General features: G+C 37.8%; 2 protein-coding genes across 6 annotated transcripts; one reads left to right on the top strand and one right to left on the bottom strand.

The window, feature by feature from the left end:
* Positions 1-12071: 12071 nt before the first annotated feature.
* Positions 12072-69518, bottom strand: LOC131043484 (DNA-directed RNA polymerase I subunit rpa43). 4 transcript variants are annotated; one of them, XM_057976688.2, is made up of 9 exons: positions 69269-69517; positions 69054-69096; positions 68747-68901; positions 54760-54928; positions 54398-54552; positions 31218-31330; positions 31002-31084; positions 13351-13467; positions 12072-13102 (listed from the first exon to the last, which is right to left on the bottom strand). In XM_057976688.2, exons 4-9 carry the CDS (start codon positions 54867-54869, stop codon positions 12724-12726), a joined length of 957 nt encoding a protein of 318 aa, XP_057832671.2. In that variant the 5' UTR covers positions 54870-54928; positions 68747-68901; positions 69054-69096; positions 69269-69517; the 3' UTR covers positions 12072-12723. The 4 variants fall into 4 exon arrangements, with proteins under 4 accessions (XP_057832671.2, XP_057832670.2, XP_057832669.2 ...); XM_057976687.2 differs by lacking the exon at positions 69054-69096; XM_057976686.2 differs by lacking the exons at positions 68747-68901; positions 69054-69096 and having other exon boundaries at positions 69269-69516.
* LOC131855944 (uncharacterized) lies at positions 56710-60407 on the top strand. 2 transcript variants are annotated; one of them, XM_059213950.1, is made up of 7 exons: positions 56710-56950; positions 57271-57956; positions 58076-58308; positions 58409-58561; positions 58654-59054; positions 59168-59576; positions 59676-60407. In XM_059213950.1, the coding sequence occupies exons 2-7, from the start codon at positions 57319-57321 to the stop codon at positions 60272-60274; spliced, it is 2433 nt and encodes an 810-aa protein (XP_059069933.1). In that variant the 5' UTR covers positions 56710-56950; positions 57271-57318; the 3' UTR covers positions 60275-60407. The 2 variants fall into 2 exon arrangements, with proteins under 2 accessions (XP_059069933.1, XP_059069932.1); XM_059213949.1 differs by having other exon boundaries at positions 56710-57956.
* Positions 69519-72089: the final 2571 nt, after the last annotated feature.

Genomic DNA, 72089 nt, shown 5'->3' with positions numbered 1-72089 from the left:
AAAAAAATAAATGCAGAACTTTATAGAGATATCATTCACAGGGGGACAGTTATTGATATTCAAGAGATTATTGGTTGTCTTCCACAGGGGGAGACTTGTTTGGCATTTCTTGGTACTTATATGTTTTTCACATCTAGTGTTGCCATCAATGCCAAAGGGGGAGATTGTTGGCATTATTGGATAAAATTATTATGTGTTGTATTGGTGTTTTGTCATTGATGTCAACACTAGCTGTTATGGTTGGCTACCGCCAAACAGGTTTTGGTTATCGATAGAAGATCAAGTGTTACAGGCAGAAGAGACTATCTGTTGGACACTTCCGACATGTTTGGATCTATGGAATATGTTTGGTTACATGTGGTACGTTCTTCTAGAGCATGTTTTGGTCAGATGGTATTGACTTGGAAAGTGTGTATTCTTGGTCTCCTTTCTCCTTTCAAATGTCATTTTACTAAATATATCCTCTATTTTGGAGTTAAATATATTTAGCTACGAATAGATTCCTCCTTTCATCCCTCAAAAGGATCCTTTTACACTTATGCAAGATATGTTTTTACAACTATCTCTTTTTTGCCTCAAATGAGCTATGCCCTCTTTGGCTTGGATTGCATATATTTTGTTGCCTAAAGGAGATCTCCTTGGTGTTGAAGTTATTTATCATTGTCTCTCCTTCTACCTTAATACACCAACATAGGGCTATGTTGACATCTTAAGGGAGGGCAAACATCACGGCCTCCTTGTTGCTTATGTTCAAATTCAAGTTGCAGATTTCCTTGCATACAATGCTTTTCTTAGTTATCCTTTTCAAATTCAATTTGTAGATTTCCTCGCATACAATGCTTTTCTTGGTTATCCTTTAACAAATTAAATTTATGGATTTCTTTGCATACAATACTTTTCTTGGTTATATCCTTTTCAAATTCAAGTTGTGTATTTCCTTGCATACAATGTTGTCCGTGGTTATTTTTTTCAAATTCAAGTTGCAGATTTCAATGCATGCAATACTTTGCTTGGTTATCCCTTTCAAATTCAAGTAGTAGATTTCGTTGCATACAAAGGTTTTCTTAGTTATCCTTTTCAAATTCGAGTTGTGGATTTCCTTGCATAAAATTCTCTGCTTAGTTATCCTTTTTTAAATTCAATTTGCAAATTTCCTTGCATACAAATGCTTTGCTTGGTTATCCTTTTCAAACTCAAGTTGCAAATTTCCTTGCATACAATGCTTTTCTTGGTTATTCTTTTCAAATTCAAGTGGTGAATTACCTTGAATACAATGCTTTTCTTGGTTATGCTTTTCAAACTTATGTTACAGATTTCCTTATATACAATGCTTTATTTGGCTATCATTTGCATCATTTTTCATGATGAGTGGAACTATATAACACAGTTCGCTACTTAACTCTTCCTTTCAACACGAATCACACAACATAACACAACTTGTTATCCCATGGGAATCTGTGCTTCCATGGATCACCTAGCATAACACAACTTGCTAGCCTATGAAATCCATGTTCCCTCTTACTTTCTTCCATGGATCACCTAGCATAACACAACTTGCTAGTCTGAGGAATTCATGTTTCCTTTTTCTCCTCCCTATGAACCCATAAGAATAGCATGCCTTGCTAGTTGTTGGATCATGGTTCATCACTTGATACATGTTCTTTCTCTTTCCATGTCACCACTTGTGCTCTTGTAATGGTATTCCAATAATGATATTAGTGTTGAGACATTTTAACTATCGAGGTCTCTTCAACTAGTTGACTTAGAGCCTTTGTTTTCAATACTAACACCTTTTTTGTCTTTTTGTATGTCTTTTGTGTGACTTTTTATTTCTTTTTTTGTCTTGTTTTATGTGCCCTTGCAAATGATTATATGAGTTAAGATCCTAGGCTTGGGGGCTTGTTCCCTTGAATCTAGTGATGTCTTATCTCTTTGCAATCTTGCTTCCAGTCACTCATATCTCTCTCTTTCTCATTCTGCTAATTTATCATAAGTATGCTTGTTGATGTGGATTTTGAGTTCACTAAGTAGTTATAAATTTTTGCCCTTTAATCTTATTTATTTACTTGAAAGGTATAGAAATATATTCCCCAAGGCTCAAAACGTCCTCTTAAGACCCTATGGTTTTAACTCAGTAAGCATACATCAACTGTTTCACAAAGGGATTCCAAATAATTTCCTCTAGGATGCACATTTAGATAGTATATGCGGAGTATCAACTTTGATTTTATGATAATCGAAAGAATAGCTAAATACAACTATAAGAAAATCTTATACTACATCGAGCCTTTTAATAAATGTCTCTATGAAATACTATGAAATGTTGAAGAACAATTTCCTAAACAATCAGAAATACTTTCTCAATCATACTTGAAATTGTGTGATCTTTAAAAGAAATTACTTCAAGAAGGGATAGGGATATAACACACCAGAAAACTACTAAGAATTATATATTATCTTTGCCGAAATAATTGACTATATCTAGATTCCCTTGAACATTATCTCTCAGTACATCATCATCACAAGAATTTGCAAAGAAAAGACAATATCAAAACTGCTCTTTAAGAGAACAGAGAATAAAATCTTGGACTTGTCAAAGCTCCCCTAAGTCTATAATTCTCGAACTATTTAAAAATGAATCACTTCTGCATTTATAGCAGGGTTACAAGAAACACAACAAAACATTGTCATCTCATCATTAATCTTGACTGTGGTCAATGCTAGGCTTTTCAACATTTGCTTCAGACATTTGCTTTTGTTGTCCCAGGTGTTGTCGAAGCTTTGCGAAGACTTGAGCTACCTCTTTGTTTCTTAATTCACTAATCATGGACAACTTTTGTTCCTGCACTTTACATTCCATCCGCAATGGCTTCGGGTCCTGTTTTTCATCTGTGGCCTCTTCATTATAACTTTTCACTATATTTTGGACTTGTCTGATATCACTTAATATTTGTGTGCCCTTATACTTTGCAAGATCCGACCACCTTTTATCTCACATGCCTTCAAACTCCTCCAACACTTTTTCCTTCCCCATGTCTATTACCTATTCGATTAATCTTTCTATTACTACTTGAATATGCATCGTATTCTTGAGTTGAGTCTTCGCTGCTTCATTTTTTAACTTTTGAAAAACCTCGACGCCTTCCCGCAATATGCCCAATTGCCTCGTATTAACTGCAATCCATGTCCTTATTTCAGTTGTTTTCTTATCAGTCATTATTCCCAGTTCTACTACCTCTTTTGTCGCCATGTCCCCGATAGCCTGGAGGTTAGTCTTCTCCACTTCAATTCGTTCTAGCAGATCTTCATATCTCCCTTGAACTCGGGTGAACCTCTTAATTAGATTACTCCATTAGGCATATATGTCTCCTTCCATCTCCAATGATGCCTTGGCATGGGCCAATACCTCACCTATTCATTCATCCAACATTTATGCTTTCTTCTTCAATGTGTCCACCCCATCTACTTCTTCCTGTGACACTAATACCGGATGAGCTCGGATTTTTTGTGGGGTATCTCCCTTTTGAGTAATCCCCTTTATAAACTGAACTAGTAGTTGTATTTGCATTTTTTCTCTCTTATCTTTTGTTGTTCCCTCTGTATCTGATCTTTCATGATTGCTACACCATGTTTAGTAATTATATCACCTTCGAACCCGGAGGGTTTTCCCAATGTGACCGTAGTGATTTGATATTCTACATCCGTTCATCCTACTTCATTTCCTTTGGTTATCGGCTACATAATATGCATCTCCTACTCTCCCTTGTCATTTAACTGGGTTGTATATCGAGCTTTGGCAGTCTTCTTCATTTTTACATTAGGTGCCCCTATTAACAAACTATTGAAATCCACTGGAACAATCTTTGTTGGTTTGTTTGGTTCATCCTGTTGTCTTAGCCAATTGGAAATATTCTCATTTTCCACACTTGCTATGAATTTTTTTTTCCCTAGACTTTCATTTCCTTTCATCGTCCACAAGCTCCCTTTGGGATTCCACTAGATTACTCCTTTTCCTTTTTCAAGCCTTGGACTATTTGTTGAATTCTTTTGAACTACATCTTCCTTAAAACTTTCTTGTTCACTTTCCTTATTTCCTCCGTTGTCCACAATACCCAATGCACTCTTATGTGTTTCCACTTCATCACTTTTATTCCTTGTTGCATCAGTTATTTGTGTCATTTATGATACTTCTTGTCGCGGGACCTCGAGCACTTCTTGTTGCGAATCTTCGTGCATCTCTTGTTGCAAGTTTGCGGCTATCTTTTGTAGCGGGTTTGCTGCTATATTTTGCTTTGATACTTCCTTGCTTACTTCAACCCATTTCCCTCTCTCCTCCATAGTTTTCTTCTCCACTTTTTTATCCATTTGTTCATCCACGTTTTTATCCATTTGTTCATCAGACTCATTTTCAAATTGTGTCACTTCTTCACTTACCATTTTCTCTTCTACGGGTATTTCAGCATCTAGGGATGGAACATTTTGATCTTTCAGTCATTTGCCTGCTAACTCTAAAGATTCATCACCTAAGTTAACGACATTTCCCATCATGCTTTTACTAGTGGTCGCCTCTATTGTTGCAGGCATGTTGGATGAAGACTTATGCGATGCTTTTCTTTGCTCGAGTTTCTTCTGCAATTTCTCCATATAGCACGTGCCAAACTTTCTTTCCAATAGCTTGCTCGACTCCATATAAAATCTTGGGTCATCTTCTTCTCCTTCTCCTTCTCCTACCATACTAATTATGGCACCCAACGTGTTATTTACTGACAAAGGGGAAGCAAATAACTGAGTTGCGGATTGAGACATTGTTATGGGAACAGCCAGCAATACTTGTCCTTGGGGTACCTTTTATTGCACCACTATTGTATCACCAATAGCTGAAGTTTGCACATTCATGTTACTTTGGTCTTGAGCTTGAGTCGCCTTACTTCTTGCCAATTGATTTAGATCGGCATTCATGGTGACAATTTGCATGCCCTCTTGATCTAAATCTTCCGCTCTTAAGGTCCCAGGCTCTATTATCGTTGTCATATCAATCTTTCTTTTATGCACCAGGAAATCTGCATTTTCTTTTGTATCTTTTCTTTTCCTCTTCCTCTTCAGGGTCAACTCGTGCCCCTGTTTTACCAGTTCCACTTTGCATGCCTCTATCCACTTTTTGGTTGATTCTAGAACTAATTGATTGATTTGGTCCATAGAGACCAACTCAAGCTCATTCAGAGCAGGCTCACTTACTGGTCTTTGCTCCACTTGGTCTATTACATAGTTAGGCCACAACACTTCTTCATCATCTTCTACTAATTCATTGGGCACTTCTATCCCAGTTTTATCTAGTCTTAACCCCTTCACTTGCCTGAGAATCAACATTTGGTAATATCTCCTCATTCGTACCTCCTTGTCATGTTTGCAATTCATCCAATAATCTTCTAAATCTGGGATATTATTTTCTTTCTTTGCAATATATTTTCCAATCTTTTCCAAGGGATCATAATTTTTCCTTGTATATTGGAAGTATTGTAGATGCCTAGCAAGTAAGTCTTCTTTTGTCCTTTTTGCATCTTGTAATGAGTCACAAAAAAAATCACCCATCTTCGCCGAGAACTTAAACCATAGCTTTCTATGTGTGGTCAGGTATTTGTTGTGTAGCTCTATCATTTGTCTAGAAACTTATGGTAGCCACGCCCATATGGACAGATACCTAGGTAGCTTGAAAGGTGTCCATGTGAACCCTTGCACTCTGAGATAAGACCAGGTAGGAAATTGGATATACCATTTACCATAGTATTTGAGCATATTTCGTACCTCTTCTGGTACTCTTTCTCCTAGTCTTCCCTCCAATTCTCAAGTAATTTTCATGGGGAAGTAATCATTTACTTCTTTGTAATACAACATAGCTTCATCCTTTGTCAATTGTGGGTAATATGTATACATAGGGTTCTTGTCAAGCTCTGTACCTAAAATTCATACGGTATTTAAACCCTGAATATGTGCTTTTATGGTGCATGCATAAACAAGGTAGGAAGACATATAAAAATTCCTAGTTGTGTCTTGTATGCAATGGTATATTGAGTCGCTGATGAATGTGGCCCACTCATATGTCCATGTATTCCTTCTTATTGTTTGTATGTATGTGAACATCCAACCCTGGAACAACCCACTTATCTCTAACCCTGTCATCCTACTAATGAATGTGATGGCAGCGTACACTTCGGGATAGTATCCTTCCTTACTATCAAGGTAGGCATTTTAGTTAATACTCTGCCTTGTTTCTTGATGTATCATTCTCCCCTCATAGTTCTTTCAAATGCCTACTTATCATTATGAAACTCCTGCTCCGCTTGCTCTCTAGTCCTTTCTATCCATGCTCCAGGAGCAGGAATTCCTAACAGTTCCTTTATGCCCTTGGTTGTGAGATCGGCGTAGACCCTGTGATTGTTTACAAGTTATCTCAATCTCATATCATAATGATGGGTGCACTATTGAACCAAGTCGTGTGCCTCAACTGCAACTGGAAATCCAACTGCTTGAATCAAACTGCTTTCTCCCAAACTTTTCATTTCATGCATCGCAATAGGTTCTTTGATTCTATCAATGACATCTTAGAGATTTCATTCCCCGAGATGGGTATCCAATTACATTCCTGAGCAAGGTATTACTTATGGAAACTCCCATTTGAATTCTTTCCTCAACTTTGTTTTCCTGGTTCCCATTTGATCTGCTTCTACGGTTCCTGTTGAGGGTTCCTTAAATCACTGTCATGTATGCACTAACCTAGGTATTTAGACTATTTTCCCCTTTACCCTTCTACCTTTTCATTTAAAACCATCTAGCTTCAACTAATTAATTTCATAAATTTACTAGTAGGCTTAGGATACTTACCTGATTCACCTTGAGACTCACTTGCAAAATCTGAATACGCTACCAGTTTGGTCACTTCCTGCTCGTTCATGTATCCTTCTCTACTTCACTTGCTCCCTTTAACCTCTTAGAATCATATCGTTGCAATGTTTTCGCTATGACCTCTATTTGATAAGCTAGAACTCACAGTGTTAGCATTTAATCTGAGAAGAAGGCCTAAAGGACGGGACGAATTTCAAAAAAAACATGTAATCTAATGGCTCTCCTTGCCTTTTTTGTGCTTCTTGGTCAGAATGTAACTTACAACAAGATTTTGACACGTATTTCCCTTTCACTCCTTGGCACTTATAAATTCCAACCTCCGCTTACTGCTACTTGCCCCGCACATTGTCTTTTGCGAGCTTTATCTTATTCAAGTTCAGCAGGTTTCGAGTTGATTTATTCTGGCTATCTTAAACACTTATGCAATCATCTTCCACAATCTTCCCGCTCTATTAAATTAAACTATAAAGTGTACCTACTTTCACCTTTGTGGGATATCGTGTTGCGGGGGATTTGTTGATCCTTACAATTTATCACTTCACTCTCGAACCTCTTCCGCTCATGTCTCACAATCGACTTAAAGTGTAACTTAAGACCTACTCTCACTTGCGGGCAAGGACACCAGCGGGGAAATCATATGTTTTGAACAATGCTAAACTTAGAACTAACAATGTAATACCTCTGTCAAGATAAAAACTCATAAGATAAACCGGTTGATTGTTACAACAAATTAACAGTAAACAACTTCTTCATTTCTCAATGCTTCTGGTTATCATGTCTTATCAAAAAAGTTAACTAGTTAAGTAAATCATCCATGAAAACATAACCACAAAAACATTGACCAGTTGACACATATTTTTGACGTGGAAACCAAAATAGGTAAAAACCACAGTGTGATGAGACTCATAAGATAACTATCTGAACTCTTCTGAAGCCCTCCATGTTAGAAGCCTAGCATGTTAAAGCTTTACAAAAAGTCTTGTTAAGAACTGATCATGTTAGGAATCACCCGGTTAAGGGATTGACTATAAATGCCTTGTTAGAAGCAATGCCCTGTAAGGAGTAACCTTGGTAGAGAATTTGAAAATCCAAGCTAATGGATCACCTTGTTAGAGGATTTGAATAACACCAAGCTTATTAGAGCTTACCCGGTTAGGGGATTTCAATTCTACTGTAATTGTTAGAAAACAAGAAGAGTTTGTTGATCTGTATGAATAGCACTACACTTGCTTGATCAAATCCATTTCATGTTCCTATCTGCCTTTACTCAAATTGCAAATACATCATTTGGTTCGCCAACCACACACTCAACTGATCTATGGTCACTCTTTGCCAACTCATTAAACTAAACAGCTTCATCGACCTTATAAACAAATCAATCAGGTCAGTAACACAACAAAAACCTAATTCTCATAGAGATTACAAACAAATTGGTTCAAGTATGACTGTTGGATTACATAGCAATCTCTGCACACAATCAAGAAAACCTTGATCATTCTTTGATCACCGCTTCAATGAACTTAGTAACTCATCATGCGTTTTGCATTAGATGCAATACATTTGCTCATTCCCTAGACAAAAACTGTTACAACAACTCACCAAAATCTCTTGGAATTGTCTTCATACAATAATCATACGTGTCATAATCATTACCGCTCATCATTAGATCATAAACCAATATAACCAATTCACCAAACTTAATCGATTAGGATTTATCAAAAACAACAGGTAGGGTTTACCAGTTAAAACATGTAGGGTTTACTGGTTACATCAATAGATAAGGTTTACATCGGTTACAGGTTCACTCCACAAATTCTTCCTATCGGTTTCAGTAACAATATTACAACAATATCATTACCAGTTAATTGACATCAATGACAACATAACATATCATTAATGCAATCTTCATACAAATGCCAACAAGCCCTACGTCCTAATAGCACAAACTGTCATTTTAAGATCAGCCCTCTATTATTTTATTTTATTTTGGTAACCAAAAGGAAACAGTAAGTTAGCCCAATGACTTGGAGACCCTGAGGTTAGCCCTCTTTGTATGTTAATTCAATCTCTTAACTAAAAAAATTAAAAATCACAAAGCAATAAATCAAATTATAAGCCCTACTTCATTAGAGCACATTCTATTATTTTAAGACCCTCTTTATATTTTAAATTCAATCTCTTACCTAAAAGTAAAAGGGTTTTTTTAGAAAGCATTAAATCAGCCGAAGGGGGAGAGCCATTCTTTTGGCATTTCATTTTCGAGGGAGAGGGAAGGGCCGTAACATGCTCTAGGATTAGGAGGATTAGACCCTCATGCGGAATTGGATTCTTTTAACAGTCATGTATTTCCCATCAAGGGTGAAGTACTACATAATTACCTTTACCAATGCAGCCCAAAGAGGTTTGAGCAACTTGACTTGGTAACCACCATTCGCTTTCTTCACTAGCTCGAGTCCTTGCTTTCCTTTGAGAAAAATTTGGACAACCAATTCCAAGGAATTCCATCTCTAAAGATTTGTCTTCCCTCTATGGGAAGCAATGTAATCTCAGCAATAAACTCCTTTGTGATCTCAACAATCTTGCCACAGACTAAAAGAGTATGGTCCTTCCAACCATCAAAGAAAATTTGTGTGGCTTTCAAATCCAAGCAGAGTTGTTGGAAACTCCTTTGTCCGTTCTCATTTCCAAAATGGATACGTATCCGATACAACCCGGATACACATTGAATATTGTACCCATGCATGCCCAAAAATCCTTGATTTTCAACCATGCTATATACTAATGTGATTTGATTTTTTAAAAAAAATTGATGTAAATCTTCCTAAATTTAATTTTGAAAAACTTCATTCATGCAATTTTTTTTTAAAAATGATATTAACAAAACCTACACCAAATGAGAGACAAATGAAATGTTTTTCTATTTTAGTGACCCATTTTTGGGGTTATCTTCCAATGCAACTCTACTATTTTTGCAATATTGTAAAATGTCAAATCAACTTATCATTATTTATGTAGCAATTATGTGTTTGTATTGCTTTTGAAGTAATGAAAATCTCCTTGAATAACTTAGAAAACTGTATTAAATATATGTGTCCAAGTTTTTTATGAATGACGTATCCAACCGTATCCATATTGGGGATCTTAAAAAAAACCGTATCCGTGTCCATGCAACTTTGGATCCAAGCCATGGAGATGTTGTAAGTATGGAATCACCCCACCCTTATTCAAAATTTTCCACACTTTACAATCCTTCTTACATCATCACAAGTTAAAGCCTCTAGCCTATCCTCTCGCCACCCATAATGAGAAAAAGCCAAAGAGTCACAATCAAGAACCTACCCCACACAATCATAGTCGACCCATAATCCTTGTGACCATCATGAAATGGCAGAGATAATCTTTAAAATCACTGATTAGACTTGCCACCCAAACTCCAATAAGGATCTTCGAAAATGCAAGGCAAATAAAAGACATTGCATTACCGGCCATGAAGCAAATCATAATTAATAATGTCTTCCACATTAGGCGGCTGGGTGTCATTCCTCTGCCAAATAAACTCATCTCTCCTAAGCACGCCATATTGGCAAAAGAATCCGCCAAGGCATTCCCTTCCCTATAGAAATGGGAAACAAAACATTTTCAAATGAGCTAATTAAAAGCAGTGAATCATTAATCAAAGTCTCAATAGACCAACTAGGCTTCTGAATTTTCTTCAAACGCTGGATTTTGTTGAGGGAATCTCCTTCAACCCAGACTTTCTTAAACCCCTGACAATGAGCAAGTTTAAGCGCATGATACAAAGCAGCCGCTTCAGCAAGGTGATTGGTCTGGATTCCCAAAGACTATTAATGAAATGTTACAATGGTTGCAGAATAAGAAATTAAAAGCAATAACCATAAACTCAATTGCAGTTCACTCTTTAGCTATTCTAGCGAAATGATTGTCCATTCCCAAAAACCTTGTCACCATTGTGGGCATGAGCTGATTCCCATGCTCACATTGTCTATTCTATTGAAATGGGAAATCCGTGCAACATACTTCCATCTATGGTTGTATGTTGTCATTAACTTTTACATGAAAAGATGAGTCAAAGATTTAACTTTTTGGCACACAAGCTGAAAGCATGCATTCTAAAATCAATCAACAAAGCAAACATGAATGAAAAAAGTATAAACAGAAATTAAAAAACAAGGGTTGAAGGCTTAATAATATAATATAGACGCCCAAAAGTCAATGCATAAAGCTTTCTAATGAAGCTCATTGATGATAAGAAAATTTAGACAAATAATAGATACCAGGATTTGCTCATCTTAAAGGTACATTTCCACTTTCCCTAAATATCAAGTGTGACTACTGTTATAAACAGTTACAAGATGAAAACTATTTGCACTTAGTTGCTTGCTAGTCTTTAACTTTCATCTGCTTAATAGTATATTAAACTTGCTTATGTGAAATTATCTCTTGAATACTACTACATATTGACATTCCTACCTGCAATAGCATTTCATAATGAAAGGTTCCGGCACTCAAACCCAGAGTTAAAAGACTACCTTTTGTGGACAAATATCATAAGTTTTGCTAAATGACTAAAAGGTTTTTGAGAAGAAAGTTAAATATTTGTCTGAACTGGGTTTACAACGTGTTCCAAACAAAAAATTTTAGGAATAGCCAATAGCCATTCAGAGGAAGTTCAATTCTATACAACGTTGTCCAACACATTTATGTTATAGTTAAGTTAGCTACGGCACTTAGAAATAAACAGAAACATAAAGAGCAGTACCATGAAAGAGACGTTCCAAAATTTCCTCAATAGCCATTCAGAGGAAGTTCGATTCTATACAATGTTGTCCAACACATTTTATGTTATAATCAAGTTAACTAAGGTACTTACAAATAAACAGATACATAACAAGCAGTACCATGAAAGAGACGTTTCAAAGTTTCCTCAATAGGTAATGCAGGGAATTTTGGTGATTCGATGATTTCATGAAAAATCAAATTTTGCCTCAGGTACAAATATTTAATATTTTTAACATAGAATTATTTCAAAACAAAAGATTAACAGAAAGTATTGAACTTTACCAAGGGATTAAAACCAGAAATTTTGACTGAAAACAATTAATTAGATTATAAACACTGTTGATGACTAAGAATCATTGTTTTGAGAATGCTTGAATAGTTAATAATATGGTTTGTTTGTTTTCAAATTGTAATACCCAAATCTGGAAAAATTAAACCATACAATGCTCATCAAATAGATATGGAGAATAAAATAATATTCTTATTGTACTTTGAGGTACTGAGCTTTAACAGGATAACGCTGTAGATATATGCCGGGGAATGAGGTTGGGGGGTTGGAGGAGAATAGAAAATAACACAGTTCCCGATACACTGAATATAAAACAGCTAATATAAAACTCCACGGCTGATTCTATTACTAGTGTCAAACTTAATTCCTGATCTCTCTCTTGGCGGCCTTTCTTACATGGGTACCCATTCCAGAACATGCATCACAAGCCTTCCTTGTAGCCAGAGTAAGTATTAATATTTGATAAAATCTCAGTTAAAAGCCTCGGTAGATCCATGGGGAAATTCTTTTATTTATCCTTATACCAATATCTCATAAGTGGATTTTGAACAAAGTTGTTAAAAATGGTGGTTTGCAGGGCAAATCAATTTGGTAGGATCCGAGGGTTGTGATAAGAATTTGATTGACTGTCAAAAATTTAGGCTCATTTGAAATGATCTTTCTTAGAAAATCTCTTTGATCAGGAAAAAAAACCTTTACAAGGATTTTCTTGTGAAACTTTTTTGAAATACAATTTACAAATCTGCATCTATATCATTTTTTTTCCTTTTTGATTTGTGATTGTATTTTGTTTCAAGAAAATTATCTGCAGGAAACTCTATACTACCTGTGCCACCATCTTTTATTTCAGAATCTGTATCATTTCTTTTTCTTTTTAATTTGTGTTTGTAGTCTCTTTCATGAAATTGATTGGCCGGAAAGTCTTCACTAACTGTACCAACATCTTTGACTTCAGCATCTGTATTATTCCTTTTTCTTTTTGATGTATGCTTGTGTTCTCTTTCATGAGAATGATCTGCAGAAAACTCTCTATGTACTCTGTGACCATCGTTGACTTTGGGATCACTGTTTTCTGTTCTTATTTCTCTTTTCCTGTCTTCCTTGTGAATTTTCCTGCACTAATATTCGTGATTGTGAAACTTGGATAATGTAACTTGCAAAGGTAAGATAAATATGCCAATCTGAATCAAAGAACACAATATATTACAAATGAAAGAGAAAATAGTCTGAAAGCAATCTACAAAAGCCATTTGAATAGCAGCTATACAATCTTAGTGTGGATCGTTGAAAAGGGCCTTCATCAAGTCACATATGAAAGGGACAACAAAACATTGATGCCAAAAATAAATTAAATTTCAGACCTCTCTGCCTCCAAAACTGTTGAACCCTTCTCTGACAATGATAATAGCCAGTTGACACAGCCAGTGTTTGGAGGCTTCAAAGACCCACTGATATCCAGGAATGATTCCTCTTGCACACTACACAATACAAAGTTCCAAAAAGAACACATTTAAATATACATTGATGGATGCTTGCTTATTTCATGCAAATTCTACCTACAACCATAAAAAATATCCCGGCAGCACCAAATATTTATAGTCACATTAATTACCCCTTCAGTAATTTAACATATTTTTTATTTTTCTGATAGTGCCAAAGAAAGATAAAAGTGGTAAATCAATTTCAGTTTTTAAACATTATAAACTAAACGACACGTTCCTGAAATTTTCTTCTATTCAGACAAAGTCACAAAGATCGTTTAAACCAAATGTTATATCCTTCAGATGACAACAAATCGTCCCATCATTAAACACTACTAATTGAATTTCCTCTTCTTTTGCCATTTTATTCTTTTATTAATGAAATACTAACACTTAGAATTTACAGTCAACAGTTAAAGCTAGTCAATGCACCTAACCACAATTTTGCTCTTTGCGAATCAGACATCTTCTTTGGCATAAGTGGCAATTTCTTTCTCAGTCATGAGCATAAAAGGGCACAAATTTTAAGACAACCTTAAATTTTCTCCAGTGAAACAACAATAAATAATTACACACAATTTTCCATTGAGGTTGGATGTTCCCTCCAACTAGTTCCCTTTTAAATAGCAGCTATGTAAAAGTAAAACATACTAGCAGGATTTCTATTGGCTTACTTTTGTAGAGGCTGGAAAAACTTGATTTTTGGAATTATATTGCTTGGAAACACTTCTTTATTCCCTTAAACAATTTTGGGAACCTTACATAGTTTCAGATATTTATTTTCAATTTACTTAAATCACATTTCATACTCTGCAATGTGTCAGTCAATTCACAGCAGTCGGATTTAGCATTGTTTTTTGGCAGAAAGTTATATATCGGTCATTCAATGTTTGCAGGAGTAAATTACCCTCCTTTTGACCCTTTGAGATTCAAAAAAGCAACTGATACAAACAGTTCAGTTTATACGAAATCCATTATGACACTTGATGTTTGGCTTTGCCTTGCCTTGAAATCTTACCCCTCACTCTCATTTTTTGAAATAGTCAAACCAATCAAAACATTTTGTCATTTCTTAAAAAAAAAACCTAACAACATGCCTGCAGAAGAATCGAACATGATGGTTGTTTGTAGGGGAAAACAGTAATGCTTTGAGTGCTACAGCAAGTTAATATTCGGTAGCCTTATTCATTGAAAGGAGGCAGTTACATGGACGTGTAAGAAAAGAAAGGCCACCACCAACACATGTGGGATGACCATAAGAGTCTAAAAGTGATTTAAAATGATGTTAAAATCTTGTATGAAGGGCAGGTGGGACCATCTGGTGGGTGGGAAACTATAGTCCTTATTTTAGCAGGCGAACTATTACCACCCACCCACCAGTCAAGCCCTACACTAATTAATCTAGAATAAGAGTAAGGGTGGGAAATATCGAGCCAGGAAGAATATCCCATTGACATGATGTTGGAGTAATGGGAATGGGGGGGTGTAACAGGATAAGCAGGTGGGCCGCACTATAGAAAAGACAGGGTTAATTAATCAGTAATTAATTCACTTGCTAGAATACGCTAGAATAAGGCATGAATGTTACGTATAGAATCTGGGGTTTGGTTGGTAGCCAAATTACTCAACTTGGTGGCCAATCAACTTACATCATTACCTTGCATTGTTCAACGTCTCCCCTGCTTGGACAACGGATTCACAGATCATATGGTTGGTTGTAGAGAAAGCAGATTCACAGATCATTCATTCACCCCTACAATTCTATGGCCCTACTATTCTAAAGGGGGTGGGTGGGAGGCCAACTATAATTGTAGGGCCCTTTGAATAGTAGGGCCCAGCAAACTACGTTGTTGCCCCTTCTCCGATTCACAGAACGTCCCACTACTGACCCCGATGGGAACGGATCTTGTCGCTTTGGTGAATCACTTGAGCCCCGATACATTTTCAGTGCTATGGAGCTAGACCAGTGAGCTATTACGCTTTCTTCGTTTGTCGAAATAATAATAAGTGATAATTGTTGAAGTTATATAGTTGCGAGAGAGCCTTCCTCTTGCATTGGTGATTTATTTTCATATCCTCTGCCAGGCTAGATCCTTCGTAACTGTTCATCCAGCATGGCAAGCATGACATGTGCATTCGTCTTCCTTTCTCATGTAGTCAATTAAGTTCACTACTTGGATTGTTGTCGGTGGCTTATCTGTCTTCTTCCGATTATACTTGTCTCTTCATCTACCGTTTTTCATGAGTTATTGCGGGTGTGTGACCATTTCTTTGGTGTGGATGTCTTTTGGTACTTCCGCGACAGCTATTGGTATCGACGTCTCCAAAAAGATAAGGCGTTCGGTTCAGAATTGTATATATGTTCTTCTTGATGCATGTTCTGCTCTCCGTGGGTAATATATGTATTTCTGAATCGTGCAGGTTGTGGCATAGTTATTTTGTGTGCTTCATCATATAGTCACGTGTAATACTTTTCAGTATTTTTGCTAAGTCCGAATTCTGAGTTTTTCGGCACTCATTGTTTTATGGAGAACAATTGATGTGTAATTTTATGTTTTGAGAGGAGTATATCATTAGTTATCATTCTGTCAAGGAGTTGTATCTGATAAGAAAGCGATTCAAACTTTGTGATAGTCAATTGAAGCTTTCAATATAAGTATTGGTCATTTGAAGTTTTCAATAAAGGTATTACTTTTGCGGGCTGGGTTTTTCACCCTCAAGTGGAGGGTTTTCCTAGGATAAGGTTTTGTGTTGTTGTGCTCTTGTTTTAGTATCTGCTCTCTGTTTTATTTCTTTTATTCTGGTTCATACTCAACATGGTATCAGAGCAGGTCTAAGGAATCGATCAAGAACCAAAAGTAAGTTTTCTTTTATCTCTTTCAGTTGCTTGTTTAAGCCTTTCACAATGGTGAATGGGTTGAAAGCAGAAGACAGACTAGATGGTTCTTCAAATTTCTCTTCCTGGAAATTTAGAATTCTGATTACTCTTGAAGAGAATGATCTTCTTGATTATGTCAATTCAGATGTAGCAGAACCTTTTGTTGATGCCAAGAAAGTTCAATGGAGAAAGAACAGGACCATGGCAAAGGAAATTTTGATTGATTATGTTAAGGATCATCCAATTCCTATCATTTCTTAGTTGGGTTCAGCCAAAGAAATATTTCAGACTCTGAAGGACCTATACAAATTCAACAACATCAACAGAGCTCTAGCCCTGAGACGTCAATTGTTGCATGTTAAAATGAATAAAGAAGAATCAGTTGTTTCATACTTCATAAAAATTACAGAGTTAAAGGATCAGCTCAGTGCAATTGGAGAATCTTTTGTTGATAAAGACTTGGTGATGTTAGCCATGAATGGACTTCCCAACTCTTGGGAATCTTTCATTCAAGGTATTAGTGGAAGAAATAATCTACCCAAGTTTGATCGGTTGAGAGCTGATTGTATTCAAGAGGAATGCAGATTGGAGGCGAGAGGTATTGGGCGTAATCATCATGATATGGAAAATCAAGTCCTTGTTACTCATTCTTCTATGGAAAAAGGCAAAAGAAGAAAGAGGGATAGAGACAAAGAGTCAGATCCTGTTTCAGAACTGAAAAAGGACTTATCCCACATTCAATGTTATAGGTGTGACAAATATAGTCACATTGCTCGAGATTGCAAATTCAGGTCTTCTCATCTAGCTTCTTCTGCAGAAATCAACATAGGGACACCTCAGGAGGAGCCAAGGTCTAATGTAAATTTAGAAGGTTTCTTATTTTAAAATGAGAATATGACATTTCAGCTTCAAAGGGAGCCTGACATTCCATCTTTAGAGGGAGTCTGACATTTCAGGAGTCTCTTTGTCTTGAAGATTTTGTTAATGAGTTCTTCTCTGCGAGAGAAGTTCGAGGTGAAATCCCTTGTTAATGAGTTCTTCTCTACGAGAGAAATTCGAGGTGAAATCCCTTGTTCCACCCTCTAGGAGTAGCTATGGTGGATCCAGCCTCTGGGAGTAGCCATGGTGGAAGTCATGCGTGTGACTCTATGACTTTATTTTCTGTTTTCTGATTCACCCTCTAGAAGTAGCTATGGTGAATATTGTTATGCTAAGATAACATTTTTTATTTGAGAAAATTTGTGATGAGTTTTTGTTGACATCTTCTGGGTTGCAGTTATGTGTACTTGTCATGTGATGACATATTGAAGATCTCTCTCTTGCTAAGAGGGAGTGTTGAAGTTATATAGCTGCGAGAGAGCCTTCCTCTTGCATTGGTGATTTATTTGCATATCCTCAACGTGGCTAGCTCCTCCGTATCTGTTCATGCAGCATGGCAAGCACGACATGTGCATTCATCTTCCTTTCTCATCTCGTTGGTGAAGTTCACTACTTGGATTGTTGTCGATGGCTTATCTGTCTTCTTCCGTTCATACTTGTCACTTCATCTACTGTTTTTCATGAGTTATTGCGGGTGTGTGACCGTTTCTTTGGTGTGGATGTCTTTGGTATTTCTGCGACAGCTATTGGTATCGACATCTCCAAAAAGATAAGGCGTTCGGTTCAGAATTGTATATATGTTCTTCTTGATGCATGTTCTGCTCTCCTTGGGTAGTATATGTATTTATGAATTGTGCAGGTTGGGGCATAGTTATCTTGTGTGCTTCATCATATAGTCACGTGTAATACTTTTCAGTATTTTTGCTAAGTCCGAATTCTGAGTTTTTTCGGCATTCATTGTTTTATGGAGAACAATTGATGTGTAATTTTATGTTTTGAGAGGAGTATATCATTAGTTATCATTTTGTCAAGGAGTTGTATCTGATAAGAAAGCGATTCAGACTTTGTGATAGTCAATTGAAGCTTTCAATATATGTATTGGTCATTTGAAGTTTTCAATAAAAGTATTACTTTTGCAGGCTGGGTTTTTCACCCTCAAGTGGAGGGTTTTCCCAAGATAAGGTTTTGTGTTGTTGTACTCTTGTTTTAGTATCTGTTCTCTGTTCTATTTCTTTTATTCTGGTTCATACTTACATCATTACCTTGCATTGTTCGACGTCTCCCCTGCTTGGACAACGGATTCACAGATCATATGGTTGGTTGTAGAGACAGCGGATTCACAAATCATTCATTCACCCCTACAATTCTATGGCCCTACTATTCTAAAGGGGGTGGGTGGGAGGCCAACTATAATTGTAGGGCCCTTAGAATAGTAGGGCCCAGCAAACTACGTTGTTGCCCCTTCTCCAATTCACAGAATGTCCCACTACTGACCCGGATGGGAACGGATCTTGTCCCTTCGGTGAATAACTTGAGCCCCAATACATTTTCAGTGCTATGGAGCTAGACCAGTGAGCTATTACGCTTTCTTTGTTTGTCGACATAATAATAAGTGATAATGTAAGGAAAACACAGTGCAAAAACGCCTTCCTAATGTCAATTAACAAGGAAGATCATGCAAGAATGCAGTTTAAAACTTTTACAGAACGTTAAGAATAACATAAACAAAACACATAGAATCAACACAGAGACAGAACACCAAGAATTACGTGGGAAAACCCTTTCGAGAAAAAACCCACCACCAACAGTTGAAACACTTTATTTCCAGTACATGAATTTACAATAAAGTTTCAATCTGCAACTACAGGTATTCGTTCTCAGATTCTCACAAACTGGACACTACAATCGACTCACGCTATCAGTATCATTCACCATAGTTATCCAATGGCTTCATATATCAGATTGTCAACAGTTCATCTGAGCAACTGCACTAACGGTTTGAAGTCTAACCATCTGCGTCAGTCTGCATTCATGAGAAACACAATATCCCACATGCACCAGGAAGTCGGGTCGGTTCGTATTCATATACACCGACAAGACCATCTTCAGTGTCCAAGTGTTTACCTTTTGGACTCCGGTTCAAGTGCACACCCATAGTCAATCTCTACTCCATCGGCCATCGGAAAGACCACAAAAGCATTGCTCCGATCTCTCGATAAACCAGCGACTCCACTAATGCGGCTCCACCACGTGGCACCCCTTGATTGGCTCCAGAGTCCCTGCCCTGCCACCTTAGCATGGCCTCACTAACCGCCTGGAATGAAGCTCTTCTTTGTCGCTGGGTCGCGATGGAAAGTCTATCGAGCAATTTCGCTGGGTCGCGATGGAAAGTCTATCGAGCAATTTCCCATCGCGACCTAGCGACTATCGTCGGATCTTTTGTGATCGTCGTCCGATCATCTGCGATCTACTCGGCCTTTAACTCGCCTTAGCTACTCTCCTGCCGAGTCCCACCACTTGGTCGCCATGTCGCAAGGGATAACATTCCGGGCACCTCACAACCTCGGTACAGCAACAGCCGCTGATAGTCCCGAAATTTTACTCCACCGTTGATCTTCCTCAGATCTGCCGTTGGATCTTCTCGATTTGCATGACCCTTATCTCACCTGGGCCGCTCACTTATGCCACGTGTCACTCCCTGATTGGCTTCGAAGTCCCTGTCCTGACACCTTAGCACGGCCTCACTAACCGCCTAAAATGAAGCTCTTCTTTGTCGCTAGGTCGCCATGGATATTCTAACGAGCAGTTTCCCATCGCGACCTAGCGACCACTGTTGGATCAACTCGGACTTGCTCACCTGATAGTCGATCACAAGAAGAGGGTTCCATCGGCCCATCGGCAAGAGTCACACCGACAGCTGTTCCATCGGGATAGGTTACTCCGATCAGTCTGAACACAAGTCAAGTTAATTCGAGGCACATTTCCAACAGATAACAACATAGAATGGTCTAAGAACATATTTTTTCAAATTCTGCAAGAGAGAGATTGAGATTGGACTTGAAAAGGTATGGAACTTTAAGCATGCAACGGTCATTCCAGACTGCACTTTTGGGAATGCAAATTAAAGTTAGAACATCAATCATGTGTGATATTCATCAAAAAAGGAAATTCAGACAAATTTTCTGGCTGCTCAATCCAGATTGTATAATGTTTAATCCCATGGTTTTTTATTTCTTATTCTCCCAAATGTTCCATGCAACAACTTGTTTTTTCTACAAGCACTGACATTGGTATAAATGATATGCTCAAACAATCATCATTTAATTCCTCTGCTCTCACTTGGTAAAGATCCTATCAGAAGTGCTGCTTGAAAGAAGAAACTGACTAATTCTTCAGAACCAGAAAACTATAAGTAGCACCTTCCTTTTGCTTAGGGCTCTTGTTTATTAAACTTGAATATAATTATAAATGGATTCATTTTAACCGGTTTTTAGAAATAACAGTTCATTAAAAGGCACATTAAATTCATGAACTGCACAGATAATCCATGTTTTGCAAAGTGCTACATATTGACTAGACAAAGATAAGCTTAGGATCATACCATCCTTCACGATCTTCAGAAATAAAGAATGGACAATAAACCTTCATTGAAACCCATAGAACAGTTCAGACAATAAGACTTTCAAATAAATTAATCTTTCCAGACTCAAGATGGAATCTTTCTATACTAAACTCCCAAACGTACAACAAACTACGCAAGAAAAAATATTTTGATGCTGTTATTTTCCAATATTACAGATGAGAAATCAAAATTAGGATTGTTATATTTGTAACCAATGCCAACACATGGCCTACTTCAGATAAAATTAATCCCCACGTCAGCCACTAAGGGTATTACATCAAACATAAGAAATAATCCATATTGCTCTAATGGAAAAATTGACATGACTCACTAAAACTTGCCACAAGTTGCAAGTCATTTCCAAAAACGCACTAACTCACAAGTTACGCCTTGGCCAAGTACTCTAAGCAACTCACCCAAGTCTGTGAAAAAAAGGTGCGAGGTTTCTGAAGGTAACTCACATTCCAGAGTCCAACTCACCTAGCATGATAAAAGAAACCATGCACCCAATTTGTTTATTCATTCTATTTTGAAATGTGTTTTTTGTGATTTTTCTCTCCTTTTGGCCAAGCAAAGTTCAAGGCGTAGAAAAGTGTTTGGAACAGTTTTTCAAAGCATGTTTGAACTCAATTTGAAGCATAGCAGGCAAAATATTTTGGGGAAAAAACAGCAAACCAAAAGTACAAGATTTTTTCAAAAAATCGGGATTTGAACAGGACAAAATCGGATTATACAAAAAACTCAAAGGAAGAAAAACCTATTGTTTTTTTAAATTTAAATGCATTTCAATAAAATTGAGAGTTTAGCCATCGGTTACATATCAAACTAAGTATGCATACGTTCCTAATTAAAATTCTACAAATTCTGCTTTATTCTCTTTTTGCTCTCTAGTCCTCAATTGTGATCTGTTCAGATGAACAAGCCTTTCAAATTACAAAAGTAAGAAGCTCTAATGTATCATATCATGGAAGATTCCAAGAAAAAGTTCAGAGCTTCACATGATGATACTGTTAGACCACCAGACTTTTTCATCAATGGGGATCACGATATACATGAGGACTTCACAAACTAAAGAGATGAGAACAATTCTTCTTTCATATGGAAAACAAATATAGTCAAGAATCAAAATTTTAGTTTAAATATTACATCCTGCCTATTAAAACTATTAAATTTTGCTAAGATATTTATGTCCAAAGCTATTTGATTGCAGAAACTAGACATTTGTATTTGAAACTTCAGAGCAATTTGAATCATCCACAACAGATTTAGAGGGTACAAAATTGCATTTTACAGCCATTTGCCTAGTCTTAGCTGCCCAATCTCCAATATCCCCAATTCATTAATCTGAAGGATTGAAGGAAGGAGATCACTTAACAACATACTTGTATAATATCAAGGCTGCAAGTTTAGGCAGATCCTTAGAAGCTTTGAAAACCATAAGAACCAGGGGCTTGCACTAAGAGCTAAGCCAACTTTTGTATCCCTGAGTCACGTTACAATTTGCAGTTGAATGGTAGTAGCTGATTTGGTCGGTGGTTATTTGTTGCTAAATACAACCACCAGATCTTTGAACTAAAACATATTAACAAACAACCTCAATCTCCTAGTGAAAATCACTTTCTAAAATGATAACTACAATATTAATTTGGAGTTATTCACCCAAGTTTGTTTCTGCTATTACTTTTCTATGGCCCTATACTAGTGGAGTGACATTTTGTTCACTCTAATATTAATTTTGGGTTCTAAGAAAACTTGATTCCAGCTCATTAATACATCAAAACTCAAACCATCTCCACAGTGAAAACTGCATACATTGCAAGAATATAAGATCATAGTTTGCAAGAACATGAGATTATGGTTCACAAACTTGGACTTGACTTAAACTTGGCAAACAAAAATTTCCAGCTCCACAAGAACTTGGCAACTTAAAAAACACTTAAATATTTAATAATAAAAAATTAAAAATTAAAAAAAATAACACATAAATTTCATGCAAAATATAGCTCCAAAATGTATCAAATGAGTTTGGTGGGGGATTGTGGGCAATGAACTCAATGAGGTCGAGGGCTAGTGCCCCTCATGGGTTCAAGGGCAACGCCCCTAAAACATTCCTTGTTGCGATATAGGGAGGGGTTAGGAGGCAAAGCCCCTACCATCAAGTCCAATGAAGACCTTCAAAACCACTCAGACCTTCCTAGCACACACCAATTAAATAATTTCCTAACCCTACCATAAATTTCATTTTATTTTAACTTATAAATGTTTATCATAGAAAAAAAATTGAAAACCTTTTTTTAATGGTTAAAATTAGCAATGGCAAGTTCAAGGCAAAGTAGTGGCAAGATAAACCTTGTATGGAAGCATGGCATGTAGGGTGATGTCAGGGGCAAGGTCTGTTGTAACTTTTTGCAAGCTTCTTATAAAAAGGAGGAATCAATAGATTAAAATACTACCTTGCTCAAATACCTACACATGATGTAGTGTCATGGTTGTGAGAAATGGATGCTCTACTTACCAGTTTTGATATGAAAAAATGAAAAAGAAGGCAAAGGAAGCAATACTGCAGTGACGAATACCAATACCAATTCATCTACAGATTCATTTGTTGCCCCACACAATCGTCATCTACTCTCCTATGCTTGTGAAACTCTTGAGAGTTATATTTGTCTTCCTTCTTCACCCAATTTCTTTATTCTATGCAATGTTCTAGGAACACAACATCACTTAAACCTACAACTTGGAATAAAGAGAAACAACATGAAGCAAGGATGGCAACAGCAAACATATGGTACAACAATAATTTACCCCTCAATGTTGCGAATAGCTCATATTAGGAGGGGTTGATAAATGCATTGACAATTAGGAGGGGTTGATGGATGCATAATGGACAATGCAAAGAATTGTAGAGCTGTTGGGTTGTTGGTTGAGGAACGATATCAACATATCTTTTGGACACCTTGTGTTGTCCACTCACTAAATCTTATGCTACAAAAGATTGGGAATAAAATTGACTGGATCAAATACGTGTATGCAAAAGCTAAAGACATCCAAATGTTCATCACCAACCACTACATGTCTCGAGGAAGTTTTACATCATTTTCAAAATTGTAGTTATTGAAGGCAAGTAAAACTTTACATTTTCTGATTTTCATAATTTGATTGTGTATTCTAATTCTTCTTTAAAGCTTGTTTTTTTAATTTTAATCATTTTGGCTTTAATTTCTATTAGAGGTTACAGAGACCGATTTCACATCTAACACAGTTGTCTTGAGATGACTTGTGAAAGTTAGAGAGGCACTTTCTAATATGGTGATTTGCCAAAATTGGTCTATATGAAAGGAAAGCAGCACTGAGAGAGCAACAAAAATTAGGTAGAGGACATTATATGACTCATGGTGGGATTGTGTGGAGTATCTCCTTAGTTTCACCAAGCCCATTTTGAGCATGATTTTCTATACTGACATGGTCAGGCCTTGCATTGGAGAGATATATTATAGCATTGACTCAGTGATTGAGAAGATAAAGTAGATCAAAAATGCAAAAGAGCAAGACCCTGAGGAGATTTTTTCAAACAGGTGCATGCAATTGTTGAGGAAAGATGGAACAAGATGACCACTCCATTACATCTTGGCTTTGCATTGTCTCCAAAATATGACAACAACCAGTTTTTTTTTGTGTCAGGAAAGCTTGCCCCATATAGAGATTTTGAAGTGGCGGAAAGGTACAAGGCAGCATGCCTCAAACTCTTCCCTGAAGATGAATTGTGAGATACAATTACGAATGAGTGCATATATTTTGTGCATTCAAATGGTCAAAGAATCGAGGCTCTTCGTGATAGGTTAAGTAAGGATCCTCATAGTTGGTGACACTTCCATGGCCAATTCTTCCAGCACCTACAACCCCTCACAATCAAAATTTTATCACAAGTTTAACAATTAATGAATATTTATTTTTTAGTATTTAAAATTATATTTATAATTTTTTTATGTCTTTTAAATTCAATTAATGAATATATAACCTTAATTGTTTACTTTGTCTTCATAGGTTGCTAGTTCATCTGCATCAGAAAGGAATTGGAGCACATATTCTTTCATCCACTCAATAAAGCGCAATAAATTGCACTCAAAAAGAGCGGAGAACTTAGTATATGTGCATTCCAACTTGCAGCTCCTTTCACACAAACAAGATGACTACGAGCAAGGGGAGACCAAGATATGGGCTATAAAGCCATAGCATACTAACTTGGATGCTTCCACTTCTCAGCATATTGCATTTGAGGACTCGAAAAGCAAGCACGCCTCTAGTGCAAGTGGCACCGGCATTGCTTGTAGTTCATCTAACATCCCTACATCATCTAATGTCAATGATGATGATTTAGAGAATCCATTTGATGACTAAAACTTAAAAGTTAAAAGTTCCAATTGCTGAAACATTATCTTGATACTATTATTTTGATGTTGAACTTGAAGTTTGAACGAAGAATATTTATCATGCATGTTTTAAATTTTAAATGACAATGGTGGTTTTGTTGTTTAATTGGAAAACTCGGACTTGGCAATGACTCGGCTAGCCCAAAAATTTTATATATTATTTTAAATGTGTTATATAACTATATTGCATTAATTCAAAATTTAAATGCATGTTATTGTATAATAGAAATTTAGAAGAGACGAAAATACTCTAGCGAATGGCCAAAAGTTTAGACATGAATGAGAAAAAGGAATTAAAAGTGTATCCTTAATAATAAAATGGAGGAATGAAACAACTATACAATGTAAGAATGGGAGGTCATTACTATTATTATTCATATATACTTTTCATAAAAACTGATACTTGATGGTGTTGGCAACCAGATCACCTAGCCTGTAATGTCCCTACTAGTTAGAGATCATTAACCTGCAAAACAGATTGTTAGAACATAACAAACATATATATACATATATAAGTAATCTAAATTGCAATTTAGCTTCAATGCTCAATTAACATAATCATAATTCTCATCTAAAAAAGGATACAATGCCATACGTAAGTATGTCCTTAGGCGGCCGTGAGGCTCACCCTCTTGGAACCCCTTGGTCCCAAGCCCTCCAGGAAATCGAAGTTGAATTCGAATCCTGTCTTGGGTGTAACCTCTTACACCCAAGCCCTCCAAGGAAGACCCTTGCCTTTCCTTGCCTTGGGTGATGCCTTCATCATCCAAGTCCTTAGAGGGGATCGGCCTGACCTTTGAGTCTTGTCTTGGGTATAACCTCTTACACCCGAGCCAGCCAAGGAAGACCCTTGCCTTTCCTTGTCTTGGGTGATGCCTCCATCATCCAAGTCCTCAAAGGGGATTGACCCGATCCTTCTCTTCTTGGTTGAGTTTTAGTCAACCAAGTCATATAACATTTTCAGTTCATAAACTTTCCTTTGTGTTACATGAATTCTTAATGTATTCTTTAAATTAACATATACATATATCAATATGATTAACCATCCTTTACATATGCAATATATTTCCTAAAATACCTTGTATTCATAATCCTTTAATATGCAAACTTATGTCACAACATTTACAAGATTATATCTTATCCCTATTTTTATGACTAGTAAATACTATACATTAAGATGTGTATTAATATTTACTAGACCACCATTAACATTACCTAACAACGGACTTTACCCATTACCCAATGTTCATTAACTAATATTAACAAGTATTAATGAGCTTTTACCCTTAATGCCACCTATTAATATTAGTAATACGAACCTATCATATATTATACCTATTATTTAATAGGGAGGAATTCTTACCTTGCAACCTGATTACCTTCTTTCTTTTCCCCCGTAGTCCTCCTCCTTTCTTCTTCAACTTTAATCTCTATACATATCTCTACCAAGGGAGGCTTGTCTCTTTGCAAATAGACACATTGCCACCACCGGTCACATCTCTTTATTAACAAATTGCTTCTTTCTTTTAATTACCTCCTGTCTTAATGAATCACACCTCTTTGCAAATCGCACCACTTTAAAATTAATTTCTTTTTAAAGGGGTTGCTGCTCACTAATGGTTCTCAAACAAATCGGTTCACCACCTTCCTTGACAAATGCTAATCGTTGTAACTTGTTAATGTTCATTTGTTTACACATAGGTTAATTAATTACTATAAACATGAATTGCCACCTTTAGGAATGATTCTTCTTTCTTCCTAACAAATCGCACCTACATGTCTTTGTTTTAACAAGTCGTCCAGAATGCTTTGAAACTCATTTGAAACGTTTTCCTTTTAATCGCTGCATGATATGTTATTATGAATCGTTATGATATGAGGTCTGTTGTTCATTAAGTCGCTGTCATTAATTACTGTATGTTCTAAGAGGCAAACCGACGCATTGTCTTGTCTTTTCTAAAATAAATTTTATCGCTGCCTGAAGTCAGCCATGAACTCGCCCGACATTGATTGTTGCTACGTTGATCATTGTCTATTATATTAATCGTTGTCACTTTTGTTCATTTAATTGCTTATTAGGAAAATCGTCTTATTCATAAGACTACGATTTTACAATTATCTTATTTCTAATTGCTTATGTATATTTACTTCTAACTATCTTCTAACAATTGGTAAGTGCTCAGGGCGTGCCACTCCTTGCCCACATAATCATTTTATTTCTATAATGTTCTAGGTCAAAGATGAGGACATCACAGCATGAATGATTAATATTACTATTAATATTATTAACATCAATTATTAATTACATAATAAATGATAATTTATTAGTATGATGAAGAATCACAAAATCTATTATTAATTACATCACCAGGATGTGGGGTTATGACAACCCTCTCACTTTAGAAGAAAATCGTGAAGTCTCGTAAATGAGACGATTTTCCAATATTATTAATAAATGTTCTAATTATCGTATTTATTTAATCACAATAATCCAATGTCCAAAGAGGGGTTATGACATAGCCATTTCTTTCCTGTTCTTTCTTGTTGTGCCATGCCCTAGTGGCACATCACAAATGCATATAAAGAAGGGTTTGGTGGCGAACCGTCTTGGATCTTCTCACAATAGTAATATGGATCCAATGGAGAACCATTTAAAATGATCTTGCAATAACAATGCTACCATTAACTAGCCGTAAGCCATCCTAAAAATTACAAAGAAGGAGAAAGGATTAGAACTAAGATTTTCACACAATATCAAAACTATAACCAAATGCAACAAGACTAAGAATGATTAATTTCCACACTATCATGAGATCAAAAATATCAGAAATGTCATACCATCAATCCAGATCTGTATGGCCAGCACAAAAAGGATGAATAATAACAAATAACTCTAAAACTATGATGAATGTGTAGAATTAAAGCTAATTGCAGGTTGTACAACCTGATAGGAAGAGGTAGAACCTACTAGAAAGAGATGCAACCAGCGTTTAATTACTAATTTTCCTGTTATGAACTGGCTACTCCATACAACCTCATGCAAATGGTACATACTACAAACCATAATAATATCACCTGCTGCTGTCAAAACGAAATCCCAAACAATATGAAGATTTTATTCACAATTTTTTCAAATTTTATGGCCAGAAGTGGCAGTACAACTTGTATCAAACTAAATGTAATTGCAGCGATTCACTTCAATGATTGCTGCAGCCTGAAAACAAGGATAAATACCAACAAAACCAGCACCCAAACTCAACAGAACTTGCAATAAAAAGTTAAAACATATATTATTTTCTGAATATGTACGGCCTGGCTGAAATTGTATGACCAATTTTAAGACTTGTAAAAGATGCAATTTCTCCTCAAAAATGGTATTAGCCTACACAAGATGTTAAAATCTCCAAAAATATATCTGCTAAATAAGTAACAAAATTACAAATTCATATCATCTTTCTGCAACAACTTGATAATTAAATTGGATTGGAACAACTTGAAAACATCAAGAAATATTTCTGAAACTACAAGCATTCAGTGCTCTAATAATCTCTTAAACGAAATCACTCAAATGGCTAGGAGAATTTTTGCTTTTGAAATCATCTTGCCAAAGGGTTTTCATCCTCGAGCAATAGAAAAACTCATGTTCGTTCTCTGAAGATGAAAATTCATAAAACAAGCAAAAAGATCTTATTTTGAAAACAATCTGCCTTCTATAACTTTTTCAAAGGAATATAATATTATTTTATATAATTTTTCCTTAAAAGTTATAAAATATCAAAGTATCCTTTTAAACACTCACTTCTAGGACCTAAGGCCTGCCTAATTTTTAAATTCACTTTTAACAACCTTTTTAAATAGTTAAATATAAATCGCATTTTTAAAATATAATGTAAAGTTACTTTTTGAAAAATTTAATTTAATTATCTAATTATTTATCTTTTTACCTTTTTAGTCAACAAGAAAAAAATTATGGAAATAGGCTAAGGGTCTTCATTAACTTTATTCTAGGGAAGATGACGTGACTTTCAACTTAAGGGTTTTGTGGCAGCAGTCTGCTTTAATTTTTGTTATTTAATTTGTGAATGGCTAAATAGGCAATAGGTGTTGAGTAACGGACATGGCATACATACAGCCATTTTTGGGTACAAACAGGTATGTTATCCACTCCATATATATATCATACCATATTCATACCCATGTCAGGTACAGCAATACACATGCCTGGTTAGTGAAGGTGCCATATCCTGCAACCCTAATTGTTGCCTTAAAAAAATGTTTTTTTAGATAAAACTGAAAAGAGAAATAATGCAAAACAATGGGCATAAAATAAGTATGCCTTGGATTGCCATAATGATAACACAAAATCATAAGATATCTCACAAATGCCACAACATGAACAAGGGAGTATTTCGAAGACAATACAAACTGAGTGTAGGATTCAACAAAAATAAAATTGAGAGTCAAAAACACAACAATAATGGCATTGGGAAGAACCAACAATCACAGAAATGTGGAAACAAAAATGTTTATACCAGTATTTATGAAAGCTGAACTGCAATGAAGCTTTTTTGGAAAATATAATACATGCATTCCTAAGGACCTGAATGGCCTGGTCTCATTCCAGATAAGGCATACCATATCTGTGTTGAATTTTTTACCTGGTTGCTCAGTCAGTTTTCCTCTCTGCAGAGGGGTAAATCAGCAGCACTGTACAATAGCAGATACAGACCTGTCCACAATTGAACAATTGGTATGGAAAAGGTGCACGCATGAAGAGTATAATACCCAGTTATGTAGGAGAGGGTACATGCATGTTTGCAGAAAAGATAATGTTCCAGATTTGGAAGTCTAATTTTAGACTTTATATTTTGCTTTTTCCTATTTTTCATTCTAATTTCGCGCTAGTCGAGCGTATTTCTTTTCAAGTTAAATGAGAAGACAGTGTATTTGCTGTTTGCTTTCCACTGTGATGTATTTGTGGGTTCATGCATTAGAAATCAGCAGCTTTGATAGAAGTTACCAGGTTTATATTTCCTAGTGTTACGGTTTAATTTTCCGAGTGCAGAATCTGCTTACCATAATCTGATAATTTAACAATCTAGACACCAAATTCTGAAAGCGTCTGATATGTATCCCTCCCATATCAGATACACTGGAGACTGATACAACACAAGGACCCCGAAGCATTCAGCTACTTGAGAAGGGTGGCTATAATTACATCAATGACTAAGGGTTAACTCAAATAGGAATTTAAACAGGATATATAATAAACATGAAAAGGATACAACAAAACAAGCTTCACTCTATTTATGGGTGTGAGACCACTCAAAAGTCAAAAGGCATGAGAATGATTTCCTACCACCTTGAACCCAAGTTAATATTTTCAGTGTGAAATAGTTGCTTGAACTAAAGCCCTCTATCTTCATTCATTTTACACCTTAATATACATTTCATATCTTTTTGCAAGAAGAAACACTTCTTTCCATCCAACCCCATAGCCATGCCACTAAACCTTGTGTCCTAAGAGAAACAAAACCTCAGACAAGAGAAGAAATGTTTAAATGATAACATAAAATTGAAAGAGCTTTTGAAACTAATTAAAGAGTACATTTGAATCTTCGACCATAACCAACTCTTGTGCTAACAGTTAGAATGCTAGGGAATATAGTACTTATAGATAGTGATATTGTCTAGAAATAGATACAACGGGTATTTTTTTTACCTTTTCACAACAAATTTAATCGTGCTCCCAAGTGTTATGACATGGCCACTGGAGGTGCTCGCCCATAAAGGAATGCCAACAACCTGAAAAAACCATGAAATGCATGAATACACGACAGACAACAATCGACAAAACATTACACACCAGTCTCCAAAAAAGGGTGCTAACAATTATACCCAGGAAGCAGATGCATATAAAGTATCTTGTAGTTCTTACATTATCTTGATAGCAAAATTCTTCAGGTATATCTTCAAATGCAACCGCTGCATTGAAGATTCCCAGTAAAATCACCCCAATATAATCCTTTTCAACCTTATTCACCTTGCCTTCTGCAATCAGCAAATTTTCACACGAATATGCATTACAAGGAAATATCAGCATTCAATAAAATGCTGTGATTATCAGCAACCAAAATGACTGCAACGTGTTTAACATAGCAGAGATTTCATGATATTATCATCTATAAATACAGCAATGCTGAAACTATCCAATGAAATAATTGCAATTAAAATTTGAGGTAAGAAAGTTACCAAATCAACTGTGGTTGCAGAGAAGTACAAAAATTAGCACTATATAGAATTGGCAAATATATACATATATGTATCTAACTATCATATGGAAAAATACATGCATAAACACATAGCCAAAAACAAAATTGACAGTCACCCAGACCATCATAATGAAAAAATTGCATATTGATATATCAATCATAAAATAGATGTCAAAAACAAGGAAGGAAAATGAAACATGGTAAACAACATAACATATTGATTAGTATTGTCATCTATGTTGCTAGTTCAGGTTCAGAGTTCAGGTTTGGCAGTTAGCTAGTTTTCTTTTCTTGCCAGTTCGGTATAGATATATACATATATACAAATATATATACACAGACACATATACATATACATACATACAAAATATACACACACACACACACACATATACATATACATACATACAAAATATATATATATATATACACACACACACACACATTCATGTGTGTGTAGGTTCTCATCTTGGAGAACAAGGTTCAATCTCCCCAAGAACATCTTAGTGCCAACATGCTGAAGTGATAACCCTGCTCCAATGATGTGTGATGGGCCCATAGTTGATGATAGAGAGAAAGCAAGTAGAATAAGAAGTAGTTTCCCTATAGGAGGAGACTAGGAGAAAGCAATCAAGCTATAGGATCAAAGGATGGATAAGACAAAAGCATATGCCCTACAAGAGGAGGCAAGAAGATGAGGCCCTCAAGCCATAATTGCACCACAGGAGGAGGACCATGAGTTTAAAATGTCAGTGCAGCAATATCCCCTCAAAGTAGAATATTACTTAAAAAGCTATCTCCACGAATTATATGGGATCTGTATTCCATGAACATACCCTAGAATTTTAAGGGCAGGGGCCCAAATAGAACGCCCCCCCCCCCCCCCATCCCAACTAAGTAGTGTCCCCACAATTGAATTTTATGGGCTGTGGATAAATTATATTAAATTTGATTAATTAGTGGGGGTTCTATTGGGGCCCTTGCCCTTGAAACTTTAGGGATTTTTCACATAATCCACATAACAATAACAATAAATAATTGATTGTGGAAGCAAGAATTAAAGAGCAGATTTGATGGAGCAAACAAAATAGCCTAATGTGGATAATGCAAGATAGTGAGCTGCCACAGCAATAGATAATTATGACTAAGGAGGAAAAAGGCAGTGAGAGATAAGGAGGACCTACATGCAAGAAGAAATGATGCCAATCTGCACAAAGATAAAGGAGGATTCTCTAGTATTTAAGGCAAATTTTCTCGATGGAGGTAAACTGGAGCCTATCCTGCCTATTAGACTAAACAGAGCTGAAAACAAGTAGGAACTTTTTCCCAAAGAGATAGCTACACAAAATAATATTAAAGGTCTCTCATATGTAGGTATAGTGAGTAAAAAAAGCCAACCAAGGAGGAAAACAAGGCTTTGCTAAATCACTAGGGTTCAAAAAAGAAAGCAAAGAATCTTCGGACTTCGAGTAAAGTAGAAAAAATGTCCATATTGGAACTAGGAGAGGAAGTGTTAGATGAGATGGAGCATTACAAGGAAATAAAGCTTATAAATAGAATTTCTTCTATCTAGCCCTCACTCCTTGACGTAAACAAATATATATTGACTTTTTTAACTATTCATCATTCCTATACCACAAACATTCTAGGGACACAAAGGCTAGAAACATGCCACTGCTGCCCCAAAATCTAAAAATCTGCCCCAGCCATCATAAAGACATCCCTAAAAAATGAGGATGCCATAGGGACAATCAAACGTCCACAAGACAGTTGGGGATGTCTAAAACAATTATTTTAATATTCTTTGTTAAGGGCCCTTATGCCATACTTAGTCATAAATGACGAAAAAGAAGCCTTCCTCTTTCATTCTAATTCATTTTTACATGTCAAAGAGTTTTGCAGCCAAGGTGGAAGAAAGCTATTCATTTTGAGTAAGGTTTGAAGGTATCGCTAGAGAAATCATGTCACGCCCCGCCATGAGGCCCAAAGGACAAAACAAAATAGACAATGAAAATGTGAAAAAAAAATTATTATTAAAGATTACATTACACATGCATAGAGATACATACATCAAGATGAATAATGATACACATTTAACAACTAGCAATAGTCCTCAAGGCCCCATACTGATGCAACACAAGGTTGAACATCATCCAAAACCCAACAAGGAACTGCTATACAAATTACAAAATTGTACAATACATAGGTACAAGATACATATTACATTGCTGAAGATTACACATAAGAACATCAAATACATTACAATGGATCCTCAAGATACAAATCTCCAAGAGTCCCATGATGGGATGAATACATGATTCTGGTACTATAATAATTGTCTTCAATCTTTTCATGAGACTCCTCGAACATGTTGCGGAAAGAGCCGAAACCCAATGGGTGCGAATAGCACTCCACCCAACCATGTGGTACCAATAAGTCCACCCCCCGTGCTAGGAGGTATCAGTCAAACCCACAAGGCGGAAGCAAACATACAAAGGTACCAATCAAGAACCACAAAAGAATCCACAAAGCTATACTCACAAGAGACTCATAGGAGAATCCACAAAACAAAGTACACAAGGGCTCACAAAAGAATTCAACAATACAGAATCCACAAGAGGCTCACAACAGTAATGTCAAGGGAGACACCAAAGTCAATAACCCACTTCTAGAGGCCCAAAGCAATCCACAAAAGGATAAACCAACATAAGTTAACCAACCACTTCAAGAGTTCCAAAAACAATCCACAGAAGGAATCAAAAGACGCAAGTTACCACTAGGTAGCAATAGGGAAGAGTGTCATCACTAGGTTGTCATGAGTTACCCTGGTATGTCTTCACTAGGTCTCGGCCCCCATCCTGGGTTACCCTGGTAACCTCTCCTGACCCTCGCCCCCCATACAAACGCTAGTGGACCACACCAACCTTTCGAAAGGACAAGATTGGTGGAAGCCATTTCAGGCCCTTCTCTACTTACCTCAGCCCTATACAAGCACCTAAGCATAAGAGAGGCAACAAGGATTAATCTTTATTAATGTATCTAGCTACCCACCCAAGTTCATTAATTAGGTTATCACTTGATTACAAAACTTCCATTGAGTTACCCAGGTGACCACTTTGGGTCTCGACCCCCAATGAAAGCCACTCCCCCTTGACTTGCACCTAGGAATCAAAATAAACTACAGAGCCATGACACCCAAAACACAAGGTGACAAGATTCCAACCATAGCATGGCTTAGCCCACTTGCTAGAAAAGGATAACTATCTAATTGGTCCAATGCAACAGGAACAAAGAACCCATGCAAGACATCAATCTCATAACATTCAGGGACAACGAGAAACATGCACAAAAGGAACTCTAATGCTATTCTAGCCTCTGGAGTTAAGAAGGCATTTAAACATCAAGACCAAGAAACCCACAAAATAGAAAAAAAATCAAGTGATGCATGGTCTCATGAATACGAGCATAAAAGAATGCAATCTTAATTAAGATACCAAGAGAAATTAATCTTGTCTAAACAATAATTAATTCAAGTCATTATTAATTGCAATAACCCAAATCATAAACCATCACAACTCATTTCATTCCTATTGATAGCACAATAAACTAAAATTCCATTTTTCCAACATTTAAAATAACATTATACGCTATTACCATTAGCTATCATGATTTGATCATCAACGTAATACAAGAAGAAAACCAAAGATCAAATGTCAACATATAAGTATTATTAGTCTAATCAAAGCTTAACCACATGATGAATAACATATGCATAAATCTAATTTCGTTTACTTTCTCAAGAATGTATCTAATTTCTAATTAAGTCTATAATTAACAAATTTTCAAATATATATATATATATATATATTCCACAACTATACTCTAAACTCATTTCTATTAATCTAACAAGAAACCTACTTTTATCTTTTATTCTATCTTTTTTCAAGTCTAACTATATTTATCCATGATACATCTATTTACCCAGTTTACTGTCTTAATCAAAGCTTAACTATATTAATCCCAAAAAGTAACTACTATGCCAAAACACTACATTTTCCAAACTATAAACATACAAAATATTTATCAAAACATTTGGCAATTTAAGCATACATAAGCCTTAACATTAACAAAATAATGTATATATAAACACAATGCAAAATATTAACAATCTATAAAACATTAACCAAATGCATTTATTAAAATTGTTTTAACATTGCATAATGCTGAGAGGGGTGGAGGAGCCGCCACCATGGGTTCCTCCCCCACGATGGTGGTAGAGAGCCCGCGGTGGGAGGCTCCCCACCGCCATGGGTGTGCCCACGGGAGGTGGGACTCCCCACCACCGTGGGTGCCCACGGCACCCGCTCATAGATATTTTAGCAGAAAAAAATTAAATTTTTAGACAGAGATAAATGATTATACATTAATTTAAATATATATATATATACACACACACATTAAAATACTGAAAATAACAAACATAAGACACAGAAATTCTCGGGTGAATGTCATACAATTTCATCATACCCATAACCCAGATTGATAATAAATTCAACCAGTCCCAGATTTCCAAATGAAATAAAATTTAAGCACATTTTACAAAATCATAGCCACATTTTTTTTTTTTAAATAGAATTTCAATGCACAGAGGGAAAAGAAAACATTTAGATCTAATCCAGTCCCATTTTCCTTTAAATTCCCAACCCATTATCAGACAATCTTTATTTTCATTTTCTCTTTTCAATAACACAACAAATTGATTTCTTTCAAAACAAGGATCAAATTTACATGCAAAAGAAAGAACAGAAAACCCTACCTCTTTTCGCTGGTAGGAATTCACGCAGAGATGAAAACAGAAACCCCCAAGGAAATTCACAGACGAATCACAATGCACAAAATCCATAAAACTTCAACCTCCCAACAAAATCCAAGCCAGCATCCCAAATTTCTTCTTCCAAATCTAGATTATTTTCACCCAAACTATTTTTTTTTCTCCAAAACCCATAACCAAGAAAAATATGCAAAGAAACTCACGGGAAGCCTTCTTTTTGAAAAAGTAATCCATAAAATAAAATACTCTTTTTTTTTCCATTGTAACTCCCAAACATGCAAGATTCCACACATTAAAATCATTAATTAATTTATTTATTTCTTGTAACTGAAAAATAAATTGAATGAATGATTCAATAATCGGATGATTACATTGAACGATATACACACGTATATATAGAGGTTACAAGACGATGTTCTATAATTAGAACATAACGTTAAAGTAAAGCTAAATAAAGCTTAAAAGTTAATTAACTAAAAATAAAAAGCTAAATGCTAAATAAAGCTTAAAAGATAATTAATTAAAAAGAAAAAGCTAAAAGCTAAATAAAGCTTAAAAGCTAACTAACTAAAAAGCTAAATGACCATTAAACAAGGAACTAAATATAGGTGACTAAAATATAATTAAATATTCTAAAACCAACCAGCCTAGGATCTTTGCTTCTGCTGTACAAAATGCCAAAATCAGGAGTGCCCTTCACATATCTAAGCACACGCTTCGCTGCAACCCAATGTTCAACTTTTGGGGCTGACATGAAGTGAGAAATATAACTCGCAGCATAACTGATGTCAGGTCTAGTGGCGGTGAGATAGATGAGGTTGCCCACTAGTTGCCTGAATGAAGACTCATCCACTACAGGTGAATCTGATTTGGCTGATAATTTGAGCCCTATCTCCATAGGTGTAGATGCAAGTTTACAATCTTGCATTCAAAACTTATCTAGTAGGCTCTTGGCATACTTTGACTGAGAAATGAATATGTGGCTATCAGTCTGCCAAACCTCTACATCGAGACAATAATGGAGAAGTCCCAAATCTGTCATATCAAAATGCTGACACAAATTCTGTTTGACCTACATGATCAGATGTGTTGCATTGCCAGTAATGATGAGATCATCAACATAGACTACTCGAAATAGAATATCATCACTAGTATGTTTGACATACAAATTGGGATCCGAAGAACTCCTCTAAAAGCCTTGATCAATCAAGTACTTATCAATTTTGATGTACCATGCACGAGGAGCCTATTTGAGGCCATAGAGTGCTTTGACTAGTCTACATACCTGGTGTTCCTTACCGGCAACCTTGAAACCTGGAGGCTGCGTCATGTAGACTTCTTCCTGCAAATCACCATTAAGAAAGGCACTCTTGATGTCCATTTGATGGACTTTCCATCCAAATTGAGCTGAGAGAGCGAGGACAAGCCTAATGGTACTCATCTTGGCTGTGGGAGCAAATGTCTCTTCATAGTCGATGCCCTCCTTCTGTGAAAACCCTTTGCCACCAACTGAGCCTTTACTTATCAAGACTTCCATCAGCTTTATACTTGACTTTATGGTCTTCTTTCCTGGAGGAAGATCAAACAATACCCAAGTGTTGTTTTTCAGAAGACTATGTTGCTCCGCTGCCATAGCCTTTTCCCATTCAGGTACACCTTTAGCGTCTGTATATGTTTGAGGCTCATAAATACTGTGAATGTTGGCCATAAGAGCAAAATTAACTGTGTGTTGTTGGCTCTTACCTCTAACGGATCTACCCTTAATGAGCTCATCGTCATGAAGATCACCAATGGTCTTGGCCCACCACTTAGGCCGGAGAGTAGAAGTACCAGCATCTACTGCAGGATGAAAAGTGCCTGGAATATCTGGAGCAAGCTCCTCTGGATGTGGATCAAGAAGATCTTGAGGAAAGTCAGGGAGTGCAATGTCATGCCTGGGAGACCCCACAACTTCAAATTCAACTAAATCCCTCCCATCAAGTGGAGCTAAGGGAAGACGAACACCCATACTTACAACCTTTGGAGGGTGATCCTCAGTGCTCAAATTAGGAGAGGAAGGCTGAAAAGGCCCTCTTTCTTCATCAAATACTACATCTCAACTGAATATGAGGTGATTAGTGTCTATATCAACCAGCCGATATGCCTTGTGGTTGTCACTATAGCCGATAAACATCAATTTCTGACTCTTTGGATCCAGTTTGGTGCACGTGGCATCTGGAATCCAAACATAAGTTGTAGAGACAAAAACTTTCAAATGACTGATTTTGGGCTTCCTGCCAAACCAAGCTTCCTCTGGAATCATCTTCTTAACGGCCTTTGTGGGAGACCGATTCAAAAGGTAGACTGCAGTGAAGACCGCTTCCGCCCAAAAGTGTTTTGGAACATTTCTATGCTCCAACATAGACCGAGCCATCTCAGTGACTGTACAGTTCCTACGCTCAACAACACCGTTCTGTTGTGGGGTGTAAGGTGTGGTAAGTTGATGCTTAATGCCATGTGATGCACAAAAGTTGGTGAACTCTATAGAACAAAATTCCCCTCCATTGTTGGATCGAAGAGTGACTATCTGACAGCTAGACTCTTTTTCCACTAAGGCCTTAAACGTTTGAAACATGGTGAACACCTCTGATTTCTACTTAAGAAAATAAACCCACATGCGTTTGCTGAAATCATCAACAAATAATAGAAAATACCTGCATCCAATGATTGATCGAGTGTTCATGGGACCACAAATGTCTGCATGAACGAGTTGCAAGACCTTGGATGCTCTCCAAGCGTCTTGTTGGTGTCTGTTTTATCATCTACCAAACATTAGGATAGGATACCCGAGGGCATTCTATCCTCTCCTGAAAAATCACTACTGATTCCAAGGTCTATATGTGTGAACAAGCGACTTTAGTGGAATAGCTTCTTGGGTAGTGTATGCTGAAATTTCAAGGGGGACTTATGTTTGACAAGTATTTTTGAACTACTGGACTTAGATGGATTTAGCAATTTAGGCTCTTCTTTTTTTGGGATTTTCTGGGATTTAGACAGTCAAAAGAAAGGGGAAAAAAGATAGGGTTCAGGAAGGCTAATCTAATCCTACGAATTCTGGAGACGGTATCAACTGGGTGTTCTCGAGAAACCAAACCTTGCTTCGCCACACTAGGGACAACTACACAAGGCCGGTGCAATCTTCAATGGGTTGTGCTTATGATCGAGATGATGGGATGCACGGGGGATGGGCTCAAACTAACTTTGCACGATAGAATGGAAATCATCCATTTACCAAAAGTATGAGCGGAGATACACCATAGTTTGACACTTATCAAATCCTTCATTCAAATTAACAGCAATGAAAGCAAATCTAGATTAATTCTAACTAAGTGTTGAGGCAATTGAAACCATACAAATCATTCAAATAATAGAGATTACAAATGCAATATATTATCTGGAAATGACCTTAAGCAACAATACATCAAAAAACCTCACACTCTCCAAATGAGAGGAGGCAACCTTATATAGTTCTCAAAAATAAATGAATGGCCGAGATCAAACAGCGATCAAGGGCCAAGATTGAAAGTCCTAAACCCTAATTAGGGTTTCCCGAAATACTATCAGTTCAAACAAATGAAAGAGTGACAAGTGGCGCCGCTGTTAATTTTACTGAGGTGAGTGGCCACTTTCTTCTTTCAGAGATTCAACATATCTGGACACAATGAGCTTGACCTCCTCCATGGTGACACTTGGCAAACCACCAATTTGGAAGTCGATGAGGTCCACGTCATCGGTACATGTGGCAAGGATGCCTTCCCATTCAACTGCTTGGGTGAGGAAATTATCATCGATGGAGAGGAAGTTTGCAATCTTTGAAAGATCGCCTTTGTCAATCATCCCTGCATCCCTGAAGAAACCCGCCTGAATCCTGGCTCTCATGTTCTCTGCTTGCAAATGCTTCTCCCTTAGGCTTTCCTTCTTCTAGATTTCTGATGCCACACGGAATACCTTGCCCCGGATCTCTCTAACACTTGCCTCTGTTTCGAAACACTTGGTCTCGGATTTCTTCAGAACCTCAATCCGAGTGACCAGAGTATAGTACCACGTGCCGAAGTCGTACCTGTCTCATGTCTGTATGATGCCTGCATCCACTAAGCTTCTCTTTGACATACCTCGGATAACCTTCAGATGAGGGAGTATTTCATTCTGAATTTCATCCACCTCTTCCCAATTGGAGGCTAGATCTTGGATACGATCAATCAACAAAGAAGTTGCCTCATGTGCCGATACTAAGTTTTCCACCAGGGTGTCAACACGCACCAAAGCGTCTGAAATCCATTCCTTTTCCTGAGTGTACGATCCCTTCATATCATCATAGTCCTTCATTGATCCCTGTTGAAGAGGTTGTGGTGGAGTAGTCGAGACTTCACAGTTGAGTGGGCTAGTAAGATGGAGAACATACTTCTTCCACTGCTGGTTCTCTTCTTCAACCTTCTTCCTCTTTTCCTTTTCATGAGCTAGCCTTGCCTTCAGAACGTTGCAGGAGTCATCAAAGTATTGGACCTCTTGGTCCTGGGTGGGCTTACCCAGCTCTATAGTGGTAACCTTGTAATCATCTGCGGTGACATTGTCTCTGGTCTTCCCTTCTTTGGGCACTGCTATCTGGACTGTCCTGAATCCGGCACTGTCTCTATGAATTAGGGAAAACTTCCTGGCGAGTTTGGGTGGTTTAGCTACAGCGGGTTCATTCACCTTCTCCAAGAATGCTGCGGTGACCTCCTTGGGAACCTTGGCCTTTATCCTTGCTCTCAGCCAATCCGGAATGGTTGATTGCTCTACAGTGTTCCGATCAAACTCATCATCTGACTCTCTTGGATTTGTTGGTATGCCATCCAAGAAGATTGTAGGTGCTTCAATTTGCTCTTTGTTTGGGCTTTGGAAGACCTCTTTCACTACTTCCTCAACTGGCTAGGAAAGCACCCTTACTTCATCATCAATCACACAGATGTTCATCTCTTGCTCCCCAGTTGCACTCTGATCAGGCGCAATGGAAGCAGCGCTTAGGATGGAGTGACTCTCGCTGGATTCTCTTCTCTCACCCACAACCCTTTTCCCTGTGACCTTTGTGGAGCTTCCAACCAACTCCTTCCTCTTTCGAGACCCAACACTTTCTGGATTTCGAACATCGCCGGCGGAGGTACAAAGATCGACGGACAGACTATCATCTACTCCCATTAATTCATAAGTCAAAGTCACACCTTTGGCCTTCAACTGTTTTGTCTTTTCAGACACCCACCACCTTGAGTACTCAACCACCGACCTCATGAGGTCTGCTAGATCTGATTTCTCTCCCTCTGTCCAATCTATTAAGACTAAGGGTTCATTTTTCATCTTTTCAAAGCCCGGCTGCTGAAGTTCTAGGCTTTCTTCTACCTGATCGGCAACTCTGAATACTTCCGTTGCTCTCACCATGCTCAAAGGAATTCTTGACCAGAATCTCTTCCTGATCTCGAAGGTGTCGGCTGCATTAGCCCAGTAGTCTTCTAGATCCAATCTGTGCTCAAACGTTGTCCCTTCAATCTTCTTTATCCTATGGAATGGATCGAAATCTTTTCTTGCCTTGTATTGATAGAAGGGATACCAGGCCAACTCCTTCTCCGCGGTTGCAGCAGCTTGTGATGATGGACATGTTTCCAGCCCATTACCGATTGTGAGTGAGGACATTCCTGCCTTCTTCTGCTTATCCCTTTGAATCACTATATACTCCTCCAATTGTCTCACAACCTCGCGCAACACCACTCAGTTGGTAGGGTAAGCCAGAAGCTTGTATGGAGGCTCGGAGAATCCCTAAATTCGGAGGTAAGTGAATTTCGGATATTGTATGTACCAACACCCGAACCGACCGATGAAGTCCATAGACTCCTGAGAGAGCCTCTAATGCAAGCCACCTTGAAGTGTCCGGGTGATGTGCATCAGGAAGGTATCATTCACTCTTTTAAAATGGAATTTCTCCTCCATGTGGAGCTGGGGATAGCAATCGTACACTGGAAACCGGTTCTCCTTGTTCCCAACTTCTCCTCTGCAAGTGAGACCTCAGTATCTGTAGGTCCTGGCCAATGAATAAAACAAGTAAGAACTCATGAAGAAAGTCCTATTCGTCTCCAAGTTCCTCAGCTAGCTGTCTAGGTTGTCGCTGATCATCCGGGCCCAGTCTATCATCCTCATTCCATTGATTATTTCATTAATGAAATAATACATCCAGGGTTCGAATGGAGCTCCTTGAGGATTTCCTATTATTCTATTGAGCAGGACAATCATGTCGCCAATGTCCTCCTTGAAGTATGATCACACTAGGCTCTTTCTCTGGAGTTTGGAGGCGCCCTTCCTCGACTTGTCTAGCCAGGAATGGTTAACTATGGCATCATATTCCTCTAGGTGGTCCTGGTACAGACTGTCAACTTCGTCCTTTCTCATATACATTGTGTTGTGGTACTCTGGGATCCTGAAGGCCTCTCTGATGGCCTCATCGCTGACATTCGCCAGCACTCTTCCATCGGGTGCAACAATGTCCTTACTGATGGGGTTGTAGTGTTTGGCACATTCAACTACTAGTTCATTGCACTGCATGGTGGGGAGGAAGCCAGCAGCGTGCACGATACCACTCTTCACCATTTTTCGCGCAATGGTGGTAGGCACAAGGTTGTCCAGACCAAACATTCGCTTCTTAAACTCCCTCAGATTGATGTGTCTGAGGTTGGTGTCGCTGATGTTCTTCCACTTTGAAGTCATCCTCTACTCTAGAGGAGCATCTTTATCTACCTGGAATTTCATAATGTCTAGGACCTGCAGGCAAACAATGAAATTTTTTAAGTTAGAAAATGATTTGCAAAGTCTTGAAAATAACGGGGCTGCAAAATGGCTAAGTGTTCGAAAATTTTCCATTTTATATTCTCATACTTAGCCATAAAAATCAAATTTTCACCTTAAAACCCTCAATCTTAAGGTTGGTTGTGGTTACCACCAAGTGTCAAAAATTTCATACTTAGCCAAAAAAAATGATTTTCTTCCTCCAAAATTTTCGAAAAAAATCATTTATTAAATTCTGGAAAATATTCAGAAAATCCACAATTTTAATTTCACCTCTGACTTGGATAGAAGTAAGGCTAGAATTTTCTCCAAAATATTCAGAAAATTCAGAAAAGTTTGGATGATTCTTCCTCGTACAAGTTGCCTTTCTCCAGAAATCTGTAAACCTTTTGCCAAAAAATATTATCCAACTTCCAGCAATATCTAGAATTTTCTCCAGATGATCTTCAAACTGACATACTTTACTAAGCTCTCCTTAGTAACTTTGAACTTCTTGGTGTAATAATGAAGTTGATAATGAAGTATTTGTAGACAAGGTTAAATCTTTAAGTAAAAACCCCTAAAATCATCCAACTCATACTTCTAATTTTTTAAAAAAACTTTCCATTTTGATTTTAGTTTGAAGATATTCATCAATTCTCCAATATTCCCTTTCAAAAACTTTCCATTTTGAATTAATATCTCAATAATATTCTTTTAATATTCTCTTTTTCCAAAAAAACTTTCCATTTTGGATTTATTTTGAGGATTTTTTATAATCCTTAGATATTTTCATCATTTTGGATTTAATTTTGAAATCTCAGTGAATTTTTGTGACATCACTGGCATCTTGTTGATTTTGTTTGACTTTTCCATGCGTAGGTGGACTTTTGAAATTTATCTCCATCTTCTCCAAGGTATGGCGGACTTTGGAGACCTCTCCTCATGGCTCTCTTCAAGGCGAAATTTTTGGCTAAGGCATGGGGCGGACTTTAGCCTTTGCTCCTACATGGTGAAATTTTGGCTAAGGCATGGGGCGGACTTTGAAGGTCCCTCCTCATAGCTCTCTTTACCCTTGGCGGACTTTAAACTTGGCACCTCCTACCTTGCTCTCTTACTTTGGCGGACTTGGGATAGGGCTCCTACATGACCTCCATCTTGGGCGGACTTTGGTGGCGGCTCCCATCTTGGGCGGACTTTGGTGAGTGCTCCCACATGACCTCTCTAGCCTTGGGCGGACTTTAAACTTGGCACCTCCTACCTTGCTCTCTTACTTTGGCGGACTTGGGAGAGGGCTCCTACACGACCTCCATCTTGGGCAGACTTTGGTGGCGGCTCCCATCTTGGGCAGACTTTGGTGGCGGCTCCCATCTTGGGTGGACTTCTATCTCTCCTCCTCCTTAGCCTCCCAACCTTGGCGGACTTTGGAGGGCTCTCCTCCTTGGCGCACTTTAGGCTAGGCTCCCACCTTGGCGGACTTCAAACCCATCCCCTAAGCGGACTTCAAGCAACCTCCCCTTGGGCGGACTTTGGAGGGCTCTCCACCTTGGGCGGACTTTGGTGTTCTTCAACACATGGTCTCCCGCATCGTTGGTGGAGTTTGAACCTGCAATACTTCAAAACCCTTGTTAGCCAGACTTAGAAGAATTTTCAGAGAAATTTCAAAATTTCACAGCTTAATCAAATTTAACCGGATTAACTTGAAATTTGAAATCCATGCCTAGGTGGATCATTTGAAGCAGCAAAAAGCCTAAAATCTAGGGATTTAGCTTTTTTAGGTCAAAACTTGGAATTTTTGAGTCCCGATCGAAGTTGGTCAGTGGTGCAAGTGTAAACCCTAGGTTTGCATCCTGAAAAAGCAAAAAGCCTAAAATCTAGGGATTTAGTTTTTTTAGGTCAAAACTTGGAATTTTCGAGTTCCAGTCGAAGCTAGTCAGTGGCGCAAGTGTAAACCCTAGGTTTGCATCCCGAAAAAGCAAAAAGCCTAAAATCTAGGGATTTAGCTTTTTTAGGTCAAAACTTGGAATTTTCGAGTTCCGATCGAAGCTGGTCAGTGGTGCAAGTGTAAACCCTAGGTTTGCATCCCCAAAAAAAAAGCAAAAACAGACATCCCTAAAAAATAGGAAAAACTTTCTAAAAATAGCCATACCGGGGATCAGGCTGAAAATGCCAAAAACAAAACTTCCTAAAAAAGCAAACTTTCTAAAAATAGAAAGTTGTCCAAATTCGTCCAAATCGATTGCGATCTTCGTCCTTTGGCCTCTCTAAGCACTCTGGTGGTGTTCACACTTCGGAATCACATAACTTGCAAAAACTAACTTTCAATCGTCAGGGCCTAAAATGCTCTGAATTGGACAAGGCTTGGTAAAACTGTAGCAAAAGATCACAGGACACTAACAAAACCCTAGAAAGTAGGAAAATCAGAGGGTCCCCATTTGCAATGGGGCAATGTGTGAAAAAGGTCACAACACGTCTCCATCTGAAAACGGAGTCCTATGCTCCTTTCCAACTTGACACGCTCCGCAAACTCCATGATTCTAAGTTTGAATCTCAGGTAATCCTACGACTAGATCCTCTTGAACCAACTGAGAGAGATAGTGGACATTGAGATGCCCATATCGCTAATGCCAAAGAGTGCTAATGGAAGTACTCCTAGCTGCCATGGCGAGCTCCTGAGAACCAGTAGAATCAACAAGTCTATAAAGACCATGATCCTCAATACCAACTACAACTGTAGTGCGAGTCTCCCTGTCAACAATCTTGCACTTATGCAACCCGAAGACGACATCCAGCTGTGGTGAATGCTGCATAATCTGACTGACTGACTGTAGATTGAGCTTCATACCAGGTACAAAGTATACATTGAGGAATATTAAATCACTCCCACCAGATGAAATCCGAACGTTGCCCTTGCCGACAACGGTATACTCTTCACATCCACCAAAGATCACTGAATCAGTGAAAGGCATGTACTCTGTAAACCAATCCCGACGATGTGTGAAATGTCGAGAGGCTCCAAAGTCAATGTACCAGGCTGATGATTGAACATCATCAGAGGAGGTTTGGGCCATGAACACATAGAAGGTAGATTCCTTCTGATCAAGATGCGTGGCAGAATTGGCTTTCTGCTTGGACCCTCCCTGTTTGGATTGTTGGGATGCTATCAATTTCCGGCAATCTTTCACCAAATGGCCAGATATATGACAGTACGAACACTGTAAGCTCTTCTTTTTGGAAGACTGTTGAGGTTGACCTTGACCTTGTCCTTTCTGCTGGAAGGACGGAGCTTTACCCTTGTACTTATGCAAAGCTGAGGCTATGAAAGCCTGTTCAATGGATGAACTAGCGTTGCTTCCAAACTGTTGCTTCCATCGATCATGTTGGAGTAGCTTGTTGCAAAGATCAGGAAACTTCAAATCAACACTAGCAGAGGAGATATTGAGCGTATCAATAAAATGCTCGTAGGATCTGGAAAGGCTTTTCAGCGTGATCACTACCATATCCTCTTCCACCATGGTTCGGCCTATAGCTTCTAACTGATCATGGATGTCCTTGATCTTCGTAAGATGTGCCTGGATAGATGACTTCTCATCCATTATGGTAGAAAACAACATATTCTTCAGAAAGAAAGCTCGGCTCTTGTCGGACGTTTCATGAAGATCCTTCAAAAGATCCCAGATCTCTTTTGTTGTTTACCTGAAGGCACCTGTGGGAGTTGATCATCTGTGACGGAGAGTTTGATAAGCATGACAGCCTCTCGATTCTTCACATCATGTTTGTCTTGATCATCACCTGTTGTTGTAGGACGAGATTCCTTGCCCAAAACAAGCTGATCAAGGCAACGATACTCAAAGATGGTAAGCATACGCTGTTTCCAGGTGTTGTAGTTGCGGCCGTTGAACTTCTGACTGTGTTCCAACATGATGTTGATTAATGATGCCATCACGGAAATCAAGGATGATCGAGGTCAACTAAGTGAACGCAAGAGAGAAGAATCTGATTTTTTTTTAAATCAGAATAGAAACAACTGCTGAAAAAATTGAAACCCTATAGGAGAATTCTGGCACGAATTCTGGGGCAGGAATTTCGAGGTTTCAAAGAAACCCCAAAATTAAAATTTTCTGCACACTTAAAACAACATAAATGGTGCCAAAAAAACAACAAAAATCCCAATGTCCACAGAAATAGCAGAAATTGTGAACTGTTTTTAAATTCCAAGGCAAATTTGCTGGCACAAAAATCAAGGCATGGAAAACGAGGCACCCAGAAAAATCTGAGACCAACCCAAAAAAACTCTCGAAAAACCCACCAAAAATCTGAAAACAAAATTCAGATTCAACGGCTCAAAAATCGAGGCACAGAAAACGATGCACCCAAAAAAATCTGACGACGACCCAGTTGAGGTCTCGAAAAACCCACCAAGAATTTGCAACCAAAATAAAATTTTGACTTGAGCTGAAGGGTCAAAACCCTAGTCGAAAATTGCATAAACCCTAGGAAAATTTTCAACCTGCAAAAAAAACTGCCCAGGAAGAGAAAAAAATCTCTTCAATAAAAACTTCGAAAAATTTTAATAACAAAAATTTTCGAAATTTTTAATTTCCACGCTCTAATACCATGAAAAATAAATTGAATGAATGATTCAATAATCGGATGATTACATTGAACGATATACACACGTATATATAGAGGTTACAAGACGATGTTCTATAATTAGAACATAAAGTTAAAGTAAAAGATTAAAGAGCTAAAAGCTAATTAACTAAAAAGAAAAAGCTAAATGCTAAATAAAGCTTAAAAGCTAATTAATTAAAAAGAAAAAGCTAAATGCTAAATAAAGCTTAAAAGCTAATTAACTAAAAAGCTAAATGACCATTAAACAAGAAACTAAATATAGGTGACTAAAATATAATTAAATATTCTAATAGTAACTCCCACACACATGCAATAATTTAAATTAAATATTAATTTGCCTTTTTGAATTAATTTCCAAAACCCAATAGAATTCAAATAACTAATTTCACCCGTTCATGGGTTCCCAAGGGTTAATCCTTTTTGCAAGAATCATGGAAATAAGGAGGAGTTTTGGTCAAAACCTGAGCGAGGATGGGTTAAGATTAACTTTGACGGGGCTTCGAGGGGTAACCCGAGTATCTCTAGAGCGGGACATGTGGCTTGCGATGATGAAGGGAAGGTTCTTTTTAAAGGTGCAAAAAGGCTGCAAGATGGAACTAACAAAGACAAAGAGGTGCAAGCGGCTTTGTTAGCAACTGATTTGGCAGTGAACATGAAGGTTTTGAAAGTCCATTTGGAGGGAGATTCTCAAGTTGTGGTTAACGCTATCATGAAAGGTGTAACCCCGAGTTGGAGATTAAATAAGTTTCTCACCTTAATCTGCTCAAAATTTAAAACTTTTCAAGATTTTTGTATTTCTCATGTAAGGAGAAGTGGAAATGTCATTGTTGACGGATTGTCCAATGTGGCATGTGATTTAGCTAAGGGAGAGGTGAGGTGGTGGGATGGAAATGACAGCAACATTCAATGGAGTTAAGACGGCCTTCTAAGTACGGTACCATTGGCATACTTGAAATGTGCGAAATGTGTTTTTCTCCTCTGTTTTTGTGTCAAGGCTGGCTCGAGTATTACGGGCAATTAATGCCGAATTTATCTGCAATGGCAACGAATGTTGAGAGAGCTTCATTAATAGTTAGAAAAGGAATTTACACTCATTCAGTTGACAGATGAGCGATTTTGGTGGTGGTGATAGCGGTTTCTGTGCAGAGTTAGGCGGTTTTGTATGGTGTTCAATATGGAAGCCAATTTCACACTCAAAACTTATATATTCATGCTTGCCTTTTGGGGTCCGGTTCCTGAAAAACAATTGGAAAACATGTTTCTGGCGAGGGATCCCCTGTTCTTGAGGGCTGTTCAACTAGTTCTTGGTGAGGAGGTGGTTGTCATTGGCCACAGATACCGAACAAGGGTGGATATCTATTCCTTAATTATGGCGTGGGGGCTCAAATTTGGCTATCCCTATGAGATAAGAAATGTGATGACGGCGATAGTGTCGAAAGATTATCTGCTTAATATGGAATCTCTGTTGGAGTGGGCAATCCCGGGATGGGGCTTTAATGTTTCGGAAGGCATCCCAGAGGAGCATGCAGAGCTTCGAGGCAGGCATATGAGGATTCCTTTCATGCAACGCCAAGAAGAAGTCAAAGCAAGATTTTGTGATGATGCAAGGAGAGGGTGGGAAGGCTTGAAAATGTACGTTCAAATTATGGAATTGGACGAAATTATCAGGCAAGCGAGGGAGGAAGCTGGGGTGGTGGATGAGGTGCGAAGGAAGCGACCGATAACCAGGCACCTCTCTGCGGAATGGGCCAAGCAAAATGAGTCACCGGATATCTATGCGGTTGGTGGAGTGAACAGGGTGGGGGGTGTTTCGAGCGCACCGAATGCAGATGAGGTGAAGAAAGAGAAATGAAGACACTACGAGCCAGGGTACCTCTTGATGCGATTTCTTTTTTTTGCTATATTTTTTTGAAAATCTTAGCTTTCAGTTAGAATTTGTTTGAACAGTATATGCCAAATTTAGTATGGCATGATGTATATGGGCATTTCATACTCGTAGAAGTGGCGTAGGGTTTGAGCAGGTTATTGGTTTGAGAACATATTTTTGTTGATGGGTGGTTTGGAGATTTTGTGTGGTTTTTTGGGGTGGTTTGTTGGTTATTTTCTGGATGTAGATGTACTATTTTAGTTTATTTAATAAAATCACAAATATTACCGATCAAAAAAAAACTAATTTCCTTTTTAATAAATTGTTTTCTAAACAATAGATTAGATTAAATCATTTACTAATGTAATTAACTGAATATAATAATGCACAAAATCAACTATCTCAATTAATTAACCATTAATATTTAATTTCCTTTAAACTATTAATATTAATGTTTTTGCTAATAAAATATCACACGAACATAAAGGCAAGGAACTGAGACTTAACAACTCAAAATACCAATAGGACCAACAAGGCTAACGACTGACAAGACCGGACAAACACAATGCAATAATACCTGACTGGGGACTTGTTCCATAGGAACGGTGATACCACGGGGTCTGATCGAGGGAGGGGCACTACAAATCAACATTAGCAAGTAATAAGTCAACATTAGCAAGTAATAAGCAATGAGATAGCAAGAGAAGTGGAAGACATAAGTGATTTTTTTAATTTGTTTTTTGCTTTCGTTTTGTTTTTTATTCAAAACTTTAAGGAAAAAATGTATGTTTTTTCTTCTTTTTTTTCCTATTTTCAATTTGCACTTGCATTATTGTTTCACAGAACATGTGCAGTAACACTAAGAGTAGTGAACATGATATGGATGAAAGAAATACAGTTTCTACCTTCGCTAGGTGTTCATCCAAGTATGGGAGTGATGTGGATGAAGGAGAACAACCACAAGACCCACTTGAGTGCCCTTTTGCCGATTTAGAAACTTATGCAAAGAACCCTTTTAATTCCAAAAAAAACTCTTTTCTAATATGTGACAGCCCTAGACAAACACAAAAAGAAAAATTTGTGGGGTAGTAAGTGTGGTTGCCATATTTGCAAGACATATTTTAAGAGCTACCCCAAAGTATATTCTCATCCTTTGGGCTTTACAAGACGTGGTTAAAATGTGTCTAGATATAAAGGAGAATGAGAAGGTAGAGGTTAATATATTGAATATGCAGGTGGAGGCAAAGTCTAAAGTGTGCCAATACCAAAAATCTGTGCAATAAACCATCTATGCCCTCCCTAGTTGCTAGTGGCACTACTATGGTGGTGATATTTCCACAAGATGAAAGATAAAGATAGCCCTAGTTGGAAGTCAAGGAAAATTGCAATTATGTTCAACATAGAATCACGGGATGTGGTAGAGTCTTCCATTGCCAATTTTTTTTATACCCATGCCATCCCATTTCATGTAGCACATTCACCTTATCTCAAACAAATGTCTAAAGATGTAACTTCTATTAGTCCCTCATTCACCCTTTGCAGAACATAAGCTACATTTCCTTGACAGAAATTTTGAGGTTAGTTTGGTGATGGGGGACATGAGGTAGACTTGAATTAAGACAGGCTCGTCCATTGCCCTAGATGGGTAGACTGAGATTAGAAATCAACCAATAACCAACATCATTGTCACATGTGTAATTGGCTCTTATTTTCTTAGAGCTATTTATTGTTCATGAAAGTGCTTTCACATTTTGAGAGAGGCCACAAAGGAGTTTAGGGCCTCAAATGTTGTATAGATGGTTATTATTTGGCACGTGTGTGCAAATTAGCTAGCATAATGTTGGAGAGTGCTTACAAGCACATCTTTTGAACCTCATGTTGTGTTCATGCATTGAATAAGGTGTAACAATTGACGGCAAAAGGCAGAGATATTCATTTGCAACCACCACACCTCATTTGCTCTCTTTAGGACATTTTCAAATAAAAAATTCCTCAAACTTTTGTAGACTAGGTATGGTAATTATTTTATTTTGTTAAAGAGAATGGTTGAACCGTTGAGGTACGGGAGGCTCTATAATTGATGATAGCTAATTCAAAGTGGAGTAGATGACCTATTGCAAACATTGCTAAAAGAAAAGCTATCAAACAAAAGATCGTTGATGGCAACTAATGGTCCACTATGAGGTGAAAATTGCTGATTTTTAATGAATTGCTGATTTTATTATTAAAATTCTTATTTTACTGTTTCTAATTTTTTAACTTGTCTTTTTTAAATATTTTGGTTGTAAATACGTTTACTCCTCCATCTCACCTATGTCATTCAATATGCTGATACAAACTCTCCTAGTCTTGTAGAGATTTATGAGACAATTGACAACATGCTTGGGTGGATGAAGCAAGTAATTTGCAATAGTGATCCTAATTTGGAATAATATGAGCAGCATGTTGAACCCATTGTGATGCGGCAATGGAACACTACAAACACCCCGGTTCATATGGCAACCTTTTCTCTAAATCCCAAATGATATGCACCAAAGCCTAGGAGGTTACCTCCTTGTGATGACAACGAGGTAAAATAAAAGTTAATGAAAACCCTACGAAAGATTTATTCATGAGATTAGTCAACTATACTTCACATACAATGGTTTGCCTTTACTAATCTTCATGGTCCAAAATTCAACAAACTAGAGGCAAACGTTGCCAGAGCTATATTAATTCAAACTATTCCTACTAGATGGTGGACATGGCGCCACAAGGATAAATTAAAGTTGAAGATGCTCCACATTTGCCTCCTTTCACAAATAGCTAGTTATTTTGTTGCAAAGAGAAATTGCTCCACATATAGCTTCATCCATTCTATCAAGATTAATAGGCTTATCTCTAGATAAGCAAAGAAGTTGGTGGCCATACATAGCGCTTTGCAACTTCAAGATCATCAGATTTCAAAGTATTAACAAACTGCAACTTTACAATAGGATATTGATCCCAAAGATGCCATTGAAATTGATGAAGTGGCACAGGAGGGAATGGTTGAGGTTCCATTAGGTGTGGCACTCCCTCATAGTGGAAAAAATGAAATGGTTTGTACTTTGTACGTAAGCATAAATGTATGTGGATGCTAACCTACAGCTCTAGTTATAAGTAGACTTGTGAACCATTGTCTAAGGGTCGTCAAAGATTATAAATGTTTAAAAGTTTTATCCATCAAAACCAGTCCATGATAGTTTAGCTTCTAAACAATTAATAAGACTGTTAGCATAGAATGATAGCCTATGCATTTATTTAAAGTTCATAGTCATTCAATGCAAATGCAAATGCAAATGAGACTCAAAAGAATTTATGCAAAAATCTCCAATAAAATGCTCCTTCCTTTCCACTCAAATGTGTCTCTGCAGATCTCATGTCTTTATCACTAAGAACTTGAATTCTATATAAATAGCCTTCAATTCTGCTCAGAGCATTTGATCATTACATGGTCCTGGGCTGAAATAGGACTCTAAAAATGCTACGAATAGCATAGAAGTGTCCAAAGCCCTTCCTTGTGACAGACAACCAGTAGAGCACATTAGTTTATGATTTACTGCAATCAGAGATGGTTTGATGTCAAATTTGAGGCTTACTTTCTTAAACTGCTTGTCATAGAATAAAATACAAGAAAATCATCAACATATACCTAATAATACATATTATTTGGAATTGGAGCAATGGTGTCAAATTTGAGACTCACTTTCTTCAACCGATTGCCATGGAATAAAAGGCAAGAAAAACATTGATATATACATAATAATGCATATTATTTGGAATTGGCACAAAACAGCACAAGAGACATGTATTTTGTATTTTATATCTATCACTTTTGCACATAAAGGCAACTAGAAGTTGACTTATGAAGAATACGTGCACAAACCCCATTTCCTCCAGCAAATTATTCTCTCTGCCTATTTCTCTTGGCTTCTTTACAAGCTTAAGGGTCCACCAATGCTGTATTTCATGATTATGATGCATTATAGTTTTATGCTAACTCTGGAATTTTATATGAAAACAACTTTCATATATGACTAGACAAAACGTATCCTTGACCTTTTGTTATTTTGGCATGTTCCGTAGGGTTCGTCATGAATTGTTATTTATAGGAACATAATTTTTTTTACTGCATTTGCAGCAAAAGGATAATATTATTTGAGAGCAAGGCAACGATTCATAGAGGGTGGCTATGTTTATCCTCTCAGTGGGTATGGCAGACAAAAATTTAGGACCATTCACAGGTAAATAGATCCTATGAAACGTGAAACTTCTCACCAATCCATAAAAGTATATGTGACATTCTATACCAAATTATCTGCAAATATACTTTCGAAGAAAATGACCAAATGAAAAAATACCATTTGCTTTAAATTATTTCCAAAATTTCTTCAAAGATAGTGGAAACCACCAGAACACTTCCCTAGAAGCTACTCAAAATAATTAGTATAATAATATGGCGCTTGAATTCCTATAAGTTTGTTCCAATGTGTCTGTGAGACCACTTGTAACATATAAATATGAACCATAGCCCCCTCCACAAGACGACTGCGTAACAAGCTATTAAGGCAATCTAACAATTTGCATGCATATAATTTGTATTACTGTTTAAAAAGAAGTAACATTTCAAAATTTAGAAAGAGGGAAGAGAGAAAGCAGATGACTACCAAGAACCATTCCAGGCTTGGGAGAAAAAAGCAACAATTTTGCTTTTAATTTCAAGTTGAGATAGGGAGAGAATCCAGAGAGGATCTTTGCAGTCCAATTGCAGATCTTAATATCATAATAAGCCAACACCACCCCATCAAACTCCTCATTATACCTGCAAACAAAATATGAGCTACAACGTTAAATATTTACTGAGAAATCCATTATTTAAATGGAATCTCTCAAAAGCACTTTTAATAGTTCACTCTAATCATAATATTTTATAATATTCATCAACCAAGAAGCAAGAAAAAGGAAAAGATTTAAAAATGACAAAGACAAATTCCAATTAGCATAATGTAGCATAAGGACAACTCCTCACCTCAAAAGGAGGGAGTTAAGAAGCTGAAGGACCCCCTGTTGCACATCATCCGTTCGAGAAGGATGCAGATAAGCTGAGAGCATGGATTTTGCCACAGTTAAGCCGTCCATTTCTCTCCCCGTAGATGATCTGCATGCAGCAGCTACACTGGCTACAAATGATGAGGTTGCTGTAGGACATTGGAAAAATGAGTTTAGTTCATTAACTAGAGAATTAGGAAGATGCCCTCAATTCAGCATTTAAGGCATTAGGGAGATGCAATCAATTCAATCACTAGAGTATTAAGAAGATGCACTTAACATTAGGACAGTGAACTCAATTCAGTGACTACATCTTGCCAAAATTCAATACATAGGCCATTGATTTTCAGTATACATTGTGTTTGATCCACAAGTTGTCTTTATTATTGTAACATAATTCAATCAACTCCGCTGATTTCTGCATTTTCGTTGAACTAATTATAAATACATTCTGAGTAAAAAATTGTTCATTAACTAGAGAATTAGGAAGATGCCCTCAATTCAGCATTTAAGGCATTAGGGAGATGCAATCAATTCAATCACTAGAGTATTAAGAAGATGCACTTAACATTAGGCCAGTGAACTTAATTCAGTGACTACATCTTGCCAAAATTCAATACATAGGCCATTGATTTTCAGTATACATTGTGTTTGATCCACAAGTTGTCTTTATTATTGTAACATAATTCAATCAACTCTGCTGATTTCTGCATTTTCGTTGAACTAATTATTAATACATTCTGAGTTAAAAATTGTCATAACATTGACTTATCAGAATTTTTTAAATTCATTGTTTTATGTGAACTGTGAAGTGATCTCAATATAGATTACCTCAACTTGAGGGGTTGATCATCGAAATCTAGGAAGAAGCAGTCAATATCACTCCATTCCAAACAAGAAACTAATAGACAGGGCACATAAACTTGCTTGTGTGGGAAGAGTAGAAAAGGAAATCTGACACTGTTACTGCTCAGGTATCAGTTCACTTGCCTCAAGCCCTCAATCCTGATCCAATTCACTCCAGATATGGGTATATATTTTGGTTCACTATGGATTCATTATAGGAACATGATTTGCAGTCTGTATTCCTAAAGTTCATCCAGGTCCATCTGGCATATCCTGACTGTAAATGGTGTTCCCATACAAACCAGCAGTGAATCTGTGGGATTTTATTTTCTTAAGTAACTTTTAGTTTTAATTTTTTTGTTTTTTATGGGCAGCAGAGGCAGAAATATGTTCATTATTATTTTGCACATTCAGATGTACCCTCATGGATATGTTGTCTATATTTTCAGTATTTTTTAGTTGGCATTCACATACAAGAAAATTCAGAGTGAATAATAGGAGCAGGAATATTAATGGCATTGTCAGAGTTGTTAGATTTTAATTTAAATTTCAGAGATTATAAATTTTTTTCATGAGGTTTATTTTGTGACTATGGTATTACTGATATACTGGTTAGCCAAAGGTTGAGGTGGGCAAGAACTATCATGGTTTGGAACATTGCTGCACCTCTCTGGTCTGTTGAGGACTTCTTCAATTCAAATGAAGGCTGCCATCCATGACGACATGGTATCTAGGGAATTTTTCTATGACAGAACAGACCTGAATATGTGCACTTTTGGTGGAGTATTGGAGACTTGCCTCTAGCCTGTCAAGAACTTCAAATCAAATTATGACTTCCATCCATGAAGGCATAGTCTCTGAGGAATTTTTCTATAACAGGACAACATGAATATGTGCAGTTTGGGCTAAGTATTGGAATCAGAGAAACGAAAATCGCCTAAACTCGCCTGGACTCGGCGAGTCCGAGTGCGAGTCACCCTCGCCGAGTCCTGGGGACTCGGACTCGGACTCGGCCGAATCCAGGCGCCAGACTCGCCAGACTCGCCGAGTTTGGCGAGTTTGGCGAGTTTGGCCGAGTCCCGTGCCTGGGACTCGGCCGGCGGCGATGTGAAAGATAAGTTAAAAAAAAAACAATTTTAAATGGTTTTTTTGACTCTTTTTTTTTGTGTTATTTTTGTTTTATACCTAAAAGTGACTTTCATTTCATTCATTTGCAAAAATAGGAGGAGTAAAGTGAGATAAAAAGAATAACAAGGGTGCATTGAAGAAAAACCAGCAAGGAAGATTTCTTCAATTTCTTCAATTTTCTTCAAGAGTTCTAAGAGGTAAGTTGGTAACATTGTTTTTTTGAGATTTTTTTGTTTCTTATATGCAAAAATTCATTTTTCTATTCTTTTTTTTTTGAAAGTTTTACATTTTATTCCAAAATCTTTTCTATGTTACTATGTAGGCCCAGGGTTTGTAATTTTATTTTTTTTAAAGTAGGGTTTGACAAACCCTACAATTTAAAAAAAATAAAATTGCAAACCCTAGTTACCCTACTTTAGCTTTTTTGAAAAAAATGTTCAATGAGAATGAAATTATGAATGCACAACATAGAATGAATGTCTTAATTTATTTTTGCATTTGTAATGTTTTATTGCAGCAACCTTCACATTCTTATTTGCCTCAAGTTTCACAAAACAATCATACAATGTCCTCTTCTAGACCTCCCATTAGAAAGGACCCTGCTTGGAAATATCATGAGGATTTTCCAGGGCAAAGAAAAGGGCAAACAAAGTGTATATTTTGCAAAACAATATTCCATGGAGGCATATATAGATTGAAATACCATATTGCTGGTGTGCGTGGGCATGATGCCGACCCATGCACAAAAGCAGTCACTGAGGCCGTACGTGATTGCTATGTAATGGTTGAAGAAATTGAAAGGAAAAGGAAAGAAAAAGAGGATCTCACAGTCATTGGGAGACATGCACCTTTAGGAACAGGGACACAATTAGGTTGTGTTGGAGGGCCTTCTTCCTTACCTTCATATCATCCCACTCATTTTGCTACTACTCATGCTTCCGGTTCTGCTTCTATAAGTGCCAGTGCTAGTGCCAGTGCCTCTGCCCCTTCTCATGTTCCTAGCACTGGCAGTGGTAGTGGGAATGTTAGCATTGGACCTAGGATTCGTAAATCTAGGTTGGATACCTTTTTTGCACCTCGCACTACTCCTGGGTCCCAACAGTCACTTGAGAGCATGGGTTGGAACAAGGAGGTCCATGATGCTGCTAAAATGGCAGTTGGCAGATTTTGGATCTATGGCAGTATTCCATTCTTCACAGCCAGGTAAATGTTTTATGTTTGATTGTTTTAATTTTTATTATTTGATTGTTCGTATTAATTTTTGTTGTATATAGTTCATTATACATAGTACATACTTATCTCATTAAAATTATTTGTGACAGGTCACCTTATTGGCAAGAAATGGTTGATGCCCTTACCATTTGTGGGGCGGGGTTCAAAGCCCCTTCTGAGTTTGATTTGAGCGGACCCATTTTGACTGAATTGGTGAATGATGTGAAGAAAGAATTGGGTGATCAACGCCAAATATGGAGCACTAAAGGTTGCACCATCATGACTGATGGTTGGACAGACAGGAGAAATAGAACTCTCCTTAATTTTCTTGTTTCTTCCGCAGGTGATTGATTAATTTTAGTTTCATTTAGGCATTAATTTTTTATTTTTCATTTAATGATTTATTGAATGATCATTGATCTTGCTTTATTTTTTTATTTCAGGGGGCACCGTTTTCATCAAGTCTATTGATGCCTCCGCCCATTGCAAGAATGCCACCTACCTATGTGAGCAGATAGAGGAGGTGATTAATGAGGTGGGTGAAGAGAACGTGGTACAGGTGGTGACTGACAATGCACCAAATTATGTTGCTGCAGGTAAACTTTTGATTACAAACTAATTTTGTTTGCAAATTAATTTCTATTTTGTAACCTCATTAATTACAATGCAACAAATTATGTTGTTGCAGGCAGACTATTGATGGAGAGGCACCCATCTATAGTTTGGACTCCATGTGCCGCCCATTGCATTGACCTCATGTTAGAGGATATTGGAAAACTTCCATGGGTCAAGACATGTGTAGAAAAGGCAAGAAATGTGTGCAAATTTGTATATAATCATTCATGGGTGTTGGCTCTTATGAGACAATACACAGAGCATAAGGAGTTAGCTCGTCCAGGAATCACAAGATTTGCCACAAACTTCATCACATTGCAGTCCATGCTTCGTTGTAAGATGGCCTTGAGACGTATGATTGTTGGTGAGGAGTGGTCTTCCTCATCCTATGCTGCCACCCCAGCAGGAAAAGATATGGCAGACTGCATTTTTGATGAGCGAGGCTTTTGGAGCCCTTGTGATGAGATAGTGAAGGTAATTTTTTTATAAATTCTACAATTTTTATTTAACTTTTTGTTTTATAACTTATTCATCATATTCTCTTATTTGCTCATGTTTTAAATTACACAATATTTTCAATTTTACAGTTTGTTAAGCCCTTGGTGGTTTTGTTGCGAGTTGCGGATGGAGAAAAGCCCGCAATGGGCTACATATATGAGGGCATGGATAGGGCGAAAGAGGGCATCAAATCTATCTATGCAGGAGATGAGAGCAAGTATGGTCCCATTTGGCAGATCATTGATAAGAGATGGCATCATCAGCTTCATAGGCCCATCCATGCAGCAGCCTATTATTTGAATCCGGCATTCCATTTTAGCCCTACTTTCAGGGCTGATGCGGAGGTCCTTGATGGGCTATACTCAGTCATGGAGAAGATGGCACCTGTTGGTTGTACTCAGTCAGATCTTATGCGAGAGCTACAGTTGTTCTCAAATGCACAAGGGGAGACCTTTTCTCGTCCTATCGCCAAAGAAAGTAGGACAACTATGATGCCAGGTAAAAATAAATTGTAAGGCTTAATTTTAGTTTTATTGTATATTGTTAAATGAGTTTATGAGAGACTGATTTTATTTATTTTTCTCATTTCAAACTCAGATAATTGGTGGAACTTTTTTGGCCCAACGACACCAAATCTTCAGAAGTTGGCCATTCGCATCTTGAGCCAACCATGCAGTGCATCTGGTTGTGAGCGCAATTGGAGTATGTTTGAGCACATACACTCCAAGAGGCGCAATAGATTATCCGTGGAGAAGATGAATGATCTTATCTTTGTTCACTATAACCTCCGCCTGAGAATGAGAAAGAATGCATTAGCTGACATCTCTCCTATCATTCTAGATGAGGTTGATCCTGAGGCAGAGTGGGCCATTGAGACAGATCCTGTGGCTGTCTTTAGTGATGATGACACTGATTGGATCGACCAGGTAGATATAGAGGCTGAGGCTGTAGCCATGGCAGAGGAGGAGCAGAGAGCACGAGCAGAGAGAGGAGATTTAGAGGCAGATGGTGATAGTGACAGAGATGGTGACAATGACACAGATGTTCCTGATGTTGGTGAGCATGGCGTGGTGTCACGAGGAGCGGCTATGGCTGCCCAATCATCTATGACCTACCTTAGACGCCTTCGTAGGGGGGCGGGGCCTTCATCGGAGCCGACGTCGGGGCCGGAGGGTGCAGACTCCTCTGCGCCATAGGCTTGTAGATGTATTTACCTTTGTTATTTGTATGGAACATTTGATGATGATCATATGATGACATGGATTTTTTATTCCATGAGTTTTGTAATATTGTATACATTTGACAATATTTATATATCTATGTTTGTTATTTCCTTCAGCTACAATTTGCGTTTATGCTTATGTGATAGATCATAGATGTATACTTGTGTATGTATTATGTAATGAAATGAGCCAAGTTTGATGATGTTATTGTGTCTTATTCAATAAAGGGTGCATGAAACAAGTTTTAAATCTTAAAAAATCTCTAAATTTTTTGAGTTTTTCACTTTCCCGAGTCCAGCCGAGTCTGGAGCCGAGTCTGACGCCGAGTCCCGAGTCCGAGTCCGATTTGGCCTTGCCGAGTCCGAGCCGAGTCCGAGTTTCGTTTCTTTGATTGGAATATAGGTCACAAAACCGTGTCTTTTTTATTCAATTCATATAGCATATTTATAATCATTAATGGGATTCTTGAATAAGATCTCCTAAGATTATGTGCTCTGCTGGTCTCATGTTCAGGACACATCATATCCATATCAAGAATGCTTTAACTAGTTGTTATGAAAGTAAACCTGCCAACACAAATGATGTTGTTAGTTTATTTTGTAAAATTACATTATGTATTTCAGTATTTATCCTTTCGTGGAATTGAGGAGAAACAAAATTGGAGTTTGACATGGTAATACTGTTTCTTGATATGATATATTATTCATCTGTTGCTCAGCTGTATCAGCAAGGATAGAATATTGTGGTTGTTTGTTTGTGAATCATATTCTCAATGATGAACTATAATTTGTTAAACTTGATTAGATGCTCTTTGAAAGTCTATTTGAGAGGGAATATCTATGTTTTGTTTAATGACTTTAAACCGTGTTAGAATGTTGTCTATATTACTTTAAATAAATTTAATGATCATAATTATATGAGATTAAGACCTGAGCAATTAACTCATGATTTGTTGCATGCATTTCTCTGTTTAATTATTGATATACTTTTACCTTGGTCATTGGTGGTTCATGAAGGTCATTTCAAAAGCACTGTCATCACTGCCAGGCTTGTCTATACCTATCAGAGAGTTCTACATGTATGCATGTATATGTATGTACGCATATATGGATGTATGTGTGTGCATGTATATGTATGTACATATATACATGTATACACACATGCACACACACTCACACTCTAGAATGTGTTTCTGTTTTATTGAGACTTTATGTGTTTTATGTATATGTATGCATGCATGTGTGTGTACACATACATGTGTATATATGTATGTATATTTGTCCATGTATGCACACACACATATACACATGTACATTTATATATATCTCTGTGTGCATGCATGTGCATGTGTGTATTACATGCATGCACACATGGCCACACAAGATTTTTTTGTGTTTTATTCAGCACACACATACATGCACGCTATATAGATAGATGTGTATGTGTAAATACACACAAGTTTTTGTGTTTTATTTAGTACATTGTATATATGTGTATATTTACATGTATATATGTATGTACACATAAGAGTTTTTCATGTTTTATTCAGCTCACATACACAAATATGTATGCATGCATGTGTCTGTGTGTAGCCAATAAGGACACAATTCAGTGGTGGAGTCATAACATTGTTGTGATGGCCACTAAGGTTCAAACCCCTGCTGAGCAGTTAAGCTCACGGGCCATGTGCCTTTGCTAAGCTAACGCGCTCGCAAGTTGTGGGCCTTTGCTGGGCTAATGTGCTTGCAGGCTATGTGTCGTTGAGCTCATGGGTTTGAACAAGATGATAATGCCTTGGGAACTGAGAACCCCCAGTAGTGGTTTCAGCAATAAAGCCATTGAGAAGAGATCTCCCCATAAGTGGTCTCTCTAAACTCAAAACAAACTAAAAACCCAAGTAACCCACATCAAAATATATGTATGTATGTATGCCTGCATGGCTATACATATATACATGCACACTCTCTCTCTCTAGAATTTTTTGTGTTTTATAATTTTATTCAGACTTTTTACATCTATTGCAATTTTGTGATTCAATGGCAACTCAACCCGGAAGGTTTAGTCACTAATATCATAGAAAACACACACACTCCCTTTCAGCCTCTAGGGCAATGCTCTTCACCCAATTTTTTTGGATACTGTCTAGTCAACCAAAGTTATTGAATACTGTCTAGTCAATTATTTTAGGCTATTGAAAGATTCCACTTGGCATCAGCCTTGTTGAACCTCAAGACCCATCGACCAAAGTAAATATCACTTACAAGTGGTTCACCTGTTTAAGTGGCTTGTACCTTCTCGAGACTAACTGATTCTTCTACTCCTACTTCTTCATCTATGGCCCGTGCACGTGTTCTAAGATTCCATAAATAAAGCAACGTAGAGAGGTGATTCTACAACTCTCTCTTGCCAATCTCCCCTCCTAGAGAAGATAGATACAAATATCAGTTTCTCAAACTACACAGTGTGATGTTGCATCTTCACGGTTGCGGCTTGTTACTGTGTACGGTTATCCTACATAGCTCCCTTGAAGCAGAAATTAATGTTTATAATCCACTCATCAACAATTGAATACATGGGCTCTACTACATTCATTAGTGTCTTAATTTCACTTGGGAAAGATATACTGTTTACTGGTACAATTGGTAAATTAAATACAGGAAATAATAATGTACATGACAATGCATGCCAGACACGGCACTAAAATATATCTTTATTCGCACATTCAATTATTACAGAGAAGAAGACCAGAGATGGTCAGCCAAGGATTACAATAGATCCAACAATACTGTCACCCTTCCTTGGCAATACACGACATATTTAAAGGACCCGATGGTTGCTGAGAGGTACATAACCGTCAACCACCGACACATAACTACCTGAGACTGACAACCCACTCAATACAATTAATTAATACATTGTCGGATAACAAATATTATCAAACATAACAACAGGCAATTTATGCCGACAACATCATCCCCCCCCAAAAGAAAAGTCGTCTTCTAGACGACAAGCAAACATCAAGTGATATTCGAGAAGACTAACGACAAACAGTGACTTCGACTAGACACCCCCAACTTGTAGTGTACCTGCCAAATCAAATGGGGGTTTGGGGGCAACGCCCCCAACGGGGTCAAGGAGCAGCGCCCCTTGAGAGGGTCTGGAGACAGCGCCCCTCGCAAGGTCCTAGCCAACACCAAATTACAACCTTCAACCCACATGGAACTCCATGGCGTGCATCAATTTTCTACTTTTTTAAGACGTCAGGAACAAGGCCAATGAAGTCAAAATTCTGATCAAGGTGTATTCTCCCATACGAGTATTGTGTTTTCTGACTTGTTCTCCTTCCATATGGACTTATCCTCCTTGCGTATAGACTTGTTCTTTCGTACAGGCTTGTGCTTCTCTCTTGGCTGTACGATGCATAAGTGTGTGGCTTGAGACTCCCTTCATCCAACTCAACACTTCCACCGTACGATACGATACTTCCGTTGTACGGCTCAAGAATTATCTTGTACTGTGCAACTCTTCCTTCGTACGGCCTAGCAATCCTTGCGTACGGTTCAACTTTTCTCTCCCACGATGCAACTCTTCCTTCGTACGGCCTAGCAATCCTTGCATAAGGTTCAACTTTTCTCTCCCACGGTGCAACTCTTCCTCCGTATGGCCTAGCAATCCTTGCGTACAGTTCAACTTTTCCTCCGTATGGCATGTTTATGGCTTTTCTGTACGGCCTTCTCCACACTCGCCCGTACAATGTACTTACGTACGGCCTTCTCTTCTTCACATACGGTATACTTATGGGTTTTCTATACGGCCGCCTCCACACTTGCTCGTACGGCCACACAACTTTTTGAGCGTAGCACTTACTCACTCGTACGGATTGGCCTATGGGTACCAACCGTACGGGGTACGGTATCAATGCTTTGCAATTTGGCTCCCTTGATCGTACGGATCTCCAGCACTCGGCTTCTCTAGTTTGTACAGTGTAGTTGGGGCTCTTAGCTTCGTGTGGTAACCTCATCACATCGACGCAACCTGGACTCTCAGGAGCCAACTTGCTCTTGTCTGCTCTAAACCGTATCGCGTACGGTATGGACTTAGTCAATCATTCAACAACTTTACTCTCCGCGTATGGTGACAATTCTTCAAAAACTTTACTCTTGGCGTACAGTGACAATTCTTCGGCAACTTCACTCTTGGTTCTTGTGGACCGTACGCTCCATGTACTTTCGGCTCTTATGGGTTGTATGGTCAACTTGCTCTCAGCTGATTTGAACCATACCGCTGAATTACTTTTGGCTGATGTGAACTGTTTAGCGTATAGTAGTAACTTCTTCGGGGCATCTCCACCAAGCTCTACAGCATCCAATTTCCAATCCTCGCCCTGTGAATCTTCTTCATACACCTTAGATACTTCCCCATTCCCACTTGGCGGCCTCTGTTCATACTGTACATGCTCACTTGGCAACTGTTCGTACAGCCCAGACACACCAACATCAGATGTGCACAGATGAATATCGTACAACAGACTTTGCACTTCCTCAATTTGGCCAATCTGTAGTATGTTACAGTCGGGGTCAAAGACTTCATAATCCTCATCTGCCAATGAAACAATCCATTAAGAGAACTCATCTCATCCTCAAAGCAATCTTCCAGTTCAAGCACCGCTTCATCGTTGGGTTTCATGCCTTTCCTCCCTTCGTCCATACCTAACTCTACAACCTCAGACTCAAAGTTCGAGGGTGCCAGTTCTTCACTCACTGCCTGGTTCCTCAAGTCAATGATGTGCTTCCTCCCGTCACTCTCAATCGAGAGTGTGTTTCGTTTCTAGTTACGATTCGCCTTGGCAGTAATCAACCATCCCCTCCCAAGGAATGCATCGTACGCCTTCTTCTATAACCGGATGACTACAAAGTCCAAGAAAAATTGTTGTGTCCCGATTATTACTTTTTGTGCCATCAATGTTCACAATGGCTGGATGTCGTGCTGGTCGGCACCTACCAAGTGGAAGGTTGGTGGCCAAAGCTTCGGCTTCCCCAGACATTTCCATGTGTCTTCTGGCAGTACATTTACTCCCGAGCCTCCAACAACAATGATGTTTGTCAACTTCTTCCCCATTATTTCCATCTCGATGACCGTCGGCTTCCTCTCGATGCTCACCGTCAACAACATTGGATCACTAGACTCATTCCCTTCGATTGATGGTTTTTCCATCAGTTCCTCCTCATGTGGCTTACATTGTTTCTGGATGACTATGTCGTCACTGACTGTGTTGGCAATTGCCATTCTCTGTTACGACATAGTTTGAAGAAGGTTTGCCACCTTGATGGGTATGGTTGTTTGTAGCACCTGTCGAACTATGTTCTTCTTTGACTCCCGCAATGACATACTTGCAGTTCCATTGGAAGTTACTTGTTCCTTCGCCAACACTTGTTCTACTTCGGCTTGTTCCTTTTTCGTACCAGAGTTTGAAAACATCGCCTTCTTTGTTTGTGCTCTTGTGATTGCCAAAACTACATCCTCTTGTTCCTCCACGTCCAGCATATTAATACCCTTCTGATTCGGGCAGTTGGTGTCTTCATGGTCACCTAGTCCACACCATTTGCACAAAAATTGTATGTTGTCTTTCTTGTTATGGTTGTCTCTCGCAAAGTGTCCCCATTCACTACATTATCGACACTGTATGATAGGACGTCCACTGGAGTCGTACTGTATTTGGTTTTGCCCTCGTTGATTTCCATAACCACTTAGCAATACATTATGTGATTTCGATGGGCTGGACTCTCCCTATGTGAAGAGTACTTGTGTACTTCTCATCTTCAAATTGTACGGGCACTCCTTGATTGAATGCCCCAGCACTTGGCAAATTTCACAAAACATATTTCTAGGACAATTACCTTTCATGTGCCCCTCCCTTTTGCAGTCAATACACCATAGTTCATTACCTTCATTGCTAGTTTCTTTCTCAGCCTTCAATTCTTTCATCATTCTCAACATATCCCGTTGAAGGGCTCGTACGGTTTTGGATTCTTCGTCACTGCTACCTTTGGTGCTCTCATCATCATCGGTCTTCCTCTTTTCTCAGGAGGAGATTTTATTTTCACTCTCGTTGTCCATCGCTCAATTGTACGCATCGGCGTATGAGGACAGAGGCACTACTTTCATCTTCTTGCGCAGTGAGGGTATCAATCCCTCCATGAACCACCTCTTCTTCAACCCGTCGGTTGGTTGGTTTTCCATCTTGTTCAATAGTTCTTTGAGCCTGCGGTTGTAAGCACATACGCTCTCATTTTTCCCTTGCTTAGTATTATAGATTTCGGCCACAATCTCATTATCATCCCTCAAGAGTTTGAATTCCTCCTGGAACGCCCTCTTTAGATCACTCCATCTCATCTTGTGCTGGGTGTCGAGGTTTGTGTACCAGTCAATGGCGATTCCCCGAAGGGTGGCGGGAAATGCCTTCAGCCAGTAGTCTCTGTCATCTTGGCCATTTGCCTCCCAAATGGTTATGCATGTTTTGCAATGCCGTATCGGGTCCTCCAACCCGTCTCCCGTGAACTTCGACAGTTTCTGCTTCTCCTGGGTGTTCAACATTGTTTTCACTCGAAAGGTACATGTGTATTCGCCTTGTGTGTCGGACCTGGGTGGACTGTTTCGACCACTACATTCCGGTGCTTTCCCTGCACTCTCGACCACGCAGGCGTCCTCTACACGTCTACCTTCAGCATCCCCAACACTTCGAGTACTTCCAGGTATGTCGGACCTGAGTGAACTGTTCCAACCACTACATTCCGGTGCTTTCCCTGCACTCTTGGCCACACAGGCGTCCTCTACATGTCCACCTTCAGCGTCCCGAACACTTCGAGTACTTCCAAGTGTGTCAGACCTGAGTGAACTGTTCCAACCGCTATGTTCCAGTGCTTTCCTTGCACTCTCAGACACGCGTGCGTCCACTACACGTCCACCTCCAGCATCCCAACACTCCAAGTACTTCCAAGTTTCGACTCATCTCTGTGCTCCCTCCGGCCGATGGTCGGCAAATCACCTAATCGCTTGGTCTTGACCACCCTGTGGCCTCTTCTCACCTTTGATGGGATCTACGGACATGAATCACTCAAGGCTAACCCGATTTCTTTAAGGCAACGGCGCCAAAATGTTTACTGGTACAACTGGTAAATTAAATACAGGAAATAATAATGTACATGGCAATGTATACCAGACACCGCAGTAAAATATATCTTTATTCGCACATTCAATTTTATAGAGAAGAAGACTGGAGATGGTCGGCCAAGGATTACAATAGATCCGACAATACCGTCCCCCTTCCTTGGCAATACACGACATATTTAAAGGACCCGATAGTTGCCGAGAGGTACACAATCGTCAACCAACCGACACATAACTACCTGAGACTAACAACCCACTCGATACAATTAATTAATACATTGTCAGATAACAAATATTATCAAACATAACAACAGGCAATTTATGCCGACAACAAATACAAAAACGTTCAGCAAAAGAACATGAAAAATATTTGATAATCTCAATTTGCCACTGTCAGAGTATATTTCAAAAGCTTGTCAGATCTGACAAAAGTTCAGCAAGACACCAAAAACTCACTGATTTTCCCTATGTCCTTGTGAGCAGAGCCAAACCTACTCGTGTGCAGGGTTCAGCTCATGACTTGAAAACTTATTATTTTTTGAAAGTTGAGTCTCAATACTATTACTATAACTTACAAACTTCCCACACACTCATTGCATCCAGTTTTTCTCAAAACAAACTTGAGATGGCATACAGGTCATTTTTACCAAGGTGTAATATTATATTATTATGTATTTTATTATTGTCCAGAATTTTAAATTAAAAGTATGGATATACAGTTGCCAGTACTTTTACAATTATAACAATAGACATACAGTTCTTAATACTTATTGTATTTCTAATATCTCCTCTTGTGCACTTTGTTTCAGTACTGTTCCGATTGGTAGAACTTTGTTCTCAGCTTTCAAGTCATTTGTAGATTAATTCTACAATCATCCCACACTTCAATTCATTGCAATTTCACTCATTACGACATATTGATCCATTATTGCTATTATGCTGTCTCCACCAAATCGCTCCTGGAATTTGGATCAATTTGTGACACAAATTCCAAAGCCCCTGCTTCTGAGGCTCTGAAGATTTAAGATTTTTTAAGCAAAGCCTTCCACGACTTAAACGTGGCACTTGCAGATCCATAAGGCTCTTGGATTTCAGAAATGATGTTGCACAATGTCTAACGAACAGGGAGACAGCAAAAAGAAATTAGTTTTGAAATTCGCTATATTCTATAACAGAATTAACATGTTTCTCAAATAAACTGAAACTGGCAATATTGTTCGTGAAACGATTGATTTAGCATATTACTCATCCTATCCCTTATGTGGTTGGAGAAATCACCAGGTGGGCGCTATCGCACCCATTCTCGATGCAGCCATTGTGGCATCGCATTCTGGGGGTGATGAGTTGTACTGGGCGCTAAGTGAACCTCCCCGGTGACCGAGGTTCTAAATTGAACAAAGTTTTAGAAGCAAATGCAAGAAAGCGTTTGAGACCTGGTATTACCAACCGAAAATCAAAATAAATAAATAAATAAATATTTGAACACTCTTCGAAATAAATCAGTACTAAGCTAGCAAACTCTGTAACTAAATACATTTGCAATAATGCACTTCACCAAAATACATTCAACATTCTCGTACTTAACTCCTTTAAGCTCCAGTACAAAGAGAAGTTAGAGTTGGAAGTGCCTGTGTCCATGTTTCATTTGTAGAGGTAGGGTTTAGGGTTTAAGCAACGGATGACAATAGTTACACAATACATAAACTAAACATAAGGGGAGTTAAGAGAAAGCTGCTTCACAGGCAAAATGCAAATGAGCTGAATAAGTAATCGAAAAAGACAGATTGAAAATCGAAGTACCTTAAAGCACGCAGTTGTATTTATGAAGCTTTTCTTCTAAACAATGTCCCAGATTAAGCCAGGGCATTTCATCATTTGGAATACTTAGTTTACATAAAATGGACGACAGTTTCTCCAAAGCTCTGCCCTAGTCTCATTTTAGACATTAGGCATCAGAATGCACATAAAACGATCGAAGTGTATTTTGATCTCTGCATAAACGTTTTCAATTTTGAGTCCTTCACAACTTAAGTTCACGCGTCTTTTAAATTGAGAAGAGTCTTTGACTCAAAAAGGTATAGTATACCTCTCTAGGAGAGAACCGTTCTTTTCCGAAATTAGGGAGAAAAACATTTTATATATTCTTCTAATTTAAAATTTTTGTTAAGGATATAATATTAATATAATAATTAGCATGTCTATATTTAAAAAATTATAAAATATTTTATTATGTTATAGTATTATTGTAAATTAACAATTCAAAATGAAATAGTCATGGAACGCTAATGCTAATCCTAGGTGAATTTGTATGTTAATTGTAAGTGTAACCTTTATCCTATATGAATCATAACTCTAATGTACTAACCATCACTATAATTGAATTATAATCATAATTATAACCCAATTGAATTATAATCATAATTGTAACCCAATATGATATATAATTCAACCATAACTACAACTATAAGATGTAATTATATTGTATTATACTATATTATCCTTGTCCTTGAGAAAAAGTTGGATTTTGTATTTTATACTATATTATATTTTGTTATGTTATATTTTATATTTATATTATATTTATCAGTATCCTTATCCTTGCCAAAAACAAGTATATATTATTTTCCCTCATCATAAGGTTGGGTAGGTTAATCCACAAATCAATCTAAGGGCAGATGTATGATGGTGTCTACTAGAGGAGGGATGGGCAAAGATGAATTTTAGTGGAGTTGCCCAATGTAACTTGGGGCCCTCAAGTACTGAGTGTGTATTGTGAGACCGTAACATGAATATTTTTGCTTTGGAGGCTAAACGGTTGCAAAATAGGACAAATAATACAATTGGTTTTCAAGTAGTGTGGATGGTCTTAAGATCATATAAAATATTGAGCTACAAAAAAAATCATTAGGGGATCTCTCAAATTACTCTCAATGTCATACATTGTCAAAGCACACCAAATTGGAAATTCAATAAACTTTTTAGACCCATTTGGTGTATTTTGGAGGGCATGGAGGATTTTGAATCTTTTGTGTGTATCAAAATGGTAGTTCAATTGTAGATTCCCTCTCACCTTGAGTGATTAAAATGATTGCAGATATGGAAATTCTAAGATTTTGTCAAGATCTATAGGCAATGGAAAGCACAAATAAGAGAGAACAAAATAAATCATAGGAATAAAGTGTATTCTATCAAGATGCAAAATGTGATCAACTGGATCATCAATCGTTGTTACATACAATGAATATGAGCTTGCATATATAGGAAAGGCTATATGGATATGTGAGCACACAAAAATGACATGTGGCTCAATAAGAAACAAGGGTAGGTAGGAAATAGGTGTGGTAGGTAGGAGAAATAATAAAATATTCCACATGAAGTGGATCACCTGTTGAAGGTGGAATTATCACTCCAAAATAAGTGGATATGATAGAGTAGTAACAAGATCACACCATAAAAGGTGGAAATTCTCCTACACACACTGTCCCATTGTGGCACAAACACCCAAGTGTCTCATACCCAAACTACTATGAAATGCATTCCTAAGTAAACTTAAGTGAGGTGTAATAATATCCATGATGAATAATTATTTACACCAACACCCCCCCTTAACTGCAACTTACGGGAATGCACTTAAGTCTACAATGCAACTAAACAATGCAAGATGGGTCTCAGCTACGGAGCCATGTTAGGTACCCATGTACAAATGCAAATGCATGCAAACCAATGCAATGAAATCTCTCACAAAGAGGGGAAAAGAGAGAAAACCCTAATGGGAAAAAACCCTCCCCCAAAAGAGAGATGAAAACTATACAAGAGAACTCTCATAGAAGTATGTGAGGAACAAAACCCCATGTGAGGAAAAAGTTCCCCCCATACGAGAGAAGAAGAGAAGCTAGGAAGCCCCCCCTCAATGTAGAATTTGCACCAATGATAGAAGCTCGATGATGTATGAAGAAACCACTCCATGAACTTCGAACAACATTCCTCCTCTTAGGAAGAAACAAAACCAAAGGTGTATCTATGAAGTCTCCCCAATCATGAAGGGAAGATGTATGAAAAAAACTCATGATGAATGAAGTCTCTGAAAACTGCTCAAGTGTCCCCATGTCGATGATGAAAGATACCCCCTCCAAAGGTGGTGAACGGCTCCACACTGCTGAAAAAGGTACTCCAAGATCTAGTGGAGATGAATGCAGAACATGTCCCAAAGACTCACATGTTTCCTCAAAGCATAAAGATACCTCCTCCAACCGTTGTACATAAGTATCCACAATCATGTCAGCCTTGAAAGAATGATCATGTAGAGAATGAACAAGAGGGTTAGAGTGTTCCCTCGCAACAATCGAAGAAGGATCATCTTCATCAAAGAGAAGATGAATATCATCAATGATGTCTCCCAAATCTGCAATGTAGGATTCCACAAACAAACCTGCAATGTCTGTCAAGTACTCATCCCATGAAACTGAAGCTGGAAGACAATGAATATCTTGTTGCACTGAATCACATGAAGGCAAAACTGTTGCACTAGTTGCATCATCAAGTGCAATAGGTGATGTGATATCAATAGGAGGAGATGAAATGCAAGGCTCAAGAACAGGGTCACGTGTGAGAATCCCCAAGT

This window comes from Cryptomeria japonica, chromosome 11, assembly GCF_030272615.1.
Source record: "Cryptomeria japonica chromosome 11, Sugi_1.0, whole genome shotgun sequence".
NCBI lineage: Eukaryota > Viridiplantae > Streptophyta > Pinopsida > Cupressales > Cupressaceae > Cryptomeria > Cryptomeria japonica.
Note: the sequence above shows the minus strand (reverse complement) of the source record. Positions and strands in the feature narration are given on the sequence as shown.

Coding starts and splice junctions, on each gene's coding strand:
- LOC131043484 (XM_057976688.2), bottom strand. CDS start 54,869: ATGGACGGCTTAACTGTGGCAAAATCCATGCTCTCAGCTTATCTGCAT. Junction 31,331..54,397: donor CAAGCCTGGAATGGTTCTTG/GTAGTCATCTGC, acceptor TGCTGATTGCAG/AAGGCAAGGTGAATAAGGTT. Junction 13,468..31,001: donor ATTAAATTTGTTGTGAAAAG/GTAAAAAAAATA, acceptor TGTATTGTGTAG/TGTGCAAGAGGAATCATTCC.
- LOC131855944 (XM_059213949.1), top strand. CDS start 57,187: ATGTTCAATGAGAATGAAATTATGAATGCACAACATAGAATGAATGTC. Junction 59,055..59,167: donor CTTGTGATGAGATAGTGAAG/GTAATTTTTTTA, acceptor TCAATTTTACAG/TTTGTTAAGCCCTTGGTGGT. Junction 59,577..59,675: donor TAGGACAACTATGATGCCAG/GTAAAAATAAAT, acceptor TTTCAAACTCAG/ATAATTGGTGGAACTTTTTT.